Source organism: Ruditapes philippinarum, unplaced genomic scaffold (genome assembly GCF_026571515.1).
Source record: "Ruditapes philippinarum isolate M1 unplaced genomic scaffold, ASM2657151v2 ctg5037_1_1_1_1, whole genome shotgun sequence".
NCBI classification, from domain to species: Eukaryota; Metazoa; Mollusca; class Bivalvia; order Venerida; family Veneridae; genus Ruditapes; species Ruditapes philippinarum.
The window spans coordinates 46,815-118,903 of NW_026863259.1; the positions used below are offsets into that span (position 1 = coordinate 46,815).

Below are 72,089 nucleotides of genomic sequence, written 5' to 3' on the forward strand. Positions count from 1 at the left end.
ATAACATACAGGACTAAAGGAGAATTAGAAAGAAGGAAATTTGCAAAATGTCGACATTGTTTGAAAGCATTCCCAGGGTAATTAACAAAGAATAATAGCATATTTCACGTTGACATTTAAATGCCATATCAATTAGTTGTGAAATAACTGAATTAAATTGTTAGGAATAAATGCTTAATAAGTCCGTCCCCCCGTATCGTAGTTTGACATTACTTTTTTTCTAATAATACTCGTGTTTCACATATTTTTCATAAGTCATAAATTATTAAGTATGAGACGAGGCGTGTCCTGGTTCGCCAGCGTCTAGCTTTTGTCTATAATATCAAAATCATCTAAAAAAAATAATGTATATTTTCCTTTCTTTCTTTATTTGAGACGAGTTTGATATTTTGACCAAAAACAAGAGTTCATTTAAAAAAAATAAGATATACAGAAATAGAAGTTATCGAGCGCCATGAAAATTGAAAATTTTAAAGCACTAGGATAGAGTACGCAATGGAAACGTAATATCACTTAGATTAAGTATAATCTTTAATGACATACACCACAATAAAAAATCTGGAAACAAAGTGATCCCTCGGAAGCATTAATCACAAGAAAATTACAAGAGAATTGCAGACTCGGTTTGATTGAGTCTGTACATAAGGGATAATGAATACGTGCAACATCCCTCACGCCCTCTAGCACCGGCTTGATCGGTTCTCATTTCTCAACACTTAATAGTGCTGGCATCAATGATCCCGAAGGACCAGAAAAATATAACAACACTGAAGTGAAGTACGGGGCAGCTTTTTACAGCTGCCACACAGCACTTGACACCTGCTGTTGTGAAGTTTTAAAATCTGGAAACAAAGTGATCGCTCCCTTGGAAGCCATCGAACACTATGGAAATGTTAAAGCACTAAGATAAAGTGTAATCTTTAATGACATTTATCACAATAAGTCATCGAACGCTATGGAAATGTTACAGCACTGAGATAAAGTATAATCTGTAATGACATTTATCACATTAAACCATCGAACGCAATGGAAACGCAATAGCAATGAAATATAGTGTAATCTTAAATGACATACACCACAATAAGCCATCGAACGCTATGGAAATGTTTAAGCACTAAGATAAAGTGCTATCTTTAATGATGTATATCACAGTAAGCCATTGAACGTTATGGGAATGTTACGAGATAAAGTATAATCCTTAATAACATTTATCACAATAAGGCATCGAACGCCATTGAAACGTAATAGCACTGAGATAAAGTATAATCTTTAATGACATACACCACAATAACCTATCGAACGCCATGGAAACGTTGTAGCACTGAGATAAAGTAAGTATTAAGCCTCCGAACGCCATGGAAATGTTATAGCACTAAAGTAAAATGAAATTGACAAATATGACAATAAATCATCGAACTCCATAGAAAATATTATATGACTGAGATAAAGAACATGAATTAATATATATAGTAAGTTTATACTGCAAGAAACCATCGAACCCCATAGAAGGTATGCTTGCATGCCTGTTTATATAATTATTTTTAACTTTTGAATTTGCACCATGCTTTTGTAGTGTAATATGTAAACAGAAACAAATATTTAATTAAACTTGTTTTCAGTTCAAATACGAACCTACATGTATATTAGGGCCTCTATAATATAGCAATATACTTCTATGTATTTTCTGATCGCAGATCATGGAAATACAATGCTGACATTCAATATCTGGAACATCGCTTCACAACGAACCTTTCAACACAAGGTAGGTCTTAAAACAACTTAAAACTAGCGATGTAAAAGAGAGAAATATTTTAATTTTGTTAAAGTATCCAACGAATTATAACGCATTCAAAATTTAAAAGTAACTTTGGCTTGTAGAATTGTCAATAAAGTCACAATCACAAATTACGAGGATGAATATCTTTTTAATCAATGAAAAATGCTCGGCTATTTCCGTAAAGCTTCGGATTTTTTTATCGGAATTTAACGCCGCCTAAATGAATATTTGTTATAAAGACTGTCTGAAAAATAAAGTAAGGGTGTTGACTCTAGCTAGGACAGGGACGAATTTAGGGCAATCGACGATCGATAATCAATTTCTACCGTAGGTAATGGTCTTTCACGGTTAAACACCCGATAACTTAATCCGCGTTTACAAACCGGTATTTTTAGCGATGTCGATTACCGAGTGTTGCTATGGCCACACATCAGCACGTATTGCACAAAGGAGTAGTGAAATATCATAAACGTGTCGGACTGTTTGCGCTTAATTATTTACATCAGTTTTAAACAACAGGTTTACAGTTAACAAAATATCTTAAAATTAGTAATATTCTACATGAAAATCGAGCTGGTTTCCTTTCGCTGATTACTTATCTATAATAGAATCTCTTGCTGAAATACTTTAAAAGAAAAAAAAACTGAAACTTTTCTGTGCTTTTGTAGATTTCTCTCATGCTTTTGATAAAGTATGACATAAATTGCTGGAAAATTTGATAGATGGTAACTTTTATATAATTATTATCAATATGTACAAAGACATTAAATCATTAATTTCGCATAATTGATCTGTATCGGCGTCGTTCATTCCGAAATAGTGACAAGACAGGGTGAAAATTTGTCTTCAGTTCTATTTTCATGTACTTAGATGACTTTCATACTTATTTATAGAATAGTGGAACTGTTGGATCACTATGGAAAGCCTTGACTGTCTTATGATTGTAAAAATGAACGTTGTTGTGTCACTCTTTCTTTATACAATGTGCACTCATGAATATATTATGTAGATGCATCCTTATATGAATTCAACTGAACAATATATGATGTCAATGTGTCTTTATATGATGTCGACCAATCATTATACGATGTGCATTTATGAATATAGGATGTGGTAGAATCATTATATACAGTCAACTTGTCACCATATTATGTCAATCTTTCATTATACGATGTGTATCTATTATTATACGATGTGCATTTATGAATATATTATGTGGTTGCATCATTATATACAGTCAACTTATCAATATATTATGTCAATCTTTCATTATACGATGTGCATATATTGTTATACGACCGCTGCTTTATATGAAGTGCAAACATCATTATATGGTGTGCTTATGTCATTATACTGATGGGGTTAAATTTACCGGGTTATATCTTACTATGCACTGTTCGTGGCAACAGCGGGAAAACTCAAAGTAAATTATATCATATAGTGTTAAGCTGACTCTATATAAAGACAATTCTACATACTATAGTGTTGTTTTGACTCTATATAAGAATGGTTCCACATAATATATTCGTAATTGCACATCATATAATGAAAACTGACATCATACTGTATTCCTAGAAAAGATTTCGCGCGTTTTAAGTTAGCGCTTTTCGCGGTAGGCATGATTCCGCGAATCTTTATAGCCGCGAATATGTCACTTATAACAAGTCCGCGAACATTTCTAGCTTCACCCAAATATAACATAAACGTGCAGAATATTTATTACAATCTACTTACACAAAAAATATAAAGACAGGTGCTATAGAAATGTTTAAAGAATTATTTATGTATGTTATTGATACTTGTTTACACGCTGAAAAAGAAAATATCAATTATTAGTAATTATCATGCTTATTGTCACGGTGTTGACAAACGCATTTACAGTTTGTGTTTATTGAATGACTTGGATTTTATTTGCTTGAAGTATGTGTAATCCTTTGTTAAAACTACAATAGCGATCAAGTGCTACAGCTGTTATGTTGTTAAAATTGAAGCGATGTACAGTCTGATACTGTGTAAAAAATTCGTATCAACATTTTGAAGATAAAGTCAGTTAATTATGATCTAAATGAGAATAAAATATAACAGGTCTGACGAAATCTTACTTAATCATATAGTGAAAAAGGTAAGGAAATATGAAAGTGTTCACGGAACAACCGTCTGTGTTTGGCTAGTCAATAGATGAAAAGGTATCGAGTAACTTTGCGCTTTAGGCGCGACTTGTCAACAAATAAAAGAATAAAAAGTATCCAACAGGCAAGGTCATGCTTCAAAAATGTAGCCTCCAAAAACTGTAATTTAGGCCGTAGCGACTTAATATTCGCGGAATTCGCGGTTACTACAAATCCGCGAAAGTTTGTCTCCGCGAAAATGCAGACGTTGTGAAAAACGCGAAATATTGTATCCGCGAACATTTCTAGGAATACAGTATAAGGACATAATTATTCACATCATATATTGTTAAGTTGACTCTATATAAAGATGGTTTCACATAATATATTCATTAATGCACATCGTATAATGAAAGATTGGCATCATATAAGGACGTGTTGACATCATATATTGTTAAGTTGACTCTATATAAAGACGGTTCTACATAATATAATGTTGTTTTGACTCTATATAAGAATGGTTCCACATAATATATTCGATTATTCGTAATTGCACATCATATAATGAAATACTGACATCATATAAGGACATATTCACATCATATATTGTGAAGCTGACTCTATATAAGAATGGTTTCACATAATATATTCATTAATGCACATCGTATAATGATAGATTGGCATCATATAAGGACGTGTTGACATCATATAATGTTAAGTTGACTTTAGATAAAGACGGTTCTACATAATATAATGTTGTTTTGACTCTATATAAGAATGGTTCCACATAATATATTCGTAATTGCACATCATATAATGAAAGACTGACATCATATAAGGACATATTCACATCATATATTGTTAAGTTGACTCTATATAAGGATGGTTTCACATAATATATTGAAAAATGCACATCGTATAATGAAAGATTGACATCATATAAGGACGTGTTGACATCATATATTGTTAAGTTCACTCTATATAAGGATGGTTTCACATAATATACTGAAAAATGCACATCGTATAATGATAGAATGACATCATATAAGGACGCGTTGACATCATATAATGTTGACTCTATATAAGAATTATTCCACATAATATATTCATAACTTCACATCATATAATGACAGACTGACATCATATAAGGACAGATTGACATCATATATTGTTATTTTGACTCTATATAAGGATGGCTCCACATAATATATTCAAAAATGCCCAACGTATAATGATAGATTGACATCATATAAAGGCACGTTGACATCATATATTGTTCAGTTGACTACATATATAGACGGTTCTACATAATATATTAATGAGTGCACATTGTATAAGGAAAGGTTGACTCAATATATTGCTATATGGACATAACAACGTTTAGGTTTATAATTATAAGACAGTCAAGGCTTTCCATAGATCACGACGATCTTACTTTATGTTCTTCTCCATGCAAACGACACAATGTTAATTTACTGTAATAATTGGTATCTAAAGGTGAACTTAAACAAAACTATAATAGTAATTTTTGGTGCTTTATAAACTGGGAATTTTAGATTTTATTTAGGAAATGAAAATATTAAGACATTCTTTAGCAATGGTTTGTTCCATAAAGCTAGAAACAAGCATCTAAGGCAATGTATTTACTATTTACCGCTAGATCTTATTAGTATTACATATACATATTACATATGAATCTTCCTTTTAGTTGTAGATAACTGTTATTTTTTAATTGGAAGTGCAGTCTGTTAAATGATTATATCGATACATGTACTTTTTTGTACCAGAACTGTTCATTCTCTGTTATATAAACATTTAAATGTGTTATGTTCTCCAAATTGTATTGAAAAATGCTTGGGTGAAAATAAGGCATGTTTTGTTCTGTTTTGTTCTTTTCCGATCAAGTTGGGCGAAGTGAAAATATTTTCGGCAAAATTTTCGCCCGACTTCGCCCTAGAAGCAGTCGCTGCATACCCGGTGACCTGCAAAATGGATTATAGTATATCAAAGATAACCTCACACACCTTACAGTACGATTCACTATGCAAAGATCAGAAAATACCACACAGCTTGCAGCCCTTTGATTTACATAATTGATAGTAATTGGTAAGACAATTATTCGGATGTATTCGCCAAATAGCATACAGTTTGGAATTTATTTTTGCAACATTATAAGCTACAAAATGCCAACACTTATACAAATATGTCAGGAAAGTTCAGCTCTGCTTATATAATATATGGCATATAACTGGCATTTTAATGGCTAAAAGCATAATTTAAACACTGCAAAAATTAACTTTTGATTTAGTACGATGAAGTGATAAATAAAAAACATTGGATTATTGTGATTAACAAAGCAATCTGAAAAACTCACCGCTGTAATATAATAATTATAATCATAGATAGCGTATTTATTTACATCAAAAATATGAGCTATAGCAATTCAACAAACGATACAGTGACTTTAAATATTATGGTTAAATTGTATCAGGAGTTCGGGCCACCAAAGTATATGCATGATATAGAAATGGCATTGGCTTTAGTTGGTATTCTGTTCAACGTTTGTCACGGAATAGCACTGATAAACATGGTAACGACTTGGAGTGTCCATATGAAATTGATATTTAGCCTGACTGTCTCTGATATGCTCATATCAATTCTTCATTTAGTCAAGCGCTTTTTTGAATTTCCAATTTTGGTATCAGTACCTTTAAAATTTGACCTAAGTTCAGAACAGTTGTTCTTGTCATTAACTTATACGACGATACATCTTGCGCAAACAGCGACAATGCTCGGATTTGCAGTTAATCTGTTTATAGCAACGAAATATCCATTACATCATGGACATCTGATGTCAGCACGCAGATGCAACATCGTCGTTTGCTGTTTCTGGATAGTGAATGGATTTGTAGTTGCTTCTATATACTTTTTGTGTAAACATCATGCAAAAGATTCGATTGAAAATATTTCTGAAGACTTTAAAGCTTTGGCGATTGTATTTTTTACAGTCGCCATTGCATCAACAATATCTGCTATTGTGTTGATAGTGTTGTATTCGATTGTTTTTTTCATGATATATAAACTGAAAGGGCGTTCGCCTCGTTCTATATCACTACGGAAATCTGTTATTACATTTTTGTCTGTCATGATCACATATCTTGTCTTTATGATACCAGGGACATGGTCTTTTCTTTTTGGAGTTATTATAATTCGTCACCATGATATATGTAGTCGGGCCTGTGTTTTAAGGTTTGGTTTCAATGTTCCGGTAATACTCTCATACTTTCATTTACTCAATTCAATTTGTGATCCCTTCATATATTTCATACGATTGCATGAAATAAGGGACTCTTACAAAAACATGTTCAAGAAAATATTTAACAGATCCTAACTTTCAAGTCAATGAATAAATTCATGAAATAGACAGATATGAAAAAAAATGCTTTTGTGGTTTGTTTGATATGCGCGCAAGTGTGTGTGCGCGCATGTAAATTATATGCGCACGTGTTTAAGAAATAACGTCACATACTTCAGATTCGGAAAGTAATTTCGTTATTTTACATGATTATGTATACTATCTAAGTCTTTCTACATAGTTTTGCAAAAAACACAGCTTAGAACTTAAGGTAGAAAAGATTGTTAAAGTAAACGTATTTAGAAAAAATGGGGGTTATTGTCAGGAGTAAAAAATGTGAATACGGAAAGTTATAGATAGTGTCAATCATTTTAATTTTTTCGGAGTAATTAGCTCAACTTTTCGAAGCAAAAACACGTGGAGCTATTACCATGACTTTCTCATCGGCGACGTGAACCTTTTTTATAAGTTCCTTTTCCTCAAACAATATACGAGCTATCGGTTTCAAACTTGGTGTCATAAAAGGGCGAAATTTCAAAAGGGCATATTTTTTTTTTTTTTTTGTAAAATTAGTCTTCAATTTTCATGTATTTTTCTGTTTTAAATGCTTTTGATAGAAAACTCTTCCAGATATGTATACCTTTTTCGACTTAAATTTTTAGCCTGGTTAACCTTATTGTTAAGTGCTAATTTTCTCAGAAACTATCAAAAATTATCACTAATCTAGCTTTGTATATTAAAAATGCATTATCTCTTAGAACTACATTTACTTACAATTAATTGTAGTTCATCTTCATATGATAATTGATATGACATTTAAATATGTTATTTCACTGTGACAATTATGCATATTGGATATTGTAAATTGTATATATTGGTATATATGATGATGTACTTATTGTACAAGTCTTGAATAAAATTGTTGTTCTGTTCTGTTCTATCACTATCAAAATATGACACACTTCCATAAGTGCAGATTATGCAAAATTTCAGTTTTGCAAAATTATTCCTCCTGTCTTATTAAAAAAATTCTGATTAGGCTTTCTCAAATATTGTCAGTTATTTACTTCGTAACCTTGTGATGTTTTTTTTTTTTTTTTGTTTTTTTTTTTTTCAGTTTTGCCCCCTTTGACATAAAATCTATAGGGTAACTTATTTCTTTCGGTATATTTCTCAAAAGTATCAAAGATATTCATTTTAAAAGGCCTGGAGTATACTTGGTCACTATTAAGTTTGAAAATGTATGGAGAGAATAATGCTGAAAGCCATTTTTGCTTTATTATTTCCCTTTTTGACTTGAAATAGTTTCCTTTTATTGAAAAATCGCTTAGGTATTTACTTCAACCTTGACATCTGTACTGTTTATCAAATGTAGATTCGACTGCTAAGTATGCAGAAGTACGTCTCCTTTATTTAACTATGCAGTACTGCAACAAGTGGAGCTCGCAGTATGTGACAGTAATGAAATTTTATTGCCCGCGAGTTACATAATCTGTCATAAAACCGTCCGGTTAGCTCAATAGGTAGAGCGTTGGACTGTGAATCGGGCGCCCCGATTCACGGACGGTGCAGGTTGCTTTCGTTGTGATTGATCATGAAATCCTTTCTACGGTCATTCGCACTGTACCTCTGCTCTGGCATGTACAGAAGCTTCAGTTCTTTGCGAAAGTGAAGGCAACTATAGTACTAGTAAACTGCTTGACAGCTTGCCCCGGAACGATGCAGTGGTTTAACTGTATTCAATGTAGCTTACTGTCGTGATCCGGAGTGAAAACTACCAACACCACCACTATAATCTGTCATAATTTGTACTTCGCCCTTCCTTTCGTTACGTGAATGTAAAGCTGGGTGTCATAAAGATAGGCAAGCGATCAGATTAAATGATTTCTCCTATGCTAAAAAAATAATAGATGTGATAGAAATTATTTTTCTATTTAATCCTAAATTAAATCACGTCAGAATATCCAGTTTACAAAAATTGTAAATATACAATGTTTTTCTATCTATACGTTTGTCTGTGTATTAAGTGATGCTTAAAAGGGTCATGGTGTGTACGCACAAGTGAAATTTAACAACAATAAGAAAAAGTGGAGAATTTTTTTCTATAATCGACTAACGAGGGTGTGAATTTTTAGGAGCACGCGTTTTTTGTTGTTGTTTTTTTTCCAATGCAATGGTTTTGGTTTTTAAGCATTTATTCCGAGGACTGTTAAAATGTTAATACAAAGGCGATTTTTACTAATTTTTGACAAAAATGCTTATCTTTTCGCTCTTTAGGATATGAATACATAATGCATTTCGTTACGATCTTTATGATAGATTCGGTCGATTATATGGTGACCCAGTCTGTATCAAAACGAGGCGTTGCGATCAACAAATATGGCTGCCGTAGATCAGAATTCCAATGCTGTCTTGCAAGGTTTAGCTCGGCACGTGAATACTTTAGGCGAAGACAATAAATTAGCGCGAAGGAAGGCTCTAGAAAATATTAGAAAAGATACTTTTTCAAGAAAACCACCATTAGACCCAACGGAAATTAAACCAATTCTGAATGAAATATTGAAACCTTTGTTGAAGGAATTTTCAGATCCAGTCGAAAAATGCAGGGAGCTGTCATTAGATATTTTACGAAGTTTCTTGAAGAGTGTGGAAAAACCAGAAGAATACTTACCTTATGTCATCCCAGTTCTCGTACAAAGACTTGGGCAACCAGAAATTACAGAGCCTTCAGAGGAACTTAGACTGATACTTGTTGAATTTCTTAAAGAAATTCTAGAACGTTCTGAGAAAAATATTGCAATTTATGTGGATGACATGATTAAAATTTTGCAGCGTACTATCATAGATCCTTTTGCAGATGTAAAAAAGTTGGCATGTCAGTGTACATCAATTTTGGCCAAGGCTGTTCCGGAACATTTTCATATGCAATCAGAATCTCTAATCAAACCTTTATTACAAGCCATTTCTCACCAGCACTCAAAAGTCAGAACAATAGTAGTTTATACTATAGGTAATTCATACTTTACTTTTCATAAATTAGGTTCTAAGTCGCAGGGCCTTGTTTAATAACTAGTTCTTGGGTGATTAAATGTTTGTTTTGGTATAATATTTTGTTATATAAAATCATATTCTTTGTGTACAAAAATTTGAGCAGCACGAAATACCCAAATATTGCTCAAATATATCCAAATACTGCCCAAATATACTAAAAATAAATGTTTTACACCAAAAAAGTGTTGTTTTAATTATGAATATGATAAACACTTTCACTAAGATATAATCAAACATACCCAGATACATTTTCCTATCATTGTGTTTTGAACCTTACCAAGATATACCCAAATACAGTATACTCTATTGAATCTATTTAATCCAAAAAAAAAAAAAATAGGATGGACACTTGTATGAAATTTCAACAAAATTATACCTAAAAAAATTTAAATGTAGACAACAAATATTATCATTTCTTTATCTTAAATTGCAAGTTTATTCATTAATGAACCTAGATAAGCAAATGTCACACACAAGTTTATTTTCTTACAACATCTGAACTGTTCATTTCAACGGATTCAATGAAAGTTAAAGCCGGCAAAGTCATATTATTTTATAAATATTTTTTCATTTTTCTCATTATAATCTATATCTTATGCAATCAAAAATGAATATTACTATATTTGGGTATTTCTTGCTGCTGCAAATATTGATCATTTTAATAGGGCTCTCACAACGGAGATTTAATCGCCTAAAGAATCTGAACTCTGCTGAGTTTAAATATCAAAGGGAAATTTATTAACTGTAGTTATCCACAAGCTCTGGTTAGATCTTCGGGTAAGGCAGAAACAATTCTGTGACAATGGATCCTGAAGGAACTTTGAGTCTTATGTTCATTTCACTAAATTGAAATTGGGGATCAAGTGTAATGGCCAGTCAAAGAATTCAGAACCAGAAAATCACAACCATTAGGGTAAGCAGTGTGTATCTTAGAAACATACTTTCAATAAATGATGCTTTGCATAAGCTACTTGCCATAAACTTGGTAAAGTGATCTTAAATTGACAAATGTTTAATCTTGAAGCTTTATATTATTTAGGGGATGTCATACAGTATGGTAGTAACAAACCAGTGGACACAGTGGTATCACACTTAGCTCAGCGATTATTTGATCAAACCCCTGCTGTAAGATTGGCAGTGATTAAGGTTGTAGGTAACTGGTTATTGGACCTTTGTGATCGCTACTCGTTCTGGAACAAACTTATTCCTCTACTTCTCACTGGTTTATCGGATGAACAGCCTTCTATCAAGGAGACAGCTGACTCTCTCTGGCATGATGTTGGTGAGTACACCCATCTTAGAATTTTAAAGAAATATTGATTTTACTTTCTCATAGAAAAAGAAATTTTTCACAATTTATCTCAGAACAATTGCTATGTAAAGAACTGTACAATTGCCAATGACATATATGATATATGGTAATAAGGTATTTATAATTATATAAGGTATTTATTATTAGTTTCTTGAATGGTAATATGATACTACACTTTGATCTTCGATATGGTATTAATAGTTTCTGTATACATTTTTTGAGGCTATCAACATTTGTGATGTATGTTTTGTGTGTGTGTGTGTTCTTTGTTAGACTTTAAGAATGAAAATTTACTTAAATCAACCTTTTAGAACTTTCACACATACATATTGCTTATACATAATGTAGGAAAAGTATTTATTCGTTTATTTACATTTTGTGCATTAATATAGCTTATGTTTACAGAAGGTACACTAGCAATCAACAGTTGTTGAATGCCTACTGTGCTACAAAATGGTTGATCCCAGTGAAAACCAGAAGAGCCAGAATTATCTGCCAGCCAGAGTTATCTCCCTGATCAATAAGCTTTTAATTTTCTTATTATGGTAAACTCATTTGAAAAATATACAATGTGCCTCTTTTTCAACAGGATTAAAGTTTGCTAATGAGAATGAGGATGATCTGAAAGACAAGATGGACTTTGCAAAAGCTGATCCTAAACATTACCCACCTGGAGGTATGTCATGAACAGAGCATGCAGGGGTCATACTGCTGATAGTCCTTTTATATATTTGCTATAGTTTCAATTAAATGACTGAATCTTTCTAAACATGAATTCAAAAAAGTGGCTTTTTAAGAATAGTTTTTTTTTGGGGGGGGGGTGTATCTTCTGTTTTGTAATCAACCGTGTTTAAATTAACCTCTGGGATCTTAAAGTAACTTAAGGTAAAAGTTCATAAGTTAAAAACTTTTCACAGATGTTACAGAAATAAAGAAGAGTGGTACTTCTGGAAAACTGCTCTTAAGGGATTGTCAGATTTAGACTTACATTTCTTACTTATTTGAATATAAATCTATGTGATCAATTATTTTGCCAATAAATTGACTTTCGAATTCTGTTCAGTGTAATAATTGACCATGAAACCTCCTCTTAGAAATGCACATTGTATATATTTAAGTCTGGCTCCTATTGCAGTGGAAAGGCCAAATCTTGGGTGCAGAACCTTGATGATGCGTCATGTTTCAAGAATATTGCCGGGTTTGATGCGCGATGTGGTAGACTGGGTAACGGAAACTCGTAAGAAGTCTGCTGGCCTCTTGTACTATCTTCTGCTGAACTGTGAGGAATATATTACTCAGCATATGGAACTTCTCACATCAGGAATGTATAAAGCATGTGCAGATGAGGAACAGTCTGTTGTTAAGGATGTAAGTCACATATTCTATAAATATAGGATACATTTTCACGGAGTGGTATGAAAATAAAATGTTGATTTTCATACCACAAGATGAAAATGAATCCTAAACTGATAGTAAAAACTTGAATTTTTTTGGGTAATATATACATTTTTTCTTTTTTGACATTACAATTTTAAACTTTGTGTATTGGCTGAATTTAGACAAAGGTAGTCAAGTAAGACACTGAAAATATGGAAAATAAAAATACTCATTTTATTTCATTAATATTTCTCATTATTTTATTCTTACGTATAAAATGAATAATTTGATCCAATACATGTTTGCTTTAGTATTTATTTTATTCAGAATTATAATTTATTCATTAACAAAGTTTAATTTATACATGTTGGTGTGGATTTTTGGCCGAAGGCCTATATTACTTGAAATAAACTTTTGAATTGAATTGTTTAAACCATATTCTAGAAAATTAATGTCACAAATTTGTGCGAGTATTTAAATCACATAATGTTAGCATTCACTGTTGACAGTATTTAAGCGCAATACATAGTTCTACCTTATTAATGAAGTGATTTTAAGCCAGCTTGATCTTTATTTGTTTGATCTTAAGTTAGATAGATACTTTATTTCCTTCAATGTACATGAAGACCTGATATGAAATTTATCAAATGGCTTTACATCCCATTATTAAGCATATGATAAAATTATTTTTTTAGCTCACCTGTCACAAAGTGACAGGGTGAGCTTTTGTGATCGCTTTTCGTCCGGCGTCCGTCCGTCCGGCGTCCGTCCGTAAACTTTTGCTTTAAATGACATCTCCTCATAAACCACTGAGCCAATTTCATCCAAACTTCACAGGAATGTTCCTTTGGTGGTCACCTTTAAAAATTGTTCAAAGAATTTAATTCCATACAGAACTCTGGTTGCCATGGCAACAGAAAGAAAAATCTTTAAATATCTTCTTTTAAACAACCCTAAGAGCTAGAGCTTAGATATTTGGCATGAAACATCTTCTAATGAGTGTCTACCAAGTTTGTTCAAATAAAAGCCCTGGGGTCAAAATTGGCCCCGCCCCAGGGGGTTAAGATTTTCCCTATATGGATATAGTAAAAACTTAAAAAATCTTCTTTTAAAGAACCCAAAGAGCTAGAGCTAAGATATTTGGCATGAAACATCTTCTAGTGAGTGTCTACCAAGTTTGTTCAAATAAAAACCCTGGGGTCAAAATTGGCCCCGCCCCGGGGGGTCATTGATTTTCCCTATATGCATATAGTAAAAACTTAAAAAATCTTCTTTTAAAGAACCTTAAGAGCTAGAGCTAAGATATTTGGCATGAAACATCTTCTAGTGAATGTCTACCAAGTTTGTTCAAATAAAAACCCTGGGGTCAAAATTGGCCCCGCCCCAGGGGGTCATTGATTTTCCCTATATGCATATAGTAAAAACTTAAAAAATCTTCTTTTAAAGAACCCAAAGAGCTAGAGCTAAGATATTTGGCATGAAACATCTTCTAGTGAGTGTCTACCAAGTTTGTTCAAATAAAAGCCTTGGGGTCAAAATTGGCCCCGCCCGGGGGGGTCATTGATTTTCCCTATATGCAAATATAGTAAAAACTTAAAAAATCTTCTTTTAAAGAACTGTAAGAGCTAGAGCTTAGATATTTGGCATGAAACATCTTCTAGTGAATGTCTACCAAGTTTGTTCAAATAAAAACCCTGGGGTCAAAATTGGCCCCGCCACAGGGGGTCATTGATTTTCCCTATATGCATATAGTAAAAACTTAAAAAATCTTCTTTTAAAGAACCCAAAGAGCTAGAGCTTAGATATTTGGCATGAAACATCTTCTAGTGAATGTCTATCAAGTTTGTTGAAATAAAAGCCCTTGGGTCAAAATTCGCCCCGCCCCAGGGGGTCATTGATTTTCCCTATATGCATATAGTAAAAACTTAAAAAATCTTCTTTTAAAGAACCCAAAGAGCTAGAGCTAAGATATTTGGCATGAAACATGTTCTAATGGGTATCTACCAAGTATGTTCAAATAAAAGCCCTGGGGTCAAAACTGGCCCGCCCCGGGGGTCATTGATTTTCCTTATATGTGTATAGCAAAAACTTAAAAATCTTCTTTGAAAAAACCCAAATAGCTAGAGTTTAGATATTAAGCATAAAACATCTTTAAGTAAATATCTACAAAGTTTGTTCAAATAAAAGCCCGGGGGTCAAAACTGGCCCTGCCCCAGGGGTGTCATTGTTTTTAACTATATAAAAATCTTCTTTTAAAAAACCCAATGAGCTAGAACTTAGATGTTTAGCATGAAACATCTTCTTATGGGTATCTACCAAGTTTGTTCAAATAAACAAATAAAAGCCCTTGGGTAAAAATTGGCCGGGGGGGGGGGCTATATACAGGTGAGCGACCTCAGGGCCATCATGGCCCTCTTGTTTAGAAAATTGCTTGTTTAAGATACCATACAGGAAGACATACATTTCAGACATACTGGATTTAATACTTGAGATTCTCTTTTCATCAACAGATACAAAGATCAGCTGAGCTTATTGGCTACTTTGTCGAAGTTGAAGTTTGGAGTAAGTTGATATTGAAGAGTGTTAAAAGCTCTCAGCATTTTACATCAATGATGGTACTATCCTCGGTTATACATGGAACAGCTAGAGACGATTTGAAACCTTACATACAGACAATTCTTGACACTCTAACAATACCAGATGTCTGTCAGAGTGTTCAGGTGTGTATCCACATGAAATTTATTACTTTTTTTCTAAACTTTATTCCATAAAACTAATCTTTGCAGCAATTACTTGCTTACGGAACATCAGTGGTACTACTCAAGTGCCGATTCCTGCCTGAATTAATGCATGGAGGAGTACCTCTATCAAAAAAGCTTGAAAGTCGCCATATGACCTTTAAAGGGTTTTTGTGAGGTAAAACTAAACCAGTTGAAAAATAGCTACTTACCGTTTGTAAATTCCTAATTTTGAGTAAAAAATGCTGAAATTCAAGGCAAGCCAATGTTAATGTTCTTAAAATATGTTCCAAAAATTAGAATAAAACGCTTTTCTTACTTGTACAGGTAGCTGTTCAGGTACAGTTGCTGTCATGTTTAGAGTCATTGCTGACTGTATCCAGTACAGATATTGCAGAATCATCAGAATCAACCCAGTCCGTGTTCAATCTACTACATACCATACTAGCCATTCAACAAGGAGAACTTATAAAAGAAAAGGTAATAAGATAATATGGAAATGTTTTTCGAGAAACATGCTGACAAATATTTTCAATTTTTTTTTATAATTCATTGCTTGTATCTGTGTACTAAGAGGTTATTGCTAGAATGATGGACATAATATTGTCTGAGAATAAAAGAAATGTCAGAGCTGTTCATATTAATAGTACTGTTACTAAAATGTACTTCTGTTGTGAATGCTTAAAGGATATACAGCTGTATATACGGCTCTTTGAAATTGGCAGAATATCATTATTATCCAGAGTATTGTAATAAAAATCCTGTTAAAATACTTATGATGAAAAATGTTTAATTATGTGATGCTAAACCAATTTGAAACAGGAATGGAAAAGTTGGTTAGCGATTATTTTATTCTTTTTGTTTATAATAATTTAGTAGTTTTAATGTGATACAATTTATCTGAGTGGATATATTGAAAGATAAACACTGTACTCTTTCTTGCTTTAAGTGTCCAAGATAATTTAATTTCCAACAATGGGTGCTGTAATAATCTTGTTTTCTGTAAGACAGTGCATTTTGAATATTTCAGGTATTTGAATTATTGGATAAGTTAGCTACTTTGGAGGGTCTTGACAACAGGAAAATGTTATATAAAACCCATACAAAACCTCTGCTGGACAGTTTTCATGATACGTACCAAGTGTGGACAACACATTCTGTGGAAAGACTCGTCTTTGATGGTCTTATATTAGAAGCAGGTTTGTCATTTGGACTAAATTTTGCAGATAGATTTGTAAATTAATTTGTAACTGTCTATGAAAATAATTTGTCTTTTCAATACAAAGTATATATATTGTGTTTATTGTTTATGATGATTGAGATACATTCTTTTAAGGAGAACTCAAAAGAAAACAAACATGACCATAGATCATTAAGGAATCCATTTTGGAGATTTTGTGTCACTGTATAAATCCTATGACTCTTACATGGTTGTTACCTATAATATTCTCTCAATTTAAGATATTACTATGTTTTGCTAAATAAAACAGGGGTGCATCTGGGGCCGAGTGGTTATGGTGTGCCCCCTCATTGCTGAAGGTTCAAATCCCACCTGGGCCTTTGGATTCTTTCATGTAGCTTGGTTGTGGAATGTCAAGTGGTTCTACTCAAGTATACTACCTATCTTAAAGCTTTTGTATTTGTATAATTCTAGGTCCAGTAGTTGGAGATATATTAGAAGATGTGATGCCAATACTGACAGCTAACTTTCATCCGGATAAAGATCCTGAAGTGCGTCTCAAATTCTTCTCCCTCCTTTCTCATCTTATGATGAACTGCAAGGACACTGTTGATTCTGGCGATAAATTTGCTGACTTTGCAGAAATTGTTGTTAGAGACATGATCCTGCCAAACTGTGTATGGAAAGCTGGGCGTGTGGCCAGCGCAATCAGAACCACAGCAGTGTCATGTGCCTGGGCTCTCCTGCAGAGTGGAGTGCTCACCAAAGAAAAGGTAATGAAAAACATGTTACTTGAGTTGTGGACCAAAATTTATTTTAGAAGAAAAAGAATGAATTTTGCTCCATTTATCCTGAAAGATATGGAAAAAATATTCTTGTATTAAAACTAAAACTTTATAAAAATGAGAAGGATTAGGATAATGCTTTAAAGTTTTAAGTTCTTTTACCTTGTTTTTTAGATGTATTTTGTGAATTTCCTCACTGGTAAAAATTTTAAGTTGTCCTGAAGTATTGTTGAATACTTATTTACAGGAATAATGTTTTTAAGGGGAGAGTGGGTCTAGTTGTAAAGGTGACTGCAGTGCCCTCAACCCAGGGATTACTGTAAGCTGTATTTTTTTAAATTTTCATCTTGATTGACCAAAAATTGGTATTAGATAGTTCCAAAATTAGAAGCTGGACAAGTCCATTCAAGAAATTAGCTACGCAGATAATGATTATAAAAAATGTTTAAGGGCTAGTATGAGATTTAAAGAATAGATATTCATACTTAATAAGTAATTATCTGATAAACGAAATAGAATAATATTTTTCTGTTTTATTCTCAGCTTGAACCAATATTGGACAACTTCATCACTCAGATGTTAGCTAGTATGGATGATGATAATAAGGGTACCAGGCTGGTTGCCTGCAGGGTCATGACTCGAACATTTGACCTTGCCGGTGGCAGTATCAACCAGGATCGACTACACAACATGTACCTGGAGCTGTTGAAGAGACTGGATGACAGCAGTGATGAGATTAGACTGATGGTTTCTAAAACGTTCCTGGCATATCTAGACAGCTTTGAGCAGGCTTATGATGTTCAACTTTATAGAGCTCACCTAGAAGCAATGTTTAAAGGCTTGTTGGTGCACTTAGACGATCCTGATGAGAAAATACAGGAGGCTATCTTAGGTAAAATTTGAATTAAAAAAACTATAAATCTTATCTTTTGCTAAAGTTTCTATATAAGTTATGATTAGTTAAAAAAAATGGCAATGCTCTTTGGGTCATATTGCTCTCATTTAGGATATATTTTCACATATATCCCGTCAGCAACTTGAAAAACTAATGGATTTAATTAACTTTAGTATTGAGCAGTACCTCTACATTTACAGGTGTCCTAAAGAACACAGGAGGTTAAATATTTCAAAATGGTCATGCAACAAATCTACATATTTTGCAGGTGTTCTAGGAAGTAGGAAGTTAGATATGTCAATATAGAATCGCCATTTAATATTTTCTATGTATGTATGTATTTATCCAGGTGTTCTAAAGAAAGCAGGAGGTTTACTGCCTGGCATGCTCATACAAGAAGTTGAGACAACAAAACATAAACATAGGTCGAAAAAATATTGTGAGGAACTAGTGGGCTATTTACAGAAGTTGTCAACTCAATCGTCATAGCATATGATGAGTCATGGTTCAATATACTATCATCACACAAGATCTGTCCATTTCATTTCAATGATTTATGTATATGTGTAGTGTTTATGTAGAAGTGAATGAAGTGTGCTTGTGTATTATTGTATTAAAGATCTATTTATTACAAAAATTGATGCAGTAAATTTGTTTTAAAATTTCAAAGAGTGTAAAGATACGAGTGACGAAATATGCTGTGTAAATTTCCATTGTTTTTATAACACTATGATAGTTTCTTAAAGAATTTTGACTTAGAGTGTCACTGTTATTTAATGTAACAGATATGACAAGTTAGTAGAGAATAAAATGTTATATTCCTATGATAAGAAATGTTTTGCGATGATTCTGTGCATGGGCTGCTTTTTCAAGGAAATTTACAAACATCATGCTTTCAATTTTGTTACTTTATTTTTGTTCTTGTCAGGATGCAAACAATTATTGTTATGAATACAAAATACCCAATATAATTCTGTTTTGTCATGAATTTTAAAGATACATTGTATATGTATATAAGGTAATTTACACTGCTGGAACCAAAAGTGGTTAGCCTTTGCCACCAGTATAGAGCTAGGCCAGCCTGTACAAACCAGACTCTATAGTGTTGGTAGCTAAAATTTAGTACTTTGTAATCTCTTAAAAATTGAAATGGCCTGTTCCATATCCAGAGCAAAGCAAGCCCTGGACAATTTCCTCGTAAATAGAATAATGAAAATCATTTCCATTTTGACCACGCTATAACCCTCTTATCAAAGGAATTCAAAATATTACAACATGTAAATTTTTATTTTTTGATATAAAAACAGTGCAAGAGATTGTATGAATATTGTAGATGCTTTTCTGTAGAAGGATGTGCTTGTCACTGCCAAATAAGAGTTTGTTATTGAAGAATGTAATATAAAATATTTATGTAAGATTAAATGTGTATGAAAAATCTATATCAAAACATTATGTTTTATTTTTGCATCCAGTCAAATGATAAATATATTCCCTTGTGGCTGAGGGGTTGTCTTAGAGTCACCTTGATGAGTACAACCCACCACACTGTACTCTGTTTACTAAGAGGCGACTAAATGGGTTCATAATTACTGGAGTCATCTCTTAGCTTCAGCAGGTGAGGTGGTTTTGACCCCTGGTGTTGCTTTTAGTCTGAAACACCCATGTGACCTAAATTGTGTTAGGCAATATGGTAGGAACATATTCAGCACAGTATGACTAGTCAGGCACCTGACATTGCCATGTGTCCCATGTTGAGACTTCAGGTCCACCTTCATCGCTATGTACATAATGTAAACCTTATTGCAATCGAAATGAACCTTAATCATAATCTTCACTGTTCATGCAACAACTATATTAACAATATTTTCTTATATCAAATTTGAGCATAGTATATCTTTAAAGGATAATAAAATTAAGTAAAATGATTATTTTTGCCTTATTGCAGTCTGAAAGATGCAACAGCACAATGAAATCTTTTATTTTTTAGCTTGTCAAGATGATATAAATTCTAGTAAGCAAAAACATTAACCCACTCTGTTTATGGCTATTATAATGAACTCATCAGATTTGAACATCTTTGAAGACAGTGAATCGGAGGTTACAACTATTAGTACTGGACATTTTTGTAGATAAGGAGGGGTCATAATTCTCCACACAGATTAGTTTTTTTATTCTTTAGAAAGTGCAGACGTGAAAGTTTTATATAATGTTTAAATAATGGTTTTAGAACAATTTTGTTACAATTGCTTATCACCTGAAGACAGAAGTACTGAATATGAAATAATTTTCATAAAATTTAGTAACAAATAATGTAAACAAAGTAGTATTTTGGCTTTCATATTACTAAAAACTAAATAAATACAACTACCACTAACTATAAACTAACAGAAGCAAAAGATTATTTAGGTAATTGGTCAATAATTTATTTTTTGAAACCAGAATAGAACACCAAAAATAAAAAGAGATTTTGAGAAATGATAAGGCATAATGGGCCTTTAACTGATCAGGGGAAGTAACCACTGTGAGGAGTTTGATTACCCTAGCTGCTGCTCTTGATGAACTTTATAATGTTGCTTTGTTGGATGAATGGAATAATATTCCAATTATGTGTTCTAAGGAATGAAGACCATGACACCTGACAAAGTCAGGTGGGTGAAGAGGCAGCATGCGAGAGTGGGACATGACACTTAAAACCTCCCAGACATTTCACCACCCATTGGTCACTTCACCCCCAACTTCACCACCTTATCCCCATAACCATTAAAAAATCAGTACGAGTCACTAAATGACATTTTATCCCACATCCCTTATCTTTTCTTTAGTAAATATTATCCAATACCAAATAAACATTTTATTTGATGTTTATGTTCTCTATTTTGAGTAACTATTTGACTCGAAGCAACTTTTAATATATGAGAATCTTCAACATTTAAACATTATACTATGAAAGACAATTTAAAAATCACAGTGATACAAATTATTTAAGAAAACTTTAAGATTATGACTTTATATATTCAGACAAATAAATATGTTTATGACTTTCTGTGCAATTCTGAGAGAGTTCAAGGCAATTTCATTTTGTAAATTGATTAGGGAGGTTCCATCAATTATGAACTACCAAATAATCTTAAGAAAGATTTAGTGTTTACAAATGACAACAGTTCAACTAGATAAATACAATGTACATCTGGATTATGCATAATAATCAATGTTATAATCTGTCTATAATATGTATCTTAAAGCGACTCACCACTGAGGTTTTTAACATGATTTTTAAGAGACAGCAAATGTTTTTTTTTTTTTTTCAAGACAATTTTGTACTAATTCATGCAGGTCTGGACTTAAAACTAATGTGGGCAAAATTTAAGATCATTCCCTAGCTTAATTGCACCATTTTATATAATTATTTTTATTGTGCAAAATGCCCAAAAATGATACTTTTCTGGGTCAAATCTTAAATGCTAAAAATCATCCAAATATACTCACTGATTTTCAATTTAACTCATCAATTCCTTTGCAATTTTCCCATTTTAAGAGCGTCACTTAATCTATGCAAAAAATTCAAATTTTATGTTTTTAGAGCCTTTTTGATTAACACAGCTCACCTTTGCATTAAGTTCCAAAATATATTGTTTTAATTTGAAAAAAAAAGAATACTTATTGATAATTGTATGGAATTATATGAATTGCACTTGCACACCGATTTTATTAAAAGCCTATTTTAGAAAATAGCAGCATTATTTTTTTAAATATTTTGTTCCAGAACATTTCATTCTATGTATTTCTCGGTTCGTAGTCAATATTCATGTTTGTTTGATAACAGAAATATTATTATACATGTTCCAACTATTTTAAGACTATTTCAGCAATATTTTTTACTGTTTATGACTTTTTTTTAGAAATATTTCAAAAGATATTGCTTTATATACGCTTTTAAGTAAATGAGTTGTTTCCCTTTAAGAGACTTCACCATTTGCACCACTTACACGAGGCAGATAAAATGCTACTTTACACATGATATCTATCGTCAGATAAGTGTTAAATTCAACAGTTTGTCGCTTTTTGTCAACGTGTTTTTGGAAGTTATGACTCAAATAGATTAATGTTCTGTGAGATACTGTAGATGTTAATGTGGACAAATTGTTTTGCATGTGTAGATCTAGGTCACGCAGGTTTGTATTTCAAAATACGTTTTTAAACGACAGTTTGTCAGTAATCAGATGAATATTGTTAATAGGTGTAAATAATACAAAGTGTTAAATTGTAAAGTGTCGTAGAAATGGAATTAAGTACATTTAGTAGAAATTATTTTGGAGTTTTTCCTTCCTGCTTCCTTCTTTTTTGATGTCTGCCTTCTCGTCTTTATATAAAAAGAAAATTAAACGTTGCTGTCGCGATTTAAATTAGCATTTTGCTGCAAGGATTAACCAAAAGTTCACATCCTAGTTTTCTAAATGTTTGTTATAGCCAGTTTGTCAACCAAGTATCATTGTATACGTGGGTAGGAATCTTTTCTAGAAAGAGTTCGTCCCCTTTATGAAAATTTCCATTTGTATGGCTATCACACGCGTTGCATTTCATTTTCAAGTAGCCTATGAAGAAGTGAAAATTATACAGACATTTTGACATTTTTATCCGTCCGCTTGTATAAAGTTGATTAACCATTTCAAAGTCAAATTAAAAGATTTGTACTATGTACAGTATATTGTTTACCAAAAAAAAAGCAGTAATATTATGTATAAAATGGTTTCCTTTAATTTGCACTTCAAATTTTTTAAGTAAAAACTGTTTTGAAATAAATTAATATTAATGCTTTACATGCATGTAGATTCTACAATTTTGATTGTTATCCGATTTATTTATCATTATGAGATAGCACAAAATAATTTGTGGTAGCTCTACCACAACATTTATTAGTTACACGAACATATAAATGTTTTTTTAACGTACATGATTATTTACACAAACATCCTACTAGATAGTTTCATGCTTTGAGTGAATAATTGACTATGAGTAATTGTCATTGAGAGGCCTCAGTGGCTGTGTGATTTAGGTTGCTGACTTTGAACGCATGCCCCTTAAGTACCGCTGTGGGTTTAAACCCCACCATGGACTTTTGCTACTTCCGAGTGATGAAGCTATCCAGCTATTAACGTGGTTCTATTCAGCACCCCTAGTAAACACTGGCTCTTTGACAATTTGGTGTTATAATTTTTTTTTAAAGATGAGAGCAATCGACATTAGATCTACCATTGTAGAGCCCTCGACCAAAACAAAAGTGATATTTAAAGTTAAACATAGTTTCTAAAATATCCTATTTAAAAGAATATGCTTGATTTTCCAAAATCGAAGGATACTATGCCATATAGAGCATTTTTCTCAATTTAGAGGAAATATACCAAAATGAGTGCTAGATCCAGGGATATTTTTGGCTTATTTTATAGCCATTATTGGGTCATATTCACAATTGAAAATTCTCTTTTAAATCGGATGTTTTTAAAAACTGTGATTACCTTTTCAGCTTTGTATTGATCAGTCGAGGACTCTACAACGGAAGTGCCTTTGGCTTTAATTTTAACAGATCACCAAAATGTGAAAGCAGCGTTTAGTAGGGGTGATTCGCGGGCCTGCTTGTTTAAAAGGACACCTTAGGTCTTCCTCCACAAGGAAACATCACTTAAAACGCAACCAAAAATGAAATAAAATTTAAGCATGTGAGTACATGAAAAAATTGAAATATGTTTAAATTATTTAATTTTGTAGTTCAACAATGATTTGCCACTAAGCAGTCGAAACATTCAACAGAAATGCGATATAAAGGAATAACAACAATGACCTGCAGCTAAGCATATTCAACTGTGTACGCCATGTATGTCATATTTTTATGAAGGAAATCCATTATGGTCAGTGATATAGAAAAATACAGCTTTCTTTTTTTCTCAGTTGTTTTGCTTTTTAGACATATACCACAGCCTTTCTATCTTTCATATATCAATAGTTTCATTATTTATTATAATGATAATGTTTCTGACAAGATATTTTATAGAGATAGTAATTAAGTTGTTAGAAATTTTTATATCTTTTTGTCAATTCCAGACATAGATAAATGTCAAAGTCTGCATTTTCTTCTGTCGTATTCTATAGTATATACTGATATTCATGATAATAATGTCATGGTACATTACCACTAAGTTTTACTATCATTTTTCATATCTTATTTTGCCATTTTAAGAGTTTCGATTGGACTTGATGATACCATATTTAATATGTAAAGATAGTTTTCATAAATTATAGTTACTGTTTTTTACATTTATATAATATTAGTCATATAGGTTGAGGACCATGCAAACCCCTTAGATTTTATGACCAATATACATGTACATTGCAATTGTATATATATGTATATATTTTTGAATTTTCAGGTCAACGATGAATTGCAGGTCATGGGCCCGAGGCATTCGCCAAAAAAAGAAAGACAATTTTGATGTTAATTGCTTGGGAATTAAATGATAATCAGAGAACTGCTCAAAATGGTGGCTTGAATATATTACGTTGAAAAATTTGAATTCCACTTGATTGTTCAGAACTAAGCTTTAGGAAAATTATGTTGTTACTTGTAACTTAACTTCGTAAGCCAGTAAAATATTGTGCCGTAACCATGATACTGCTTTGAAAAACATTTCAGTAAAAAAATGAAGGTTGAATGAACATGGTAATCGTTCTTATTATATTTTTCCATAAATAGTTGGCTTTAAAGGAAACACAATTTCTGCTTGAACTGTTTTGGAAATAACATTGGTGGAAATGGAGCAGGGAAAAGAAGTAATGACTTTAATTTGTGGTTCAGAGGAGATAGTCATTGAAACAAATGACTTGTATTCAGAAGACAATGAAATGACGGATACCAGTTCGTGTTCGTCTGACTCGGAATATGAAGAAATAGAGGTTGAACCACCATTTCATGATGAAAAACAATACCAAAAAATTGAGATAGAACCAACTTTTGATATTGAAAAACAAAGTGAAGCAATCTATCTTCCAAACCCTTATGTTAAATTAGTTAGATGTGACCATCTTGTTAAAAGTGTGTTTCCTGAAAACAGAATTGAACACAGAAATTCAAGATCTTCAGCAAGAATGAGACGTCCGAACAGCACCTATCTGACAGACGAGTTTCTCGTAGGAAAGTATGCACAAAAAGCCCCTGACAAACAATTATCATTTGTAAAGGTGAAAAAGAAAAAGAAACTTAAAAATATAAACAAAAATATTTTTGAAAAGGTGAAAAAGAAAAAGAAACTTAAAAATATCTACAAAAATGATATTCACAATCCTGGTCGCAGTATGATTCAAGTGGGCATTACAAATTTTGGAGCCGATTTAGCTGAAAATATCAAACAGGAATATCCGAGTGGTTGCCAAGTTTATGCGTATGATGTATCAGATATGGATAAAATGAACCCATGTTATAGATTTTTTTCAAGTGATATAGTGACTGAACCTTTAGTATCTACTATTAAGGAAGAACCTCCTGACGATTATTTTGATGGTATGATAGGTAACAGTTTTAATTGCACTTCTGACTGTGAAACAGTTAAACCAGTAAAACTATCTAAAATAAATTTTGATTCAATCGTTAAAAAGGAAACAGATGAAACAGATTACGGTAGCATGTCTTCTGAATATAGCCATTTAAATGACACTAAAAGTATAAATTACAACTCGGTTTTCAATGGGGAATTAAATGAGACGGATACAAAAATAATAAAAGTAGAAAAAACTGAAGAATCAAGCGACAGTGAAGTTGATATTGAAAGAGATTGGGATGGGCCAGTGTTTATTGTTGATCCAGAGACTGTTGCCTTTGATCATCCATACTCGTCACGGCCGGAGAATACTGATGCGCCACCAGTAATAGTTATTTACCCACATAACTCCAAGAAAACAGATACTAATCCTTCTCAGTCTCAAATAGGGAAACAGAAACAACCGCTAAAGAATTTGAAGGAAAGAAAAAATATTAAAGATCTTTCAATTAAGAGTTTGAAGAAAAGCGAAAAAGAGCTGTCAATTTTTAAAGAGACTGCGGCAGGAAGAAACATGGAAACTGTAAGTTTTAGTTTGTTCTACCCTGCTCTACATCTCTGTTTTAATTGTTCTCAATACTTTTTTTAGTCTTGAAGATTTTATATACCGCTTTTAAAGATTCGAAATATTGGAAGAGCATAAGATTAGTACTCCAAGGGTTGATGTTTGATCCTCCGATGAGGGGTAATTTCTCTGTAACTTATTACATACATTAATTTCACTTTTTATACCCCCATGCACTTAGGGTGGAGCATATCGATTTGAGAACTTTATGCTTTGTTTGTAGATGCACCTTATGATTTCAGGTCAAATGGTCAGCATCCAAGAATTGTAATGACAAAACAAAACAAAAGTGTGTCTATTTAATCAAAGTTCATTGTGCTTCTATGTGCAGAACACATACAGTTCTCTTTCCCAAAGGCCAAGGTCTCGTAGTTCAAATGATACCTTGTTTACATTTGGTCTCTGTATCTGATATTTGACTATTTGGAATATTGTAAATTTACATGGCACAAATGATTAACAAGACGTCCCGATGGCAAAATCCAGGTTGCTACCCTACAATCATGGGTCAAATGTAGAGGTCAGTTGCTCGACTTTGAAATAGTTTGAATGAATTTGGAAATAATAATTTACATCGTGACTCATTGGTTATAATGTGTATAGTGCAAAAGCCAGGGTTTACCCCATAGGTCAAGGGCGATCAAAGGTTAAAAGAAATCCACATTTTTATCTACTGAATACCTTGCTTATTGAAAAACACATTAAAGTCAAAAACGACATACCTAACGTGACTTAATTACTTATTTTTGCATTGAAAACATAACCTTTCAGATCATTGTACTTTGTGTGAGTGTTACAGTGCAATCATGTTTTGTTTACAGTTTTTGTTAATTGTCATTAGCTTTAAATATTACGTTGAAACTTGATAAGTCGAGTAATGTGTGTCCTACCCATTTTTTGGGAGTCAAAATAACGAAGATCTACTAGGTCATTGTGGCCTTTAATTCTAATTGTCTCTACTTCTTTTTAAAGCATTGCATTCGTGAGCGGCAATCCCGGGCTTTGTTGAAGGATGATTTCAGAAGACTGAGAGACATGATTCCACAATTAAATGGAAATGAAAGGACACCCAAAGTCTCGATTTTGACATCGGCATATCTGTATATAAAATCATTGGAAATTTCGGAGAAAACGCTTCAAAAATCTATCGAAAATTTAAAGGAGAAACAAAACAATCTGAAAAAAATATTGAAATTATTGACAAGTCCTGGGAAAATGAAAAGAGAACCTGAGTGAGGAAGCGAGGAATCTGTCATTTACTTATTAATGGTGACATTTTACAATTAATACATGAATGCATTCTTTTCTTTATTGATAAATTATTTTATTAATGGCAAATAGAAATAAAAATATAAAAAAACTAGTGATGTATATAAATATGAATATTGTAATATGTCAGAAGGCTATATGATCAGATTTTAATAAAGTACATGTACTTAAAGCTGATACGTTATTGTTAAATAGTAAATCCAACCTTTATTATCTTTTTTGTAAAGTCCCCTCCCCGACAGACACACAAAATTCCGTGTGTAATATCCACATGGCAGTCCGTCCGTCTGTTAGCAGCTGGTTGGTGTCCATTTCGTATCTTTTAAACCAATTGAAGGACATAAGCAGAAATATTAACCCTAATGATATGATGTACAGAGTGCAGGTTTAGGCTTTCTCGGGTCAAGGTCACGCTGAGAAATTATGTATGCCAGCTCTGTATCATCTTAACCAATGGGAGAAATTAAAACTATTTGGCAGAAATATAGGATGATGTGCAGAATTCAGGGGTGGACACTCATTTATAGTCCTCTGTCAATTGTGATAGCTGTGGCAACTGGTTCCATATAGTATCAAGATATAGATAACACCTAGTATTAACAAATGACAGAAACTGAAGTATCCTTTGCATGGTTATTCACTTTGTGTTATAACTTAAACCATTCCAACACCAGTTCAAGTATACTATCCATTACCTCTCAAAATAGTTTTTCAAGCTTTTCTGATACAAATGTTACATTGTATCCCAACACTAGTACATCCAAACCACAATCAATTATGTTTCGAAAATTAAAATTATCTGTGTAAATTGCCAATCCATTGTGAAAAAAAGCATGAATTCTTTCTCAAAACCCTGATGTTGTCACAACATAACAGAGTCTTGGCTGAAAAAGAAGCATTTTACAAGTGAAAATCTTTCCAACATCCCTAGGGCACACAGTCTACCTAAAAGATAGACAAACCGGAAAAGGAGGTGTACTTAAATGTATACTTGTGAAAAATAACTTTATCTCATGTGAACAACCAAAACTAAGCACTGACAGTGAAATTTTAGTGTTAGAGTAGAAATTAAAGATAACAAACCATTCTACATAAACCACATAAAAACGACACAAAAAGTACACTTGAATTTGAAAAATCACTAGACTTAACAAGAAATCTTAACGGCACAAAAATAATCCTAGGAGATTTTAACTTTCCAAAACTTACAGGGGATTCAGAACATAATTATTCTTACAAATCTGGCTTTAATTCAAACTCCATATATGATAAATTCCTTGAAGTCATCGAAAATCATATATATAGCCTTTAAATGATAAATGAAAACAACACACAACAATATTTTGGATCTCTTTTTAATTTCAAACTACACACTTGTCAACAAAACAGAAATAATCCCTGGAATATCAGATCATGACATCATCACAACTGTACACGCAAGACCAATTATACTCAAACAAAAACCAAGAAACTGCCCAATCTACATAAAAGCTAACTGGCCTGAATGCAGATATTTAGCCAAGAAATCATAAATAAGGTTGATACACTCTCAGTTGAAGAACTATGGACTCGATTTAAATCTGCAATTAAAACTGGAATCGCTAAATTTGTTCCAATAAAAAGAATAGGATAAAAAAAAATCCCTACCCTTCTTAAAAAAACTATACTCTCACCTAAAACATTCCAAACAAGATTTCCAAAATGTAACAACTGTTGTTTTTTCAAGACAGTTTTGTACTATTTCATGCAGGTCTGGACTTCTAATTTGTGTGCAAAAATTTATATCATTCCCTTACACCATTTTTCCCAGAATGATTATTTTTATTGTGCAAAATGGCCAAAAATTGAATGCTAGAATCATGCAAAAATATAGATTTTCAATTTAACTCTATTATATTTCATTATTAATTCCTTTGCAATTTTCTCATTAATTAAGTGCATTTCTTAATCTATGCAAGAATTTCAAATTTTATGTTTTTAGAGCCTTTTTGAACACAGCTCACCTTTGTATAAAGTTCCAAAATATATTGTTTTAATTTTAAAAAAGAATACTTCTTGATAATTGTATGGAAGTATATGAATTGCACTTGCACAATGATTTTATAAAAAGCCTATTTTAGCAGCATTATTTTTTAAATATTTTGTTCCAGAACATTTCATTCTGTGTATTTCTCGGTTCGAAGTCAAAATTCATGTTTGTTTGATAACAGAAGTATTATTATATATGTTCCAACTATTTAAAGACTATTTCAGCAATATTTTTTACTGTTGATGACGTTTTTTTTTTAGAAAATTTCAAAAGATTTTGCTTTATATACGCTTTGAAGTAAATGAGTTGTTTCCCTTTAAGAGACTTCACCATTTGCACCAGTTACACGAGGCAGATAAAATGTTACTTTGCACATGATATTTATCGTTAGATAAGTGTTAAATTATACAGTTTGTCGCTTTTTTGTCAGCATGTTTTTGGAAGTTATGACTCAAATAGATTTATGTTCTGTGAAATACTGTAGATGTTAATGTGGACAAATTGTTTTGCATGTATAGATCTAGGTCACGCAGGTTTGTTTTTCAAAATATGTTTTTAAAGGACAGTTTGTCAGTGATTAGACGAATATTGTTAATAGGTGTAAATCATACAAAGTGTTAAATTGTAAACTGTTGTAGAAATGGAATTTAGTACATTTAGTAGAAATTATTTTGGAGTTCTTCCTTCCTGCTTCCTTCTTTTTTGATGTCTGCCTTGTCTTTATATAAAAAGAATATTAAACGTTGCTGTTGTGATTTAAATTAATATTTTCTGCAAGGATTAACCTAAAGTTCACATCCTAATTAATTTTCTTAATGATTGTTTCATTAAAGTTTATTATCAAGTATCATTGTATACGTGGATAGGAATCTTTTCCGGAAAGAGTTCGTTCCCTTTATGAAAAATTCCATTTGTAGGACGATATATAACACGCGTTGCATTTCATTTTGAAGTATGAAGATCTGAAAATTATTGACATTTTTATCCGTCCGCTTGTATTAATTTGATTAACTATTTCAAAGTCAATTTCAAATTAAAAGATGTGTACTATGTACATTATATTGTTTACCAAAACAATAAGCAGTATTTATTATTCATAAAATGGTTTCCTTTAACTTGCACTTCAAATTTTTAAGGTGATTCCGCTTTGTCAGCCATGTTTGTTTCCACTAAAGTCTGTCCAAAGTGAAAGTGAAAGCTTTACATGCATGTAGATTCTTCAATGTATTATTGTTATCAGATTTATTTATCAATATCAGATGGCACAAAATAATTTCTGGTAGCTCTACCACCATATTCATTAGTTTCTTATTTTGCCATTTTAAGAGTTTCGATTGGACTTGATGATACCATATATAATATACAAAGATAGTTTTCAAAATTGCAGTTACTGTTTTACATTTATATAATATCAGTAATGTGGATGGGGACTAAACCCCTTAGGTTTTATGATTCATATAGACATATACATGTAAAAATATTTCAGGTCAAAGATGGATTGCAGATCATGTGCCAGAGGCATTCACCTAAAGAAAGAAAAGTTGATGCCATGCTTGTGAATTAAATGATAATCAGAGAACTGCTCAAAATGGTGGCTTGAAAGATGAATATATTAAGTTGAAACATTTGAATTTCATTTGATTGTTCAGAACTAAGCATTAGGAAAGTTATGTTGTTTTTTGTAACTTTATTTCGTAAGCCAGTAAAATATTCTACCAGTAACCATGACACTGTTTTGAAAAACATTTCAGTAAAAAAAAATGAAGGTTGAATGAACATGGTAACCGTTCTTATTATATTTATCACAAATAGATAGCTTTAAAGGAAACACAATTTCTGCATTTGTGGAAATGGAGCAGAGAAAAGAAGTAATGACTTTAACTTGTGGTTCAGAGGAGATAGTCATTGAAACAAATGACTCGTATTCTGAAGACAATGAAATGACGGATACCAGTTCGTGTTCGTCTGACTCGGAATATGAAGAAATAGAAGTTGGACCACCATTTCACGATGAAAAACAAGACCAAAAAATAGAGATAGGACCAACTTTTGATATTGAAAAACAAAGAAAAGCCATCTTTCTTCCAAATCCTTATGTTAAATTAGTTAGATGTGACCATCTTGTTCAAAGTGCGTTTCCTGAAAACAGAATTGAACACAGAAAATCGAGATCTTCAGCAAGAATGAGACGTCCTAACAGCACCTATCTGTCAGACGAGTTTCTCGTAGGAAAGTATGCACAAAAAGCCCCTGACAAACAATTATCATTTGTAAAGGTGAAAAAGAAAAAGAAACTTATAAATGTCCACAATAATATTTTTGTAAAGGTTAAAAAGAAAAAGAAACTTATAAATATCTACAAAAATAATATTCACAAACCTGGTCGCAGTATGATTAAAGTGGGCATTACAAACTTTGGAGCCGATTTAGCTGAAAATATCAAGCAGGAATATCCGAGTGGTTACCAAGTTAATGCGTATGATGTATCAGATATGGATAAAATGAACCCATGTTATAGATTTTTTTTCGAGTAATATAGTGACTGAACCTTTAGTTTCTACTATTAAGGAAGAACCTCCTGATAATTATTTTGATGGTATGATAGTCAACAGTTTTCATTGCACTTCTGACTGTGAAACAGTTAAACCAGTAAAACTATCTAAAATAAACTTTGATCCAATCGTTAAAAAGGAAACAGATGAAACGGATTATGGTAGCATGTCTTCTGAAGATAGCCATTTAAATGACACTGCCAGTATAAATTACAACTCGGTTTTCAATGGAGAATTAAATGAGACGGATACAAAAATAATAAAAGTAGAAAAAACTGAAGAATCAAGCGACAGTGAAGTTGATATTGAAAGAGATTGGGATGGGCCAGTGTTTATTGTTGATCCAGAGATTGTTGCCTTTGATCATCCATACTCGTCACGGCCGGAAACTACTGATGGGGCACCAGTTATAATAATTTATAACTCCAAGGAAACGGATACTAATTCTTCTCAGTCTTCAACAGGGAAACAGAAGCAACCGCTAAAGAATTTGAAGAAAAGAAAAAATATTAAAAATCTTTCAATTAAGAGTTTGAAGAAAAGCGAAAAAGAGCTTTTAGTAAAAGTGACTGAGGACAATGTGTATGTTAGGGAGACTTCGACAGGAAGAAACATGGAAACTGTAAGTTTTAGTTTATTCTACCCTGCTCTACATCTCTGTGTTGAAATTGTGCTCAATACTATTTTAGTCTTGAAGATTTTATTATTCGAAATGATGGACGAGCATTAGATTAATTAGTACTCCAGGAGTAAATGTTTGATCCTCCGATGAGGTAACGATTGATATGGATTTGAGTCTAATGAGCATTTGTCTCGCACTACTGATTCAGAAATCATGTCATGATGTGGAACAAGTAGTCAGTCACCTACGGAGAAATTGGTTATTACTGGTTAGTTATCCAGGAAATCTAGTTAGGTGAATTGACCGCCGACATGTATACAAAACCGTATGTTAAAATCGGCGTTAAATCTAGAAAAGAAAACAAACAAGATTCTTAATAGAGTGAGATATATTTCATTTTCATGACCTCTCATAAACAGACTCGAACCTGGGCGATTTTCATTTATTTTTTCCTTTTATTTCTTTTCAAGAATACTTAGTACATACATTGATTTCACTTTTTATGCCCTTACGTAGGGTGGAGCATATCGATTTGAGGACTTAAAGCTTTGTTTGTAAATTCGCCTTGATGATTTCAGGTCAAAGGATGTAAGGACAAAATAAAAGTGGGCCATTAATCAAAGTTCATTGTGCTTCTATGTGCAGAAAACATACAGTTCTCTTTCCCAAAGGTCAAGTTCTCATAGTCCAAATGATACCTTGTTTACATTTGGTCTCTGTATCATTGACAATTTGGAAGGTTGTAAATTTACATGGCAAAAATGATTAACAAGACGTTCCGAGAGCAATATCCAGGTTGATACCCTACAACCATGGGCCACATGTAGAGGTCGATTGCTCGACTGAATGAATTTGGAAATAATAATTTACATCATGACACACTGGTTATAATGACTTTACAATAGACTTTACCCCTTAAGTCAAGGGCGGTCAAAGGTTTAAAAAAATCCACATTTTTATCTGCTGAATACCTTGCTTATTGAAAAACACATTAAAGTCAAAAATGCCATACCCAAGGTCACTTACCGGGTAATTACTTAATTTTGAATTAAAAACATAACCTTTTCGATCATTGTACTTTATGCGAATGTTACAGTGCCATCATGTTTTGTTTGAAGTTTTTGTATATGGTGCAGTAGCTTCAAATATTACGTTGAAACTTGTTAATTCGATTTTTCTTACAAAGGAGTAATGTGTCCTACCCACTTTTTGGGGGTAAAAAAGAACGAAGATCAAGGTCATTGTGGCCTTTAATTCTAATTATCTCTAATTCTTTTATAAGCATTGCATTCGTGAGCGGCAATACAGGGCGACGTTGAAGGATGATTTCATAAGACTGAGAGACATGATTCCACAATTAAATGGAAATGAAAAGACACCCAAAATCACGATTTTGTCATCGGCATTTCTGTACATACAATCAATGGAAATTTCGGAGAAAATGCTTCAAAAATCTATCGAAAATTTAAAGGAGAAACAAAACAATCTGAAAAAAATATTAAAATTATTGACAAGTTCCGGGAAAATGAAAAGAGTACCTGAGTGAGGAAGCGAGGAATTTGTTATTTACTCATTAATGGTGAAATTTTACTATTAATACATGAATGCATTGTTTTCTTTATTGATAAATTATTTTATTAATGGCAAATAGAAATTAAAATTAAAAACAAAACAAAAAACAAGTGATTTGTATGAATATGAATAATGAATATTGTAATATGACAGAGTGCTATATGATCAGATTTTTAATAAAGTACATGTACTTAAAGCTGATACAACGTTATTGTTAAATCATAAATCCAACCTTTATTATCTTTTTTGTAAAGCCCCTCCCCGACACACACACACACACACACACACACAAAATTTCGTGTGTAGTATCCACATGGCAGTCCGTCCGTCTGTTAGCAACCGGTTGATGCCCATTTCGTATCTTTTAAATCAATTGAAGGACATAAGCAGAAATATTAACCCTAATGATATGAGTGCAGGTTTAGGCTTCCTCGGGTCAAGATCTTGCTTAGAAATTACGTATGCCTGCTCTGTATCATTTTAACCAATGGGAATAATTAAAACTATTTGGCAGAAATATAGGATGGTGTGCAAAATTCACGTGTGGACACTCTTTTTAAAGTGCAAGAGCTTCTATAGATGTAAGTACACTAATAGGGGCGAATTAGCGCATTTCTTGCAAAACAGTATCCCTGCACAGATGGCCAATTAAGTGCCGTATAATGATAATTAGATATTAATAAGAATAAAGCATTTGAACACGAATATTTAATTAGACGCTTCTCTAAAGATTATTTTTGAAGGATGTAATAGAGAATCACACGTTTCATATATGGCACTCAGTTTATTGACTTACAAATTGTTAATAAATTGTAAATAAAAATCTTGGAATGCCCTCTACAGTATATAAAATACATCAGTTTCTGAGTTATTTTGATTTCTCTCTTTGTTGTTGTTCGTTTTTGTTGTTTTCTTTTTTTTGTAGTTGTTGTAATTTGCTGCTGCTTTTTTTTTGGGGGGGGGGGGGTGTGGTTGTTCAATAAGTACAACTGTGCTCCTCATAGTTCCAAAACCAATTAAAACAAAGCAGATACAGGTTAACACATTTTCTAAAAACAAAGACATAAGCTATGCCACGTAGAACATTTTCATTTAATTTCGATACGAAATACCCCAAAATGACGTTGCTATAACTTTTACCAAACATTAAAAAGTTTGTGTGTTTTCTGTTACGTTGAGACACATTTTTAGTGATGTCTTTACCGTAAAGTAAATGTCTGCCCTATTTATCGTGCATGAAACATGATCCCACTCATCACTAAACTATTTCAAAGAGCTTGGTTAAAAATAAAATATTTACATTTTTTCAAATGTGATCGTGTAATCGACACGGTGCTGCATCGGCAATCTGAAAGAGCTCTAGCAAATGTGACGGAGCCAATACAAGCATATAATCAGTTTCGATATTGTGGAATTGTTCCGATTCATATCCATGGACTAACTAAAGAATCGCAAAATTGAATGATATATGTTTTTTTTATGTTCGTATGTATTCTAGGCTTAATGAGGGTCCATCCACTGACCCCGGACATGTCACCATTCATGCCATTAAATGTTATTATCAACCAAAAGGTGACTTATAAATTTTGAATTCAGTTATGGATGATACTAAATATGTATTTAAGGTATTAGCACCCTTATGCATTACCTCCGCGTTGAAGAGTATTCAAATAGGCTAGAACTACTGTTAACTAAATTGAAAATGAGGGCCATGGGTTCAATCCCCAGAAGGGTCAACTTTTTTTTTCTTTCTTTTTTTCTTTTAACATTATTTATGTATCTCTGATGTCCCATTTGGAAAGAAAAAAGTGTTTAATTTTGATTTTTTAATTTATATAGGTATTTATTGGCTATATTATGCTAAATCTAGTAATAAATATGATACCTGATATTTTCAAAGTGTAATATAATCAAACCTAGACGGTAAAAGTATTTCATATTTTACAAGATCAACCAATATACTTTTTTAAAAATTTAGGGAAACTTTGAAAACAGGCACTCATTTGGGTAAATTTTTAGAATTTTTTAAATTAGGCTTCCTAAGTAGAAAAATGGTCAGACACGTGGTAAAAATGGGTGGGGTAGGGTAACATTTTTATACAGATTTCATAAATTTTATGTAGAAACTATAATTTTGCTTATGTGGATTGTTAGCTGAATGGTGCTATTTGTTTCTTACCAAAAATTAATGGGGAAACATTTTTCATTAGAAAGTTATTGCAGATTATTTAAAGGTTCCTCATTTCTAAAAGAGGGCCCTGATAACATCCTAGCTTGAGTTCACAAAAGTGGCCATAACTTGATTTCCGTACGGTAAACTTTGTTTAAATTTTGCATACAGGTGTACTTTAAGGTATACATCTGACCTATGATGTCAATTTTTCAGTTCCTTATAGTGCCCATTAGGGTCCTAATACCTTAAGTCGTTTTTGTGATGAAACTATTTTGATGCACAGATGCCAATAAAACCATATATGAATCATAAAGAAAATGTTTTTCTGCCAACATAAATGATCATATCTTTCGGGCGAGCTTCACTGACTGATAGGTTATGCACCTGACGCATGTTTTCCGTATGCATGACCAATCATTCTATCCAGTTTTTTTCACAGTCGAATAGGGATGAAATTTTAGCCAAAAAAGAGGATCCTTTTTTTTAATTTTGTATAATACTAATAATGAGAATACCCAAAACCGATGAAATATAATACATTGTTTACATTTTAGCACATAGTAACTTAGATTCAGCAAATATTATAAAAAAGAAAAATATCCCTTCCTTTTGAATGTTTTCTTAAGTGTAGAATGTTAAATTTGCAAACAATGGTGTCTTTGATCAAGATTATTTGATTTGCTGTTTGAAACTTGGTCCTTAATTGTGTGTACATTCTTTTATTGGTTTTCGCAGGTGTCGTGTGCCGAAGATTCTTTTTTTATTTAATGTTTGTTTTTTTTTGCAGTAATATCAGCTGATAAGCTAGTTTATAATATATGCACATTGCGCATGTTCAATAACATGTCTATGCCAGTACCTCTATGTTCTAGCTTGTAGAGTATACTCATGTTTGTGTTTTTTTCACAATTTTATGAAGTCTACATGATTAATATAACTCTCAACAACAAAACAGTTTGACACTAAATTTTAAATAGTGAAAAGACATTGCATTGCTTTGGGGAAATGTACTTCGTGCTAAACGCCACATTTTAACATTTCATGAACATAAGTCTTTATCAACTTATGCAATTTTGTATATTTATGAATATTAATCGCCATATTCCACAATATCGACATATATATATCTGTGGTTACATCCAATATTATGTGGGTCAACATATTAACTTTATAGTAGAGAAATCACTCAAGATGCGTCTCCTCGCGAAAGGAAAAACTTGGTTGATAATCTGTAAAAGTTTTAGCAACGTCATTTTGGGATATTTCCTACCGAAATCGCATCCAAAATGATGAGAAAAATATTGTTCGTGGCATAGCATTAATTATTCGATTTTTGAAAAACAATCATGTTCTTAATTTTAAATAGGATATTTTTAGAAACTGCGTTTACCTTTTTCAGCTTTTTTTTTCGATATCTCTAAAACGGAAGTGTCGATGACTTTATTTAAACAAATCACCAAAATGTGAAAGAGCCACTGTCTGCGTGAGTTCGCCGTACAGTTTGTCTTCCCATGTGGTAGGCCCATGCTTAAAAGGCTTTGACTAAGACATTGTGTTCATGACAACAGTGCTTTACTCTTTTTTTTTTTTTTTTTTTTTTGTTTTGTTTTTATGTGCGTGCGTGTGTTTTTTCTTCCTTTTTATCTATTTTCCTTTTTTTTTCTTTTCTTTTTTATAAAAAGTTTCAACCGAGTTTAAACTTTTCCGCGTTAAAAAGACCAGAATCATTCCGGTGTCTTTACTTTTCGCATTTTAAATCCAACACACAATCCAATATGGCGGGACGAATTGGACTTGCGACCAAAAACTTTAGTGGACGGTACTTTATTCATAATAGTAAATGGTAATTTAACATTCTATTTATAAGAAAGCTTTTTGTTTTTACTGCGTTTCCATGAGCAAACTTTACATTTACTGTCCTTTTCTTAATGACATCCAGCTTAATTTAAAAACGTTCCGGACCATGGATATTTCGAACCAGATGGAACGAGATAATACAGATAATTTAGCCACACGCAGGGCCATTTCTAGCTGTTAAAAAATGAAATAAAACTTCATGAAATTATTGCCTGCACGTATTCAAATATTTATGATATGTATGACATATAATTTAAAATTGCAGGTTTGATTCCCTAGTTCAGCAGCCAACTGTACGGACAACAAGGTATCGTTTTAGCTTTTCTTTTTTTCGGGGGAGGATTGGGATCATGTGGTGTAGGCCTGTCCACAAAAAATATTGTGAAATGTACAAATGAGATAATTACATGGCAATTATGCAAATAACTCACTCAAGAAGTGCCAAAATATGTAAAAATAGTTATCTCTGGTAACAAAATAAAGTCTTTCTCCTTACAAAATAAATTCATGAGGTAGAAATGTATAAATAAGAAGAGTAAATAACAAACCATAATATTATTTTTCTTAAATTAAAAAAAAACAACTAAATGTTTTCGTTATTTAGCATATTACACTTCCTAAACTTTTGTCAGGTATATTTTACTGAAGTATTATCATTTTCCAACAAATATGGAGGCAATCGGCTTTTAATGCAATGAAAAGATAAATTAATGAATCATTTCAGTTTGAACTATTGCTTACCAAGATATTTGTCAGTGTCCAGGCAAGATGGAAGGCCAAAGAAGCCGGCTACCCACTTTTTATTATACTACAAAAGTGTACAGGATGTTTTGGATAAGAAAATTCCAGGTATAATCGTTTTTATGCCCCCACTCTAGGGGGGTGAGGGGTCATTTAGATTTGCCATTGTCCATCTGTCATCGTGTTCTTTTGTGTGTTCTCATGTTGTGTTACACATGGCTCTAAAAGTGCTTGAGCTAGGGTAAAAAAATTGTACAGGATTGTTGATTTGCTTGTAAAGTTGTGCACCTTGGGTTTCGCTTGTGGATTTGTTCAGTTTAGTGAGAGTTATTGCCCTTGACTTAGTAAAAATTGACAATTTTTAATTTGTGTCATGTGTACCTCGAAAAGTATTTGACCTAGAATGTTGGATAGTTTAACCCTTTAATATCATGTTGGGGTCCTCAAGTCAGAAAATTTTACCTGCTTATACCCATGGCCAGTAGATGACAGACCACCACTGAAGTTAAAGACATAGGTCATAGTGACATTTGACATTGAATACAAATCAATATAACTATGTAGCTTACTAGATTTACATGTAAAAAAAATTGTAATACACATTTATGATTAATTATTTATGTAACTCTTGACCTATTTGTTGTTGGACACATTTTTAGTTTCAGTTTATAATGTTGATTGTATTTTTTAGATAGAAAAATGATTACTGATAAAGTGAAGATTGCTAGTCAAATGTACAAAGAGTTATCTCCAGAAGAAAAAGAGGTAAGATGTGTGAAAGCAAGACCTGGGAAGTGTATAAATATTTTAAGTTTTTCAAAATATTTTAGTGGAGCAGAATGTTATCAATTTACTTTTGCTATTTATCCTTCTGACAGTCCTGTCTTTGACACATATTTGGGTGCCTTATTTGAGCAAGCCCCTATTGATATGGATGCAGGTCAGATAGGTGAAGGTCACCAGAGCCAAAAATAAATTTTCCTACTTTTCCTTGGCCTAGGCTACTGAAGCCTTATTTATGTCCCCACTTACCCACTTAAACATACTATGATGGGATAGATATGTGGTTCCTTGTTGATCACTATTGATTTTGAAGGCCAAGGTCACCATGCTTTGACCACTAAAAGCTTGTCCAACCAATAGCTAAGAACTTCTTGACCTACAGTTCTGAGATTTTGTCAGTTGATCATAAATAGATGATCAAAATGTTATACAACAAGCTGATTATCTATTCTATGAACTTGCTTGTTGAACTCTGTTTCATGAGAAAATGGTATGTAAGGCCATCCATAAAAAATTGTTTGTTTGTAGTGCTCCGACCGACCCATGAAAATGGCCCCGACTCTAAAAAATTTTTACACCTTCGAGGATTTTTTTTTTTTTTTTTTAGATCATTATGTACCCATTCTGTTAAAAAGAACTTTCTCCAATAACTTTTCAGACAAATTTTGAACTGAGAAGTAGAAGAGTAAAAGAATTTTATTCCAAAACCAAAATAAATGCACGCTTTTCATCGATATTTTGCCAAACTTCGTCCCCGAACATCGGCGATTTCACATTCGCCAGAAACCATAAAATTTCGCAAAAGGCGTAAAAATTTTCAGTTTCCAAGCCAAACATGTGAATGAATTGCTCTTTTGTTAATTATTTAACATTAAATCTTATAAAAGTTGATCCACTTTTGAAGATATTTGCTAAAATAATTGCCGATCGGATGAATCTCTTACACACTGTGTGAAGCTGTACTCGATTTTCCTATTCATTCCACTAAATGCTGCCTAAAAATACGTATGTAGTATATGGAAATGATGCCCTTTACAAATCTTTAGACTTTTGAGTGGACATATTAAACCAGAATAAAATTCGATTTATTTTTGGTATAAAGGTGAAAAAACGATTGCAACTTTGTTATGTGAAAATAGACAGGAAAAAATTGATTTATTTTTGGTATAAAAGTGAAAAAAAAAGATAGCAACCTTGCTACATACATCAATGAATGTTAAAATGGACTATCCCCCCGTAACCATAGACCACCACTGTATACATATACTTTTACACAAAATAATACTAGAAGAACTTTATTGTTGACATAAATTAATTTAAATCATTTTGCCATTCATGATTGTCAAAAAATGAGATTACACTAAACTTGTTGAAAAAACAAGTTAATTGAGAAAATCGCTGGAAATTAATGGGTCTTTTTCCGATACTTTTAAATAAGTTATACCTGTGTTTTCTTCATATTTCTTCATAAGAATGATCATTATTCATAAATTTTACCTTTTCCTAAATTGTAATTTAATAGCCATATTTTTTAATCTTTGTTGCAAACAATTTAACAAATCATGCACTGTTTATTTTTTTTCTTTTGTTCCTTTTTTCTCCTTTGTAATTGTCCGTACTATATTCCCTTTTAAACACCCAAATGGGCTTATTTAATTGTTGCCAACTTAAGTGCTCTCTTTAATCCAACTTTCAAAACAAACTCCAGGCTCCAGGACCTGTTGATTACACACTATACATGTATACAGCAGGTGACGTTTATTTTTCTACATAATACACAAATATGGTAAGTACACACGACTGTGTGACAGGTGTAACATACATAATGATCTATTATTATGCTGGCTAGTGAATGGAGTTAATTAACTGGGTTAACACAGTATGGTTTGTTTGGTAAGTGACAAGATAATCTAAATTTTCGAGTGTACCCTTAAAAATTAACAAAATAAACAAACAAACAAAAACAACAACAACAAAAAAAATCAAAGCTAAAAAATTCTGCTGTTATTTAATTTCTAACCAGATTAATATTATTTGCAGGATATGTCCCTTTTATTCAATAGTAATGAGAAATGGATTTGCTCCACCCCTCCCTTCTTTGTGCATTTAGACTATCTGACAAGTCAGGACCAGTAAATGAAATCTTAGGTAGTCATCAAAGCAGGTGGTAATCATTGATTTCTATACTTGTAGTGTAAATTGCATTTTCAAATAACCATGAAATACTAGTATTGAGACTAATTCATTCTATTTTCTCAAAGGGCTAGATCTGTCAAGTAATCATATTGTATATATTTTTCTCAGATCACTTGTTTTATTACAGGTATTGTCACCTTTTTCCAGACATTGCCAATTTCAGTAAATAAGGAACAAGTTCAATTATTTTGTTTAAAGATGAAATAAATGTAAAATAAACAACAACAAAAGTGTTACATTGTATGTCTGTTATTATTTGAAATATTAAACCAGAAAAACATTTGCCTACATATTATAATTTGTCTAAATACAATGTACAGTATATCATGGCAGACTATATACTGTGTATTGCTATACTCAGTATGCTCAAATTTTGTAACAATTGCAATTTCAAAAAAAAAAAAAAAATCCCCTACCTACCTACCCACCTCTTGAACTTAGGGTCGGAGCACTACAAACAAACAATTTTTTAAGGATGGCCTAATGGAAATATTACATAAGAATTTGTTAGTAGTTTGATTGAAATGTTTTATTTTATACATAAAAAAATTGTCAAAAGTGGGGATATTTTAAGACATAAAATGCACATTGATGCTTTCTTGAAACAATGTTTTAGAAATTTGTTAATAGACCTGTTATATATCAAAATGCTTCTTTAAAACAGTCAGTGATTTAGACGGTATTCAATTGGCTCAGATTCACAAAGCTATATACTTAATGGCGTTACACAAATCATTATCACCAACATTATCAAAGGGTTATGTTGGTCAAAGGGCTATTCCAGCTTGTAGCTCAGGGGTTGCCTTTAAGGGTTGAGGCATCAGAATTGCAGCCCCCCTTTAACCCTCAGTGATTGTAAAAGGCAACTAAATGGGTTAAAAATACTGAAGTCTATGAGTTTATGCATCTCTTAGCTCCTGTGTGAGGTGGTTTCGACCCTTGGTGTTGTTTTAAGATTGTAACACCCAAGGTAAGCCGGAGGCATCTATCCTGTTTTGGCGCCATATGACCTTAATTGTGTTGGTGCGCCGTAAAACCAAACAAAACAAGCAAGTAACGAGTTATCACCATTTTAGAAAACAGGATTTCCAGCCTAATGTCATGAATCAGGATGAAGTTTATTTGTATGTTATGTGAATTTAAGTAAACTGCATGTGTTTTGTCATTTTATCAGGCATTAGAAGAAAAAAGTCAGAAACTTCTTATGGAATACAAAGAAAAGCTTGAAAAATGGCAAGGCACGCTATCCCCGGAGGAAATGGACATTATCAGGACAGAGAAGAAAGAAAAGAGAGAAAAGAAAGCAAAGAGAAAAATTACAAAAGTAAAGTAATCTAGAGTTAGTGTGCATAGAGCTGTCATTGATAAAAAATTAAATTGATGTATTGTCAGTATTCTTCTGTTAATCAATAATCATAACAAATTGAAAAAATCAATGTTTTGGACTAATAAAATGTCCTAGAAATGAGAAAAATTCACCCAAAACATATACAGAAGCAGGTGCCTTGTCCAAACAACATGGCTTAAACTATGCTGCTGTTATGTTATAGACATATTTCAGTGATGACAAAACAAAGGTCAGGAAAAAACATGCAGGGGCATTTATAATCAATTCACATTATAATTGTATGCACAGGACATTTATTTATTTTACTGAAATCATGAAGAAAAGTATGAAATATAGATAAGTAATACAAAGTATATCAATGTATCATTGACATTTGTTATCTAATGTCAGTGTTTTTTTTCTTTATATAACTACTACCCTAAAACGGTACCATTCCCAATAGAAAATAGACATTAAAATTCCCAATTTCCAATGTTAAATTCCCAAAATGGCTGTTCAAAATGCCCACAAGGCCAAGTGATTTTTCTAAAATCATTTAAGGTGACAACGGAGTCAATTATCACTGAAAATTCCTAAAATGAGATTTTTTGCTAAGTAGATTTATCAACCTTTTCTGAACACATTCGTGATTTAATTTTGGAAACAGTTAGTCCAAAAAGTGTTTTTAAACGTTTTAAAAGGGTACCTTTACTATTTGTATCTGCTATTCGCGTAACCTGTCGATTATCTATAACGCTCCGCCCCCTGTTGAGGCATCAATGAGGGAAATCGGTAGTTCCATATATCCGTGAATTACAGGTCCATGTGGTCCATACTTCTCGTAATACACGTATCGTACAACTACCGTACATCTTTTATGAATATCTCAACATTTAGCCTTTTTTATAAATTAAGAAATTGTCGGCCAATGTACGTAACATAATGTATGAAACATAAATAATTAAGCATAGCGGCAAATCGCACGACCACGGGGTTGATTAAAAATGTAGTTGCTAAAATATCCATAATGTGTGAAAATAATTTGTCTGTCCCGTTAATCTGATAGATATTACATTGAGTTGATATACTTTTTTGTACGGATTCAAGGGCTTACTTTACATTCCACCTCGTTTTCTAACAATGTCAAGTAAAACAACAACATAAAACAGACAATATTTTTTATGTGAACGCCTATATATATGACTTGTGGTAAGGTGTCCCTGACAAATTTCTAAACCATTTTACATTGTCTAAGGATGATTATTTCTCTATGAATAAAAAAAAAAAATATTAAAATATATTCTCAGTGAAAATAAATTGTTCGCCAGTAAATCGGACACAGTACTAATAAATCTGGGACAAAGTATGAAATTTATTGTCTATCCCGGTAGAAACTAGATCTCTCTGGATCATAGATGATATTCATGATAATAGAAGTCAAGTAGGCCAGATCATAATGATCGAGTAATACGTTTTATTTCTATTAAAATATGTGAAGCATTATCAATTTGGTGGAAAAAATATACAATATCCCGTTCTTATTTGTACATCTACCATGGACTTTAAAAGACTGTCAGAAGCTCAGTTTTTTTGTTATTTTATTCTATATTTTAACGGAATTTCATACACGAATACACAGGCATGCAGAGTGACACTGGTATAATACAATAATAATGCTGATCATAATAATAGGAAACAATTAAATACCCCGCTAGCAGTGCGCAAACGCGTGCCATTTCCCCCCCACTGAGTGCCTCAAATTTTACCAATAGTCACGTGACATGTGCGACAGATACCAGACGGACAGTAAATCACGTTAAGAATTGAAGAAATTTCGGCTATAAACTGCAGCAGCTTTTTAATTGGTCAAAAATCACTGGGTCATAAAATGTTGTTAGAGTATGTTACCGCAACTTGTGACCCTCTCTGGTGCGATATTTGTGTATTATGCAATTATTTAGCGTGAAAGGTAGGGGTCCGAGAGAGAACAGCCAATTTATGACACTTCGTTTGATGCAGGTCGGACTAGCTTTGAATCGGCATAACTTTTTTAATAATCAAGCAATTAACATGCGGTTTAAAGCACATGAAAGGAAATTCATTTACGGAGGGAACCGTGTCAGGGATTTATGTTTGCTCAATCAGCGACTTAATTATCTTTAATTACGTAATATGTATGGTGAAAAAAGTAGCATAAAATGTTTAACGTTACGTAATATTTTTTTGAGAAAAGATAGAAAAAATTTGAGACACGGTTCCCCAGATAATATAAGTATGGTTATTTTCCAAAAGTTTGATGACAAAAAAATAGAAAATGACTTTGATATGACGATTTAAAATTTTAGGATTTTTATTCAAAATCAATCATTTACAAAGGCATTTTTTTCAAATATGTTATTTTTTATGATGATCAACGACATTTAATGCACAAAGATTAAATAAATAACAATTATTACTAAAATAACTTGGTTTAAATGACATTTATGTGAGTACCACGGAAAGTGTCTGTTGTCACCTTAAATCCAACATATATTCATATAAATTACCACTCAATAGTTCTATTTTGACAGTAGAAGCTGTTAGCTATCTTTATTCATGATGTCTAATCTCATTTGTAGCTGAAAAATGCATTAAAAAAAATTCCCAATTTTAGACAAAATAACGCATTTTTTTCCCAATCAGTCCGGTACCGGCACCATTCTCAAAGTAAAGAAAAAAAAACGCTACAATATAGATATATCGACATAATACTTTTGACTGAGTCAATGGCAGCTGTAGTCATAAGTTTTAACATTCAAGTCACTTATTGTGGTATCTCATTTAAAGTATGTACAGTACAACCTGTTTAGAGCAACACTCTTAGACAAAGATTTGTAACTTCACTGACATGCTGTTGCTATAGAGAACTTAAATTTATTGTAAAGTCTTACTTTATGGATGATTGAAAATATTTAAGCCGTGCCATGACAAAACCAACATAATGGGTTTGCGACCAGCATGGATTCAGACCAGCCTGCGCAGTCTGATCATGATCCATGCTGTTCGCTTACAAACCCTAAATTACAAGTAGAGAAACTGATAGCAAACAGCATGGATCCTGATCAGACTATGTTGGTTTTGTCATGGCGCGGCTCAAATTTTATTGCTGTACAGAAGGGAACTTTGAAGAGGTTTGCACTGTACATGTATTTTCCTTTCTTTTTATAATTAAGAGAATAGATTATCTTTTTCTGCAAGTTTGATAAGTTGAACCTTCTACAAATACCACTGACTTTATTGATTTAATGGTCAGTGCAAATAAAACACTTGCCTTTAATTTATTAAGGGAACACAGGAAGAGAAAAGAACAATTTGTTGTCATAATTTTGAATGTGCAAAAATGTGAATATAAAGTAGAAATTAGTTATAATTGTTGTAAAAAAGTAGTATTTCAATATGTTTGCAAATTGGATTGGGGGGTCTAAATAAAAGCAATAAGTTGATGGAAAAACAACATGCTTTTAATGTTAGGAAATCTGCAGTTCTCTTCTTAGGTCATACTATATGTATGAAAGCCTTTGTAATTGAAGCTGTTGCTATTGCATTGCTTTTGTCTATGAATATTTGGATGTACAATTTTTTATGTGTGAATTGCATTCATTTTTAGCTTCAGCGTGACAATGCAAAACCAAAGCAAAGTTCTTCAGCATTTCTACTGTATTCCATAGATCAGCTAAAACGTGTCAATTTACAATCCATGTCCTCCATGGAAAAATTGGAAGCTGTAAGGAAGGTAAAATTGCATTTATATCTTTCTTAATGTTATCATTTTTTGCTTGATTTATTGATTGATTAATTGATTGATATGTTGGAGTTATTGTCACTTATTATGTTAACAGTAATTGAATTAGGCACTTGTTGCAGGTAACCTGATGAGTGCTCTCGGATACTTATGATTTTATAACTATAACTAAGAATACTATGAGAGTTATTTGAGGTCTTATTGATCGGCTTTGGCCAAGTGGTTAAGGTTGTTGACGTCGAACCACTTTCCCCTCACCGCTGTACGTTCAAGTTCTGCGAGAGACTTTGGATTCTTTCATGTGAGGAAGCTATCAAGCTAGCTTATGTAACATTGGTGGTTCTACTGATGTGCCTGAACTAACGCATGAGTGGGCACCTTAGGTCTTTCTCCACCAGTAAAGCTGAAAAGTCGCAATATAATTTATGCTGTGTTGGTGTGACATAAAACCCAACCAAATATTCCACCTTTAACTTAACAGACACATTGACGGAGGGCAAATTGTGTAGCAGCCAAGCAGGTATTTTCTCCATTTGTTGAATCTGTGCTGGACGATGTTAATTTAATGAAAGACGGTGGTATTACTCATGTACCAGTACCTGCCTAAAATTATTACAATTACATAAGGATGTTCAAGGTTAGCTTCCCACCCCTACACCAGCCAGTAAAGCTGGACAGTGCAAGTCAGTGTGACTTTATCTTGGACAGTGCCAGTTTGTGTGATTTGATTTTAAAACAAATTCTAAGTGTTTAAATGTCACAATATCTTTGGAAGAAAGCAAATTAGACCAGGAAGAAAACATTTCTATAATATTCTTTTTCAGAATATGTCTGATTGTTCAAAGAAATGGAAAGATCTGCCATCAGGAGAGAAAGAGGTAAGATTAGAGATTGATTTTAGATTGTTTGTATCTTCTTTGGTTTAGATTTTGTTTGTATAACCAGGACGTTTTCTCCCTTTCACCAAGGGCACACTGAGAATATAAGACAGTATTAGTCAATACAACACTCCTTTCGTTTTCATCAGTCCTCTTCTACACCTTGTTTCTAGGGGCATTTGACCCATTTGTCTGTTTCCAATAACAGTAGTTTTTGACTTTTAGAAAGATTTTAAATAAACTTAAATCAAATTAAAAGCACAATAACATAATGTGTATAGTTTCATCAGCCAGATTTTACCCTCACAGTCTATCAAGGGTTAAAAATCTACAGTCATGTCCATTGCAGCAAGGGGTGTAGCTATCCTTCAAATTGCTGTTACATTTTAGTTTTATTCATGTTTCTGTGTTTGTAGGGGAGGGGGCAGGGGCAGTTGGAATGAAAGACTTTCTATACTTGTATAACTTTATAAACAATCATAGCTACATAACAATGATATTTAAACAAAGCTTTTCATGTACATGACATCAAGTTCCTCTTGTACCTTGTTTAGCTAAATTTTTGCTAAAGACATCAATAAGATTATCAGGTGATTTTTTTTTACTTTACAAAGAATAAAATATCGAAAATATATTGAATGAACACAAATATTGTGATTCAGGTATACAGCAAGAAGGCAGCTGAAGAAAGAGAACTGTATGAACTTGAGATGCAACAATGGGAGCTGAATATGATTGAACAAGGTAAAAAGAACCTAATTAGAAAAAAGACATTAGCAGATCATCAGAGGGAAGAGAAAAAGGCAGCTAAAGAAGCAGAACCTAAAAAAGAAAAGGCAAAAAAGGAAACTGAATCTGGAAAGAAAATGCCGTCCAAAAAAGAAAAGACAAAAGAAGTAGGACAAAAAGATGTTAAGAAATAAGTTTGGTTTTTCAAAGGTTAAAAGGGATTTAAGATGCCAAGTAAATTGAATGACATGCCATATGTGTAATTTGTCTTTCATAGGACGATGAAATTGAAAGACGAATCTTAAATAAAATGTGTCAAAAAAAGATGTCGGTGATGAGCATGGGTGAAAAAAAAAAATCCAGATTACCTCTGAAGTCAGGACTTTCAGATTCTTAAAAGTGCTCTGTTACTATTTTTCCTGTTTAAAACTTGCTCTTTTTTTTCTTTATAAAAAACCTATCAAACAAATGCTGAATTTAGAGTTTAATAGATTTTCGAACAATTACCCACATACCATCAAAGTATGATACATTATGTGTTCAGCTTCAGCTTTTGGAAAAAGGACCAAAAATGTGTGTACACCTATCCCCTGGTTTCCCCCAAGAATGAGGTGCTTTGTTGTTGTGTTTTCTTTTGTTTTTTTGTCTGTTAATGCATGTGTATTTCATATAGCTTTGTTAATGAATCTCTACTAATCTAAGTAAAGATATGTTTTGATATACAGTCACTACATTTTTGTGAGTGATGCTTTTTTATGCTATTGTCTTGGGCATGAAGCCCTATATCATTAAGTATTAAACTTACTCAAAGTTCTGGTTGCTTTTATCCCTCTAAACATTTTTTTTTTTCTAACTAACTTTAATTAAAAATATAAAAATCTTATTTTTTTATACATATGAAAGAAAAAGATGTCAGCAGATAATAATGTGTTAAATAAAATTTAAAAAAAGCAATTAAAATGTATATGAAAATTCATTATTGGTTGTTTTTCTGCTCTGTTTATTTTCAGTTTTGCGCCCGGAAAAATCTTACTGGGTTATTAATTTGTGTTGAGGTCTCCATGTACAAAAAGTTTTCGATTTCAAAATGATTTGCCCTCTACTGTGGGTTTAAAGACTGCCAAAGAAAGAATCCTTTCAAAAGAATAAGCTGGCTAGATAATTTATACAAGTTTGGATGTTCTGCTCAAGGTCCCACTGTTGCCTACAAATAATGTACAGTCGACTCCACTTATAACGAACTCGCTTATAACGAATTATCGGTAATAGCGAACAAAGTCTGAAATCCCCGGCCGATTCCTTCTTTATTTTATATTTAATCCAATCGCTTAATACGTACTCGCTAATAACGAATTTTCGGCTATAGCGAACCATTTTTTTCAAGTCCCAAACGGCGAAAAACATGTAAATTTCGTCGGTTATAACAAACTGTTTTGATTCAAATATCGGGATGCGCTCGATTAAAGATCAGTACATAAATACCGCTATTCGTAAATTATTCAATCGAGTGAATGTACAGGTAAGTTATGGCTTCAGGGAATAAATATTTTGGTAAAATGTTCTCACAAAATATTGCAAATCAATGTTACGGTAATTTTCGCACCCTTAGTAATTATAAAATATATTACAATAAAAAGCTGCTAATGCCCGAAAATGACCAAAAAATCGATTTTCTGTATGCAATGTTAACCAAACAGTTACAAACAAATAGCAAAATAAGTGTTTAAAAGCTTATTTAAATGCAATACAAACCGCAAGTATAATACAATTATTTAATTTTCCAGATGTTACTTGAAACAAGATTAAATCCGTCTGAAACTGATATTGTGAATCAAATTAGAATGAAACATTCAAAAGATCAAGATACCAATTCGTCCAGCGATGACAGCGACGTACAAGAAATTCAGCCAGTGTCTGTCTGTGAATTTTTTAGTGCCATAGATACTGTCCGAACATGTTTGGGAGATCGCGAGCCGGATGAAAAACTGTACAAGTGTTGCTCAGAGCTTTAGGCATTTCGTTATGAAGCTTTGAATGAGAATAGAAAACAATCCAAAATAACTGATTTCTTTCACATGTAACTTTTATCACGTCCCTAAATTGTAATATTAATCCGTGCTTTATAAACAGTGCATTAATACATATATATGTAGATGCGTTCATGTAGTTCAAAACTTTGTTTGGATTAAATGTATAAATTATGCATATAAAATTTGAAACTTTTGTCTACAATTAATCAAATACATGTACATAATATATTGTTAAATAAAATGTCCCGCAACAAATAACCGCTGCCGTAATATAGCAATATCATCGGTGACAGATATGGCTTTTTCCTGGCAAACTTGCCCGCCCACACAAATCAAGGAAAGTTTTGTTTTTTTTCGAAGCGAACTTCGGATATAACGAACGATATTTTAATGTCCCATTGAGTTCGTTATAAGCGGAGTCGACTGTACATAAGAGTGCCTGAGGTCTTCTTCCACCAGTAAAACTGGAATGTTGTCATATGACCTTGGCATTGTTGATCATGGGCACTAGAGGACTTCCTTCTAGTAATGCTGGAAAGTCACCATATGACCTTGTGAGTGTTGGTCTCACAGATAGGGTAAAAAACTAATTTACGATATATTTCAGTCTGAATTGGCTGTTTTGTAGATTATAAAGAGACTAGAACTCACCAAGACATTCAACTGAAATCTTGATAAGAAAGAGCATTTTGCATAAATACCTTGTCAGAGTGAAGTTTTTAGTGCAAGACACCAGTATACTATTTAACTAAAAAATAAATGTTTTTCAAAAAAAGTATACTTGATAATTTCATTAGAAAATTAACTTAGTAAAAAACATGTTTTGGATCAAAGTACACTTATTATAACCCTTTACCATGACGAGACCAGATAGCAATTGTCATTATGTTCATAGAATTTTTGAGGCGGAAAACACAAAGTCTTCTCAAATGTTCTTCTGGTGTATTTGCCTTTGGAAATAAGAAAGTCTAGTGTGCCATCCATTTGGCAGTGGCTCTTGTGGAGAGACAATGTTATTCAGTAATTTGCATTGATGATGATGGATTTTAATTCACAATGACATTTTTAGCTCAACAGAGCCGAAGGCTCGGGGTGAGCTATTAGTATCAAAGGGGGATACTCCGTCGTCATGCGTCAACAATCATCTTCTTCTCTGAAACCGCTGGACAGATTTACTTCAAATTTGGTCTGTAGCATCCTTGTGACAGTCACACTTAAATTTGCTCATGCCATTTCAATTGGCCCCTTTTAGGGGTCATCAGAGCTAAAAATAGAAAAACCTTTAAACATCTTCTACTACAGAACTAATTGATGGATGATCACCAAACTTTGTCTGTAGCATTCAAGGGTAGTCTTTGATCAAGTTTGCTCATATTAATTTGATTGGCCCCTGTTAGGGGTCTCTAGGGCTAAAAATAGAAAAAACCTTTAGACATCTTCTACAGAACTAATGGATGGATGATCACCAACTTTGTCTGTATCATTCTTGGGTAGTCTTTATCAAGTTTGCTCATATCAATTTGATTGGCCCCTTTTTAGGGGCTGCTAAAGATAAAAATAGAAAATTACCTTAAACATCTATATGTAGAAACTAATTGATGGAATGATCACCAACTTTGTCTGTAGCATTCTTGGGTAGTCTTTTATCAAATTTACTCATATTAATTTGATTGGCCCCTTTTAGGGGTCTCTAGACCTAAGAGAATAGAAAAATCCTATTTAGCCATCTTCTTCTACAGAACCAATTGATGGATGATCACCAAACTTTGTCTGTAGCATTTCTTAGGTAGTCTTTATCAAAATTTGATAGGCCCCTTTTAGGGGTCAAGGAGCTAAAAATAATATAAACTGTAGACAGCTTTTTCTACAGAATTATTGATGGATGATCACCAAACTTTGTTATTAGCATTCTTATAGTAATCTTTTATAACTTATCTCATATTTATCTTGATTGGGCCCTTTTAGGGACTGCTAAAGCTAAGATATCCACAGACCATGGCATTTCTTCTTCAAATTATAGTTTAATGGAAGGGAAACAACTCATGTTGGAATTTCTTTCATAACATGTGAATGACCTGCTGTTTGCTGATGAAATTATTTGAGGTCATGACTCTTATGAAATAACTCTGATAATTATATAAGGACTTAGTATCAAGCTTTATTTTGTTCATTCATATTTACTTTATTACATCACAAGCATGTGCAGTGTTTTCTCTAAAAAGCTTTTTCTGCGTTTTTTAGACGCAGTACATTTTGCATTTGACTCGGTAATATCAATGGCCGGTGTTTTTCCTTGACGCATATTTTTGCATATATTTTTTCTATAAATAGCATGAATTTCATCAGCTGATCGGTCACATGATTTATCTTAGACGCTTTAGTGAATATTACACGTTAAAAGCTCAGATTCTGACGTCATTATCCGGGTAATTCACAATGTCAGCTTCGATAAAATAGCAGTGAAGATTGACTTCATTCTTCAATAAAACAATGTTAACGCTTGTGGGCCGACAGAATCTACCGTAAACAACTCTGGCGCCTATACAAATGAGGTTTCCCAACGCAAAATCAATCGGCGAATGCTGAAACAACTGAGAAATCAAGGAAAATGATAAATTTTGCTCCGTTCGATAGTATGCCGTTCGAAGCGAGTTTTTGGTTGCGGTATGATGGTAATAAAATGACTTGCACAATATGTATAACTGAAAATAAAGACAATCCATTCACATGGGGATGCACAACTTTTGTAGTACCGTATGGACTGGTTACGGGAGTTGACGAAAGTTTGGAACTAGTGTGTTAGGCTTGACAGTTGGGCGCCATGTTAGTGTAATTTATAACTAGAAGAAGTAGGCAATTCCTAGCTTTGCTACGATCCAGACGTGAGAGGTAACGCGATTGGTTGTATTGTTTACCAAAGCTCCATTATTTTACCGATTGGGCACAAATTTGCCCTCAAATAAAAAGTTTGTTGTCCCATACTGTTAACACCTTACATATTTTGCATGATTCATTCACAAAAGTTATAAAGAAAAAAATTTAATGTTCCATCAAAATTAACCCTGATGTAGTGGTCATTTATCAGGTCTAGGATTTCATGATATTTATGGACTGTCCGTAAATTTATGGATAGTCTAGGAATTTAAAGATAGTCTAGAAATTTAAAGATTTTTCAATCAATAAATTAACAAATCTAGAGTGGGTGGACCAACGCTCGGCGTAAAAATACTGTATTTGATATGGCAAATTTAAATAAACGTCAACAAACCTCTATGTTATATGTCCATTTTCAAGACCGATGATATTGTTTTAAATAGCCATTGTGTAAAATTCGCTAATCACATAATGATGTGCATGGCTGGAGCTATAGATAGTCCGGATAAACAAGAGTGGTTTGCGTCTAAATTGTACCATAGCTCGGCGTACAATAACTACATGATGCAGGATTGTTTTTTCTAATAAAATCTCTTTTTTATCTTATTGAAGAAAAACATATTGAATAAATTGTAACAACCAAATTAGATTCATATATTTGCAAGTACCCAACTTTTTAGTTTAAATTTTACAGCCCAGAACTCTAGTGATAAAAGATTTTAATAATTTATATGTTGGGGATTACATACGGTTGTTTGTCTGCTATTAGCATTGTCATGTGACTTTACCAGCAGTGAACCACACCAGAAAAAAGTGGTGAAAGATGTAAATAAAAGCACCAGTGACCTAAATCTGAGATAACTCGAGACATTTTCAGATACTCTAAAAAAAAAATTTTTTTACGCTGAGCATTGGTATGCGCCGAGCATTGGTCCAACCACTCTATATTCAATGTGAAATTTGCTTTTTTTACTTTTACACTAAAATCTGCAGCTTCTGACTAGTTTTTAGCTCGACTATACGAAGTATATAAAGAGCTGTCCTACTCGCCCCGGCGTCCGCGTCCAGAATTTTTAGATTAAAAGTTTTTGGTGCAGTAAAAAATTTTTTCACTATATAATACTTTGTCCATTTCTTTAAGGTATCACCTTCAAACTCATTATGTTTCCCTTAATCATCAACCACATATTATGTTGACTAAGGTTTCATAACTCTAGCAAACCCAAATTTTTTCAGATTTATCTCCGCTTGAACTTTGAGAATTTTCAATTAAAAAAATACAAAATTTTTTTTTTACTGTTACTTCTTTATTTCTTAAAGGGATCAACCTCATACCTTCAAATAAATGTACCTTATCAATCAATCCCCATCCCTTATGTTGACAAGGTTCATAACTCTAGCACCAATATTTTTTAGATTTATCTCCCCCTTGAACTTTTAGAATTTAACAATAAAAAAATTATTATTTTTTTACTGGTTAGTTAATTAATTTCTTAAGGGATCAACCTTAATACTTCAAATATATTTACGTTATCATCATCCCCATCTTATGTGACAAGGTTCATAACTCTAGCACCAATATTTTCAGATTTATCTCCCCTTTGAACTTAGATTTTTTTTACTAGAAAAAATGTTATTTTTTATATAAACTTTTTTATTTTTAAAGGTATCTACCTCAAACTTCAAATACTTATTCCTTATCATCAATTACATTTCATGTGACAATGTTCATAACTCTTGAAGCAATATTTACAGATTTATCTCTCTCTTTGAACTTAGGATTTTCTTTAAGAAATATAATAACTTTCTTTACTTTTTAAGGTATCTACTTCAAACTTCAAATATATATTTCTTATCATTACACAAATGTTGTGTGACAAGGTCCATAACTCTAGCATGACTATTTCTAGAATTATTACCCTTGACCTTGGAATTAATGTTAACAAATGTTATTTTTTTAACTATACATTAATACATTATTATACATAATTGATTTTTCTTTCATAGTTTTGTCCTCCTTACTGCGTCCAGTATTTTATTAGTTGAGCTTCGCTGTCTCCTGTGACAGCTCTTGTTTTATTGATTGTATTTTATTTACAAACGTAATGTGATGAGTTTCATCTTTGTATGATGATTTTGAAATATTTAATAAAAGTGAAAATTGAAAGTCATCATATTGTTTTGAATCTTTCCATACTGTTACATTTAATCATATAGTATGTAACCTTATTGATTTTAACCTGTGGTTTTGAATTTTAATGCAACTTCTACTATTTTCTTACTTAATGGATACAAAAATCTGTAAAATTTTGCTCGTCCAAAAATTTACAGACTGTTCGTAAATATCATAAAATCCTAGACCTGTTTATTCTGCATTATTTTATTCTACATAATCTCATGGGAACACACTTGCAACATAGATATTTTTATTAAAGCTTCCAAAATATTAGCAAAATATTTCAATAATTAGAAGGACAAGTACTGTGTTCGAAATTAGCAGTAGTCCGATATCCCATGACTACCAAATTTCTCCTTGGGCTACCAATATTTCGCAATAACAAGCCCAACTGGGCTACCATATTTTCAAAGGCAATATAAACAACTGTTTGGAACGAATGAATCATACTAGTGAAAAATCTTTTGGGCTAGTGAATATTAATTCCAATGTGGTGGCCCGACCAGCCTATTGGATTCAAATCCGAATTTCGTACACTGTAAGTATAGGTTGAGCTGGACTGGTCTTTCATCAAGTTCTTTGAAAAATAACACTGAAAAACAGTTGTTTCTGGTGAGGGACTCAGGGCCATCATGGCCCTCTTGTGTAATTTACTTATAAACATCAACAGCGTGAAATTTTGTCATCAAATTGATATCTTTCTTGAGTGGTAATCCTGATCTGTTAAAGTTTTTTATGCATGTCCCTTCAACTTTGACTTAACCAAAGTTCTACTGTATGTCATATTTCATTTTGTTCCAATGCTGCGGCAATTACATCAAAACACATTGCCCTTATTGGTACACATTATGCATCTGTGAAATTACTTTGAAGAATACTGTTGACATTAGTGGAATGGGCTAACACATAATAATTATGATGAATCTCGTGCCTAACTTGGGGAATGGACATAATCCTCTTCAGACAACATCCTGTTTGCATACCCAGACAAAATCCCATGCATGGGTGGACATAATCCCCTTCATGTTTTTTCAAGGCTGGACAAAATCCTCTTACCTACCCGGACAAAACCCCTTGTTTCATAGATTTCTAATGTATGTGATTAAAATGTGCTAATTTAATGTGCTATTCTGCTGATCTGTATTATTTTCATGTTTTGAAAAATAAATGATATATTTTCTGCTTATTTACGCATAAAGAAATTTACAATATGCTTGTTCAAAACTAGTTGAATATCGCATTGTATGTTTCTGCGATGCATCACAAAAAGCGTACGCTGTTGCAGTATACTTACATCAACTGTCAGAAGATACAACAAAAGTAGATCTCATCTTTTCAAAAACACGTTTAGCACCTTTGAAAAAGCTCTCAATAACAAGACTAGAACTATTAGCTCTTCTTATAGGTTTACGATGTTTACAGTTTGTTAAGAGTCATCTTCATTTATCAATATTTGATTCATCCATATGGACTGATTCGCAATGTGTTCTACATTGATTACATACAAAAAAGCAATTATCAGTATTTGTTAAAAACCGTGTTAATGAAATAAAGAAGATTTCAGAAAATGTTACAATATCCTATGTTCCATCTAAAGACAATCCAGCTGATATTGCATCTCGTGGCACACTTTGCCAAAATCTTATGAATAACAAACTTTGGTGGGAAGGCCCAGCCTGGCTTAAAAATGAGCCAGGTGAATGGCCCCAATTTAAAGTTCCGCATAATAGCAAAGAAGATAACAGTTATGAAAACTGTATACGTTGTTGTTCCATTTGTAGTATGAGATGACTTAAAAGTTAATACAGTCCTCAAAAACAAAATCTGTCTCTAATACAAAATGGTCCCGCAAACCGGATCTACGGATATACAGATATACGAAAAATGATGGATCTTAAAAACTTGGAAATTTAAAAAGAAACATTTTACAGACTCTCGTTATTCGTGACAATGCTAATTGAATGTACTATCATGCTGATCTGTATTTATTTGCTTATGTTATAATCGCTTATGCCATAATTGCTTTGGAAAATTAATGTAAATAATTGAAATATTTTCTGCTTATTTATACATTAAGATATTTACAAGCCAGGGCCAAACCTTTTCCAAGGGACCTAAAAACTCCTGTTACGGAAAAAGAAGAACCCTATTACGACTCGTCTATAAATTCTGAAAGATGGTGAGGAAGAAATGAATTGTGCAACACTGTCCATCTAGCACTGGCCTTAGCAGTATAGAAGTAATGTTGAAACCAATATTCCTGAATAAAGTACTAGCAATCACCACGCAGCGTAATGCAATATGTCGTTCTCATTATTAACCCACGTTATAAACAGAAAATTCTTCTCCTAGGTAGCAACTTTATTTAGGGGATTTTGTCCGCTTCAAAATTTCACACATGAAGGGGACTATGTCCAACCATGGAGGGGATTATGTCCAGATATACAAAAATACATGAAGGGGATTTTGTCTGACATTCGCCTAACTTCCCTGAAATTAAGTATAGGTGGCTGGAAACTTACTTTACACTTCATGGGGCCCTTGTCCGATATTACAAAGGTGTTTTATAGTTGACCACTTGTGTAATTATTAACATGCTTTTTGTGCCCCCACGTTAGTGGCGGGCATTTAGATTTACCCTTGTCCGTCCGTCCGCACTTCCTTCCGTCCGTCCGTTCACTTTTGTGTCGCACGTAACTCAAAAAGTATTTGACCTAGAGTCATGAAACTTTATAGGAATGTTGATCAACATGTGTAGTTGTGCACCTAGGTATTATTGTGTGGATATTTTTAGTATTTTCAGAGTAATTGCCCTTGACTTAGTAAAATTTTGCAATTTTCAACTTGTGTCGCATGTAACTCAAAAAGTATTTGACATAGAGTCATGAAACTTTACAGGAATGTTGATCAGCATGTGTAGTTGTGCACCTGGGTATTTTCGTCTGGATATTTTTAGTATTTTCAGAGTTATTGCCCTTGACAGTAAAATTTTACAATTTTCAACTTGTGTCGCACGTAACTCAAAAAGTATTTGACCTAGAGTCATGAAACTTTACAGGAATGTTGATCAGCATGTGTAGTTGTGCACTTGGGTATTTTCGTCTGGATATTTTTAGTATTTTCAGAGTTATTGCCCTTCACTTAGTAAAATTTTGCAATTTTCAACTTGTGTCGCACGTAACTCAAAAAGTATTTGACCTAGAGTCATGTAACTTTACAGGAATATTGATCAGCATGTGCAGTTGTGCACCAGGTATTTTAGTCTGGATTTATTTAGTATTTTTAGAGTTATTGCCCTTCACTTAGAAAATTTTTGCAATTTTCAACTTGTGTCGCATTAAGTTACTCAAAAAGGATTTGACATATTCATTAAACCTTACGGGCAGGTTGCTCAGCATATTTAGATTTGCACCTGGGGTTTTGCTTGTGGATTTATCCAGTATTTGTAGAGTTATTTCCCTTGACTTAGTAAAAAGATTGACAGAACAGTGGCGCGGTGGGGGCACCCGTGTCCTATGGACACATTTCTAGTTTTCTCTTGAATTACCAATAGGTTGATGAAAACATTGTAATTAATCAACAGGTAAGTGTGTACAATAATTAAATAACCATAGTGATATTATAATTTATTGATTGAATAGCTTTCAAAATATCACATTTTATATCATGGCCTGGTACACTGTCATAAAAAATGATACATGTATATTGTGTACCTAGATTACATATAAAAAGTTCTAATGTTGCACTGATACAAAGACTTGTGAATTCATGTCTGTTGTTTGATAGAGATTTCTCCATTCTATGTTTTTGTCTAAATAAAATGCCTCAAAGTTCTAACCAGTTACAACATGTTTGTGTCTTTTCAGTATCATCTTTTATTTTAGAAGATATAGTATCTTTAAGCCCATTTTGTATTCTTTGATTTGACATGACTGTCCTGCAACAATTAGTGTAGATTTCTGCTTGTTGAAAAGTACTGCTTGCACAGGTGATGAATCTTCTATTTTAAGTTCTTGTTGGTGTTTCCCATATAATGATTTCAGAGACATATTTCCATGCTTGTTTACAAATAAAATCTTCTCTTCAGACAGCATACAGAGATACAAGTATCTTTCAAAAAGATAGTTGTAACTTATATTATCATCATAAGAGCTGCTTGTCCTGGTTGGCTTTTGTTTCATATCTGACTTACTAAATGTATATATGTCAGTAGCTGCATCAATTAAACCAAAAATATCTAAACAGATAAGTATTTTCAATGGCTTAAAAAAAATTTGACTCATATCTTTCTCATTGTTATATATTGATAAACATTCCCCCTTTTTATTGTAGACAGTAACAAGATATTTATGATTCAACATATCTGTATAGTGATTGGAGGTTTTCATTTCACATTCAAACATACAACAAGCATACACTATATTTTCTGTAGGGTCACAATCAATCTTGGTGCATTTTCCTTCTAATATAGGAAATGATGACTCTAAAGTCATATTTTCATTAATGGTTACAAACTGAACCAGGTTTCTTTTACTTAGTACAATTGCAACCTCATGTGGTTTTGTAACACACATACATTCTGGGGTATCATTTAAATCAATATAATCTTTCACCTCTAAATTATCTCTCAGTCGTTTAAGCTTGGCATTATAGGCATCTGTGATTATCACAATATTGTCAGGTAGTTGACATATTTCATTTATACTGCACTTTGTACTGTCAGTTTGGCATGTGATATCTACAGATTGTTTGAGTTGTAGACAAAATACAGGACTTTTAGTTGTTTCTTCAACAACTTCCCCAAGTTCTGTGATATTTTTAGGTATGACTTCATCTAACTTGTAAAAAAGGGAGGTCTGCAGCCAATTGTCCGAAAGATCTGTCACCACTCTCTGCACCTCCTCCAAAGTTGCCTGGTAGTTCTTCTTTGATATGAAAGTCTCCACTTCATTCATACCATCTCTGTTTATGTGATTTAAGCTCTTTTTCAATCCTGATATAACTGAGTCTAGTTCTTTGATATCAGCCTTGACTGTATCTTGATGTTTTGCATGAGCTTCTCGAATATTTTCTCTAGATGTATTTGCTAGAACTTTTATCTTCTGTATTAACCTCACTTCATGTTCATCAATATTACTCAAGATTTGCTCCTTTTCCTCCATCATATCTTTTATGTTTTGATTTCGATATAATTTTTCCTGTTTAGCAGATTTTCTCAACTTCTCCAAGGAAGATTGTAAGTCGCGAAGTTCTTGACTTTCTTTAATTCCCTCAGCAACTGTTTCTATACCAGTTATTTCTTTGCATAACCTATATAATGTGAAACAGTATTATATTATTATCTTACTTAAAAACTGAAAGCCAAACATGAATTCATGAATGTATCATTTGTATTTTCAAGAATTTTCTTGCACTTTTTACACAAAATATTAAAAGCAAAATAAAGAGGTTATCCTAAAACGGCCAGTTAAATTTTCCTTAATTTCCACCTGTACCAGTGGCTTCATAATTTGCACACTTACTAATGAATATTTAAATATTAAAGTTATTGCCCTTTTCAGCTCTTTGAAAATGGATATGGACACTTAGAACATTGTCCGGGACTTAACTGTATATCAACAATAAACTTTGTAGGTAGATAAATCTCATTGGGTAGATGTGCAGTGCATTAAGAACCATAACCTGTCCCTAATATTTGAGTTATTGCCCTTTGTTCATTTTTACACTTTAAACTTTGTCCAGGACTTAACTTTAGAAAAAATAAGAGGTATTGAAACTTTGTAAGTAGAGAGATTTTACTAAGAAGAAGTGCATGGGAGTACACTTTGATCTTTGTCTGGACATATAACTTGAGAGTTATAAAAGATATCAACATAAAACTTTGTAGGTAAATACATCTAAATGAGTAGAAGTGCAGTGCAGAAGAACTGTGACCCTCCCCCCTTTCCTAATTTTGGAGTTATTGCCCTTTGTTTATTGTTACACTTTGAGTTTAGTCCTGGACATAACTTGAGAACTATAAAAGGGTAGATAGATCTCACTGAGTAGAAGTGCAGAAATCTCTGGGAGAAAGAAGATACTGCCCAAGAAGTCATGAAAACTTCAAATCCAAGCTTTTATTAATCTTATTGATGTATGACAAATAATTCAAAAACATTTGAAAAAAAATCTATTAACTGCTGCATTCTCCTTTTATGCAAAATTATTAACTAAAAAGCATGTTGTTTTACAGGCATGTGTCTGGGGTATCCGTCACTTGTGTCAAGCTCAAGTTTTTCAAGTTGTCTGATACCATTATTATGTCTCCCCCACCTCGGGGGGAGACATATTGTTTTTGCCCTGTCCGTCCGTCCGTCCGTCAGTCCGTCCGTCCATTCTTCGTTTTCGGACGATAACTAGAGTCCCTTTTGACCTACAGCTCTCAAACTTCATAGGATGAATGGTCTTATTGAGCAGATGATCCCTATTGTTTTTGGGGTCAGTAGTTCAAAGGTCAAGGTCACAGTGACCGTTGGTCAATTTCTCGTTTCCGGATGATAACTAGAGTTCCTTTTGACCTACAGCCCTCAAACTTCATAGGATGATTGGTCTTATAGAGCTGATGATCCCTATTGTTTTTGGGGTCAGTAGGTCAAAGGTCAAGGTCACACTGACCGTTGGTCAATTTCTCGTTTCCGGATGATAACTAGAGTTCCTTTAGACCTACAGACCTAGAATTACAGTGTCGAGATTATAATAATAATCATCTGAATACATTGGACACTAATCAGTCAACTGTTAAAGGTGGTGTAGCCCTCTTCATTCATCAAGACTTTGCTTATGAACGAATACCCACGGATGCATGTGGAATCGAGTGTGTTGCTGTAAAACTTTTAGCTAAACAACTGTCTGTCTACTCTGTATATAAACCTCCGTCATTGCCGATTAACTTGTTCCTTCAAAAGCTTACCCTTGTCTTGGAAAATTCACCAACAGAAAACTGCATAGTTCTAGGAGACTTCTAGGAGACTTCAACATTGACCTCATTCAATATTTAGAACATCCATTGACCCACACTATGTTACGACATCGCTTTAAACAAATAATAAACAAGGCTACTACAGCACACAACACACTTATTGACCATATCTACCAGAGAGGCTTGATTGTGAAAACGAGAGGAGTCATCCCAACACACTACAGTTATCATGATTTGACATACATTGAAATTTGAGTTGTCTTTCAATAGTGTAAAAATCTGACAATATGAACGTTTGTTTCAAGTATCATCAAAATCCTTCAAAGGGTTGAAGAGTTATGGAGCAGACACAATTTCCTTTAATTTCGTTTGTGAAACTATATATGATATAACATTCAAGTGTCAAGTAGACCTTGACCTTGGAACCAGCCATACGAAACATGTACTCTACACGTTTCTCTGGATGTGGTGAATTTTTGTTTCAAGTATCTACCAGAGAGGCTTCATTGTGAAAACGAGTGGAGTCATCCCAACACACTACAGTTATCATGATTTTACATACATTGTAATTTGAGTTGTCTTTCAATAGTGTAAAAAAATCTGACAATATGAACGTTTGTTTCAAGTATCATCAAAATCCTTTAAAGGTTTGAAGAAGTATGGAGCAGACACAATTTCATTTAATTTCATTTGTGAAACTATATATGATATGACCATCAAGTGCAATTTCGTTTGACGCCCGCCTGCCATACGCTGATTGAATAACCAGGATTTTCAAAATTGAATACCTGGTTAAAAACAAACAGTTTAGGAAGCATCTTCTCATACAACCTTAACAATAGAAACCATCCATAGACAGCCTTCATTGAAGTGACTACTGGGTATTTACATTATCTTATCTCCATTTCCATTCCTGTTTCCATTCACAGTTATTCTCAGCAGTGGGGGAGACATGCGCTTTTTTACAAAAGCATCCTCTAGTTTATATCTTAGTCAAACAAAGAAATTGACAAACCTGTGTTTGATTGTAACACAAATTCTGCAGCACACTTCACCATGGCCTTTGCAATATCTGTCGATGAATTGTCCATAATGACTTCCACATTCCACTGAACTTTTTCCCAGGACTTGATCTGTGTCACCTAGAAGCTCATTAGCTTCAGTGATCTCCACAACCTGATGTTTACGTAATGCTGCAAACTTGTTGTGGTCATTTAAACAGTCCTGACAAACATATGTTGTACAGTCCACACAATATTTGATTGCCACTGTTGTCCTCTCTGCTTCAGAGCATGGAGTACAGTTATTTAACACCTCAGACCCAATAATCCCAGGTGTTGCTACCTCTTTCCCTGCCATATCTCTACTGACTGGTTGCTACAAACACAGCAATGTTTTATAAAATAAACTTAACAATTGTAACTTTCCCTTACAAATATAATCAATACTTAACCACATAATTAAAAATGACACAATTGAATCTTTCAAGTTTATCTGTTATTATAATGTCTTCATGTATCAACAAAAAAAGTTTAAAGTAAAGTCCATTCAATAATGTAGAGAATGACAAAATATCTTGATTTTTTATTCCCCCAGAAATTTTATTCTCAATACTTAATGTCTATTTTTGCCCATTTTTCATTTGTTAATAAGGAAGGTTGTTGAAAAATATTGACTGTTACAGTCAAAACATACAAGTATTATTTACAAATTATAAGATACAAAAATGCCTGATGTTCATATTTCGAAGAAGAAAAAAAAAATGTTTGTTCAGTGTAAACCTTTATGAAAGTTAAACTTACAGTTTTGATTGTGAGTGAGTGGACTTAGGAAAGACTTAGCCCAGTCTTTTTATAAAATGAACATTACAGTTCCGATGATAATTACAGAAATTTTCCTGAGTTATTTATCATTTATGATTTATGCAAATCATTCATTATGGGGGGGGTCAGCTAATTTTGGCACTATTACTTTGTCTTAATTTAGTTTTCTTGTAAATGTCAGCTAGCTTAGTTCTTTTGATGAACTTACCTGGCTATTTATTAGTTCACCGCAGCCGAATGCTCAGGGTGAGCTATTAGTATCAAAGGGTGATGCTCCGGCGTCCGTCGTCATGTGTCAACAATTATCTTCTTCTCTAAAACTACTAAGCAGTTTTACTTTAAATTTGGTCTGTAGCATCCTTGTGACAGTCACACTTAAATTTGCTCGTGTCATTCCAATTGGCCCCTTTTACGGGTCAGCAGAGATAAAAATAGAAAAACATCTCCTTCTACAGAACTAATTGAATTGGATGATCACCAAACTTTGTCTGTAGCATTCTTGGGTAGTCTTTTATCAAGTTTGCTCATCAATTTGATTGGCCCCTTTAAGGTGTCTCTAGGGGTAAAAATAGAAAACCCTTTTAACATCTATTTCTACAGAACTAATTGATGGATGATCACCAAACTTTGTCTGTAGCATTCTCGGATAGTGTAAAAGACTACCCAACAATGCTACAGACAAAGTTTGGTGATCATCCATCAATTAGTTCTGTAGCAATAGACATTTAAACGTATATCTATTTTTAATTTTAGCGGCTAGGCCCCTAAAAGCATTATTGGGAAGTCTTTTATCAAGTTTGCTCATATGTATTTGATTGGCCTCTTTTAGGGGTCTCTATAGCTAAAAATAGAAAAACCTTCAGATATCTTCTTCTACAGAACTAATTGATGGATGATCACCAAACTTTGTCTGTAGCATTCTTATGTAGTCTTTTATCAAGTTTGCTCTTATGAATTTGATTGGCCCCTTTTAGGGGCTGCAAAAGCTAAAAATAGAAATACCGTTAAATGTCTATTTCTACAGAACTAATTGATGGAATGATCACCAAACTTTGTAGCATTCTTAGGTAGTCTTTTATCAAGTTTGTTCATATTAATTTGATTAGCCTCGTTTAAGCTAAAGCTTAAATGCCCCAGGTCATGGCATTTCTTTAAATTATTGTTTTAACATATTCTATGCTCAAATTTAATATTAGAATATATTGACATTCCATCACTGAAAAGCAGTTGTTTCTGGTGAGCGAGTCAGGGCCATCATGGCCCTCTTGTATTAATTTCATGTCAACTTTTCAGCTATACTGGTGCCAGATAATTTACCGCCTCCGTGGTGGAGGGGTTAGAGTAGATGACTTCTAATCAAGTTACCTCTCTGGCGTGGGTTTGATCCCCGGGAGATGCTTTAGTAGCTTAGCGCGGAGGAAGGTAGTCTAGTACTGGTGTAACTCTCCAGGAACGATGGTTAGCAAACTACCTGCCTATATGACTGAAATACTGCTGGGAAAAGGCGTAAAATGAAACAAACAAACCTCAGATGCCCCTAATGTGCATTATTTCTGGCACTGCAGCCGAGTAGAACCACCAACCTTTTAAACCATAAGGGAAAGTGGGAGCTGTAATAAAAATGTTTTTTTTTAGCTCGCCAGAGCCGAAGGATCGGGGTGAGATATTAATCATATCAAAGGGGGATGCTCCGGCATCTGTCATGCGTCAACAATCGTCTTCTTCTCTGAAATTACTGGGCAGATTTACTTCAAATTTGGTCTGTAGCATCCTTGTGACAGTCACACTTGAATTTGCTCATGTCATTCCAATTGGCCACTTTTAGGGGTCAGCAGAGCTAAAAATAGTAAAACCTTAAAACATCTTCTACAGAACTAATGGATGGATGATCACCAAACTTTGTCTGTAGCATTCTTTGGTAGTCTTTTATCAAGTTTGCTCATATTAATTTGATTGGCCCCTTTTAAGGGTCTCTAGGGCTAAAAATAGAAAAACCTTTAAACATCTTCTTCTACAGAACTAATGGATGGATGATCACCAAACTTTGTCTGTAGCATTCTTTGGTAGTCTTTTATCAAATTTGCTCATATGAATTTAATTGGCCCCTTTTAGGGGTCTCTAGGGCTAAAAATAGAAAAACTTTCAAATGCCTTCTTCTACAGCACTAATTGGTGGATGATCACCAAACTTTGTCTGTAGCATTCTTAGGTAGTCTTTTATCAAGTTTGCTCATATTATTTTGATTGGCCCCTTTAAGGGGTCTCTAGGGCTAAAATAGAAAAAACCTTTGAACATCATCTCCTAATGAAATATTTGATGGATGATCACCAAACTTTGTCTGTAGCATTCTTAGGTAGTCTTATATCAAGTTTGCTCATTAGTCATATAATTTAATTCCACAGGTCCTGGAATTTCTTCAAATTATAGTTTAAAGATATTCTATGCTCAAATTTAATATTAAAAAGTATTGACAATGGATACACAGTCTTTTTATAAATATAGAATAAACGTGTTTTGACTTCACAAAAAGAAGATATGTTATGTTTTAAACTCTTCACACTATAGGAGGTCACAGTATAAATACAATGATTATAAGTGTCATTAACAAAACTTTTCAAATAATAAACTAATGAAAGGGAAACAACTTATGTTGGAATGTGTACATATGTTATTCAGTTTTTCCAAAAGAGGTTCAATGGCTTGGAGAAAGTCTTGATGTCATGACCTGTTTATGATGTGTAAATATATTTCAGCACTAGAAATCGGACATCATATTCCATCATTGTAAGGTCAGTTGTAGGTCATTAACCAGGAAAAAAAGTAGGACTAAAGAAACATTAAATTTGTTTCTCCTGTGCCTGACTAACAAAGACATGTTTGTATGCTCAATTTTGTTAAAAATTGTTGGATTTTTTTTTGTTTTTTATTCTTGAATTGGATTAAAACTTGGAAAAAGCACATTTCAATAAATTTTGAGCTGGACTGTTGAACACGAGTTTCATGTGCACAATTGAATTTTGGTATCAGTGTTTTTGATATTTTTGAAACCATTGCACATACTTTCTCGTTTTTGATGTACAGAGACTTGAAATTTGGAATGATGTACAGAGACTTGAAATTTTGACCAGGAATGTAATTTCTGATGTGAAATGAATTAAGATATCAACTGACTACTTTTGATATTATTATTTGATATTGTTTGACCTAGTTTGTCGTTTTTTGATGTAGCTGCTGGAAATTTGGACAAGGGGTTTAATTTCTGATCCTGAATTGAATTTTGATATGAACTGGCCTACTTTTGATATATTTGATATCGCTTTACCTACTTTTTTGTCTTTTATGTACAGACTTGAAATTTGGACCAGGGGGGTAATTTCTGATCCTGAATTGAATTTTGATTATGAACTGGCCTACTTTTGATATCGCTTTACCTACTTTTTTGTCTTTTATGTACAGACTTGAAATTTGCACCAGGGGTGTAATTTGTGTAATTTTTTATGTTGAATTCAATTTTGATACATGTTTTGCATGTGACATTTTGTGTTTTCATTCAAACAAGCAAATTCGTTGAATTTATATCCCCTGCCGAGTACTGGTTATTATTAACACAACAACTGAAGACATAAGGCTTTATTTATATATTAATCATAACATAGGCATAAACAGTAATATTCTTTGAACTTGATAAATATTCAGGGCAATAACAGAGCCATAACTTTGTGTTAAATAGTAATATCTGGAAATGCCAATGAGATGTATGCATACTACATAACTAATCAAGGGCCATAAATCTGAGTTATAAGTATCTGACCAGAACAAGGCGACTATATGCACATCTCCTCTTAGAATCCCATAAAGTTTCATTGAATTCCAGCCAGTAGTTGCAGAGAAGTAGCGAGGAAACGAATATTTTTCTATATGGATACTGCATAACAAATCAAGGGCAATAACTCTGAGTTAAAGTGTCTGACCCCAACAAGGCAATGATATGCACATCTTCTCTTGGTATTGAAGGTTCCCATAAAGTTTAATTGAATTCCAGCCAGTTGTTGCAGAGAAGTAGCATGGTAATGATTTTTGCTCTATATGCATACTTCATAACTAATCAAGGGCCATAATTCTGAGTTTAAGTGTCTGACCAGAACAAGGCGACGATATGCACATCTCCTCTAAGTATTGAAGATTCCCATAAAGTTTCGTTGAATTCCAGCCAGTAGTTGCAGAGAAGTAGCGCGGAAACGATTTTTTCTCTATATGCATACTGCATAACTAATCAAGGGCCATAACTCCGAGTTTAAGTGTCTGAGCGGAACAAGCCGACGATGTGCGCATCTCCTCTTGATATTGATGATTCCCATAAAGTTTCGTTGAATTCCAGCCAGTAGTTGCAGAGAACTACTCCGGAAACAAAATTTTTCTCTATATGCATTCTACATAACTTATCAAGGGCCATAACTCTGAGTTAAAGGGTCTGACCGGAACAAGCTGACGATATGCGCATCTCCTCTTGATATTGATGATTCCCATAAAGTTTTGTTGAATTCCAGCCAGTTGTTGCAGAGAACTACTCCGGAAACGAAATTCGGACGGATGGACGGACGGACCGTCAGATGCGCATCTCCTCTTGATATTGATGATTCCCATAAAGTTTCGTTGAATTCCAGCCAGTAGTTGCAGAGAACTACTCCGGAAACGAAATTCGGATGGACGGACGACGCCAAAACTATACCCCCCTCCCGATTCCATCGACGGGGGATAAAAAGTTATAAAAAAAAATTGTTTAGTCAAAATAAATCCTGTTCCAGTGGTCATTTATTCTACATAGTCTCATAGGAACACACTTGCAACATACATATTTTTAACAAAGCTTTTCCAAAATATTAGGGCAAATTATTTCAATTTATATTGTGAATCATGAAATGATGGGTTAGATGAGTGATCTAGAGCCATCTTAGTGGCCCTTTATTTTATTATGAAGAAAAAAAGCTAAAGCAATCAGTGTTGTGAAAGTTTATTACTAGAGGGGCAAGTTAAAGTTAAGCTGAACTTGCGGAAAGAGCTGGACTTGCCTTTCAGCAAATTCTTTTGAAAAATAATTTCCAACACTGTAAAGCCGTTGATTCTGGTGAGCGACTCAAGGCCATCATGGCCCTCTTGTTTTAATTACAAACCACATAAAGATCTGGATTAAAGGAACATAATGTGCAACAAGCTTTTAATTATATGTGCTTTAGCACTTGCTAGAAATGAAGAGGATTTAGAATAAATACACAAATGCAATTTGGTCAAATAGATATTTTATTCAATTACTTTCATAACAATATAAAAAGCTTTTATGAAAATGAACAAGGAAAAAAAAGTAGATAAATAAATAGCTTAAGTTAACCCTGCTTTAAAATGCCTTCCCTAATGTCAGTTGTTGCTGCTTGTTTTGTTTTTTTCTTGTTTTACCATCAAATGAATAATTTTTTCACTACATTTGTATGAAGCAATATTCTTACAGATTTTTAGTGATATTTAACTTAACAAATTTCAGCGGATTCTGCAAATATGGACCACATGTTTGATGTAATATAAGCATTTTGCTGAGTATAAATAAATTAAATTTACAAATGTACATTCAAAGTCCACACAATTTTTTTAGAAAAATGAATAAAGAATACATATGGATATTTGTTAGTTTCATGGAAAGATCAGAGATGATATTTCACTGGATAAAAATCTGATGTAATATTGATGACAAGTGACATACCTACAAAGTGAAAATAAAGCAGGTGCTGGTGTTGATGAATAAAAAATAATTTGATCTATGTAAAACAAACAACTTTTCTATTCATATTGTGCTTTTTTCTATGGTTTTAACATACTTCCGCAGATTTCTGCCATTGTGATACTTTATACAGCAATCTACTAAAACACATACAGATATAACATTATGTACTATACATATTTCCAAACTATCAAAAAAATCTACATTTATTTGCATTGATTTACGACTGTTCAAGATGAACAAACCACTTCTCATTAGGAGTTAACTTCTAATGGTTATAGTAGAGGCATGGTCATCTCTACCCTTACAACATTTTAATTTATAATACACACGGCAATATGAATATTCTGAACAAAGGTCAACAACGTGTTAGTTTGGCATCACATATACCAGCAACACCTACATAATTTCTTTTTTACACAGCTTAATTAATGTTGCAGACTTGTCCTACTTTGAAGTTTTGTCTAAACTTGAGCTTATATAGAGTATAGGAATCTTACACCAGCTGATGGAAACCAGCTCATAGATACCAGTAATATCAAGGTGGCAACAAGTTCTACTTAACAGTAACCCAAGAGTAAGATATTTCCTTCAGCAGGGAATTCCCCAGACGCTTTTAGCGCATCGGCACCGATGCGCTAAAATTTCAGAACAAGAAATCCCGATGCGCTTAAAATTATCATAGCGCTTTAAAAAATGACCGATATTCCTTTCTATTGTGTCTATAAGTTAACCCCAATTAGCCAAATAAACAAGCCAATATACATGTCCTGTGTAGATAATTACCCGAGGCGTATAAACAACCCGATACACTGATTGCCTTGAGACTGTGTGACGTCACAGACACCTGTCATCGATGTCTGCAGACGACTGTTGGTGCACTTTCAGGTGTTGTCAATTACCGTGTATTGAGATGGGTGGAATTTAACCGCGGCATGTGTGATATTTACATGTTTCAGGTAGGTGAAATACATTTTATTGTTTTGATAGTATAATTGGCATTAATTGACTTGCGATATAACAGTTTGATATTTAGGGATGAATGGGTTAATTGTCTTGATATAAGTGTAATGTTTAATTTCATCTTTCACTTTCTTACGACCGTAACGTCTAAGCAGTACTGTAGTATTAAGATTTCAAAAAATAATATGTCTAACATGAATAAGGGAAGCCTAGTTCACTATCAATTAAAGAGTTTTTGTGAGCAATGTCGTTGAAAC

General features: G+C 33.0%; 4 protein-coding genes and 1 long non-coding RNA gene across 12 annotated transcripts in view; all 5 read left to right on the top strand.

The window, feature by feature from the left end:
- Nucleotides 1-9,579: 9,579 nt before the first annotated feature.
- On the top strand, nt 9,580-20,030 carry LOC132721634 (dynein axonemal assembly factor 5-like). Its single transcript, XM_060705960.1, has 10 exons — nt 9,580-10,250; nt 11,331-11,573; nt 12,193-12,279; nt 12,739-12,971; nt 15,491-15,700; nt 16,046-16,198; nt 16,749-16,917; nt 17,373-17,671; nt 18,227-18,575; nt 18,928-20,030. The coding sequence occupies exons 1-10, from the start codon at nt 9,620-9,622 to the stop codon at nt 19,065-19,067; spliced, it is 2,514 nt and encodes an 837-aa protein (XP_060561943.1). The 5' UTR covers nt 9,580-9,619; the 3' UTR covers nt 19,068-20,030.
- Nucleotides 20,031-22,537: 2,507 nt separating this feature from the next.
- On the top strand, nt 22,538-28,175 carry LOC132721635 (uncharacterized). 3 transcript variants are annotated; one of them, XM_060705961.1, is made up of 4 exons: nt 22,538-22,750; nt 24,342-24,481; nt 25,001-26,687; nt 27,702-28,175. In XM_060705961.1, the coding sequence occupies exons 3-4, from the start codon at nt 25,383-25,385 to the stop codon at nt 27,963-27,965; spliced, it is 1,569 nt and encodes a 522-aa protein (XP_060561944.1). In that variant the 5' UTR covers nt 22,538-22,750; nt 24,342-24,481; nt 25,001-25,382; the 3' UTR covers nt 27,966-28,175. The 3 variants fall into 3 exon arrangements, with proteins under 3 accessions (XP_060561944.1, XP_060561946.1, XP_060561947.1); XM_060705963.1 differs by having other exon boundaries at nt 24,342-24,447; XM_060705964.1 differs by having other exon boundaries at nt 24,342-24,438.
- A 2,159-nt stretch (nt 28,176-30,334) lies between these two features.
- Nucleotides 30,335-34,926, top strand: LOC132721636 (myc proto-oncogene protein-like). Of its 5 annotated transcripts, none has more exons than XM_060705968.1 (4): nt 30,335-30,560; nt 31,514-32,303; nt 32,355-33,201; nt 34,484-34,926. In XM_060705968.1, the coding sequence occupies exons 2-3, from the start codon at nt 31,878-31,880 to the stop codon at nt 32,559-32,561; spliced, it is 633 nt and encodes a 210-aa protein (XP_060561951.1). In that variant the 5' UTR covers nt 30,335-30,560; nt 31,514-31,877; the 3' UTR covers nt 32,562-33,201; nt 34,484-34,926. The 5 variants fall into 5 exon arrangements, with proteins under 5 accessions (XP_060561951.1, XP_060561950.1, XP_060561952.1 ...); XM_060705966.1 differs by having other exon boundaries at nt 30,337-30,560; nt 34,484-34,917; XM_060705967.1 differs by lacking the exon at nt 34,484-34,926 and adding an exon at nt 33,780-34,470 and having other exon boundaries at nt 31,514-33,201.
- Nucleotides 34,927-38,643: 3,717 nt separating this feature from the next.
- Nucleotides 38,644-50,042, top strand: LOC132721637 (transcription factor A, mitochondrial-like). The gene is made up of 8 exons (XM_060705970.1): nt 38,644-38,789; nt 39,069-39,110; nt 39,528-39,652; nt 40,236-40,309; nt 43,698-43,847; nt 47,497-47,622; nt 48,456-48,509; nt 49,172-50,042. Exons 1-8 carry the CDS (start codon nt 38,722-38,724, stop codon nt 49,430-49,432), a joined length of 900 nt encoding a protein of 299 aa, XP_060561953.1. The 5' UTR covers nt 38,644-38,721; the 3' UTR covers nt 49,433-50,042.
- Nucleotides 50,043-71,465: 21,423 nt separating this feature from the next.
- The window catches only part of LOC132721640 (uncharacterized), a 1,756-nt gene continuing 1,132 nt past the window's right edge, over nt 71,466-72,089 (top strand). The window contains exon 1 of one of the 2 annotated variants that reach the window (XR_009624491.1): nt 71,466-72,089. This exon is cut by the window's right edge and continues 558 nt beyond it. This is a non-coding gene — a long non-coding RNA (uncharacterized LOC132721640). The other variant, XR_009624492.1, reaches the window with a different exon arrangement.

What these genes read in the sequence shown, in the direction of transcription:
- LOC132721635 (XM_060705961.1), top strand. Translation starts at nt 25,383, where the DNA reads ATGGAGCAGGGAAAAGAAGTAATGACTTTAATTTGTGGTTCAGAGGAG. An exon ending in CAGGAAGAAACATGGAAACT is followed by an intron (nt 26,688 to 27,701) that starts GTAAGTTTTAGT and finishes TTCTTTTTAAAG; the next exon opens with CATTGCATTCGTGAGCGGCA.
- LOC132721636 (XM_060705966.1), top strand. Translation starts at nt 32,626, where the DNA reads ATGATAGTCAACAGTTTTCATTGCACTTCTGACTGTGAAACAGTTAAA. An exon ending in CAGGAAGAAACATGGAAACT is followed by an intron (nt 33,202 to 34,483) that starts GTAAGTTTTAGT and finishes TTCTTTTATAAG; the next exon opens with CATTGCATTCGTGAGCGGCA.
- LOC132721634 (XM_060705960.1), top strand. Translation starts at nt 9,620, where the DNA reads ATGGCTGCCGTAGATCAGAATTCCAATGCTGTCTTGCAAGGTTTAGCT. An exon ending in GAGAACTTATAAAAGAAAAG is followed by an intron (nt 16,199 to 16,748) that starts GTAATAAGATAA and finishes TGAATATTTCAG; the next exon opens with GTATTTGAATTATTGGATAA. An exon ending in TGGTCTTATATTAGAAGCAG is followed by an intron (nt 16,918 to 17,372) that starts GTTTGTCATTTG and finishes GTATAATTCTAG; the next exon opens with GTCCAGTAGTTGGAGATATA.
- LOC132721637 (XM_060705970.1), top strand. Translation starts at nt 38,722, where the DNA reads ATGGCGGGACGAATTGGACTTGCGACCAAAAACTTTAGTGGACGGTAC. An exon ending in CCAACTGTACGGACAACAAG is followed by an intron (nt 39,111 to 39,527) that starts GTATCGTTTTAG and finishes GAATCATTTCAG; the next exon opens with TTTGAACTATTGCTTACCAA. An exon ending in TGCCATCAGGAGAGAAAGAG is followed by an intron (nt 48,510 to 49,171) that starts GTAAGATTAGAG and finishes ATTGTGATTCAG; the next exon opens with GTATACAGCAAGAAGGCAGC.